We start from the raw sequence: 60,948 nt of genomic DNA, 5'->3' as shown, positions 1-60,948 counted from the left end.
TCACAAATCACTTAACAATGATAATCTAAAAACAGTAAAACATTGTAGACATCATTATAAACATCACAATATTTTGCTCACATATTTAAGTAGTGCATTCTCAGGTGGTATTTGAAAGACACTTTGCTATTCAATTTACTTATGTTCAGTGGGCAGTTATTACAATGATTGATGGCACGATAAACAACAGTCCTCTTTAAATTAAAGCATTTGATTTTGGACGTGGTAACATAATCTGTCCATCATCGGCTGACCTAGTAAAATAAGAATGAACCTGACTGCATCTGACAATTTGTTTGTATAAGAAAACAGGTTGAGACGAAAAGACAGTGTACCTGAAAAATTTAACTGTGTTGAAAACCAGCCTATTCTCTACCATTAACCATGGGAGTTGACAGTGCATACTGATAGTGTTTGTTCTCATGGAACAATGTAAGAATAATCTTGCAGCTCTGTTCTGGGCAGTTTGCAATTTCTTTAGTTGACCTTTGGATGCAGAGGACCATACCAATCCATTTGACATCAAATTTAAGATTTCGCCATCATGGGGCGGCTACGTGGCGTAGTGGGCAAGGCGCTCGCCACGAAATCTGGAGACGCTGGGCTTGCCTGTTCGAGCCCAGCGCTCCACATTTGCTTTCAGTTTAGCTGGTCGTCCGTACTAATACACATTGGCCGTATTAGGGGGTGGGAAACTGATGGGTGGGGATCGGGCGTTGTGGACAGCGACTCCTACAGGACGGTTGGTGCGCCTGCGCAGTAGAATCAGGAAGTGTCGGGGGCAGCGTGAGCCTCCCACGCGTTACTCCTCGCCACTGAGAGATCGAGCTGCGCAGGTGAAAAGATGCGACTGCTGTTACCTCAAGTACCGGAGGGGACTTGTGCTATGTATGACTTAGTCCACATTGCAGCCGGCTTGTGGGAGGCAAGAAACAGCGTTCGTGACAGGAGAGGGTTGAATTGGATGATACGAAATTGGGATGGGAGAAAAATATAGAAAAATGGGAGAAAAAGTGGATCAAAAAAAAAAATATATATACATCCGAAGGGGAAGAAACTGTACATTGGAGGGGGTTGGGTGGGTAGGTGGGGGGGGAGATTTGGACATTTACCGGGGCCAGTTTCTAATTGCAGCCACCCGTAGGTGCTCTTTGAGAGCGGTGAGGTGGCCAGGAGCGCGCAACAAGACGGTATAAATATGGAATATTCATACAGTCTATTCCACAATAGATATATTCACGCGATTAGCTTTAGTTCTTATTTATTTATCCACTATCATTTGCAGTGTTGGTGTAGTGCTATTATTTATTTTCGAATGTGTTGAGGCATGACTTTAAATATAAAACGTAATTTTTTTATCATACAAATATTGTCATATTTATTTAAATTTGTATGATTAATTAATTACAAGGAGGCCTGTAGAGTTGACATGAACGAAATCACTATGATTCCTCCCAAATAAAGCCCTCAGGATCAGGAGGCAGAGTGTTCGTCTGGTAATTGGACGGTGTCGGTGTGTGTTTGCGTGAGTGAATGGGTGAATGTGAAGCATAAGTTACAACCAAGCCTAAATGAATGTATAAAGGTAGGCCAAACAAATGACATTTGTGATATTTCAATTTAATATTAAAAAGTGAAAAAACATTTGTATTTTGTGTAATGTGTTTTTTTGTATTGTGAAGTTAAGATGTTTATTCGTAGGTTCCAAATCCACTTATTTTATTCAATGGCCTTTGTGCCCTAAAAAAAAGTTGCCCTTATAATTGTGTAATTTCCACCCTGTACATGAGTATAGACATTTCAAAATGACAAAAGGAAAATTTCAACGGCCTTCTGTAAATGTTCAGTTCAGTTCAGTTATTTTTTATTTCGGGCTTTGGACACATAACAACGGTCAATCCATAAATCACCAAACTTTTACCAGCTGCTATTGATATAATAAAAGTAATCTTGTGACAAATCTTTTCCTTCACTTTTGTTGAAACTAACATATTGACATGATAATACGAAGAATCGGCTGCCACGTGAAGTGGTTTATTTCAATAGCGACCAATGTGTCGGATGAACAAAAAAGTAACAAAACTTTAAATTAATCTATTAAACATACGTAAATATTGTAACTGTAGACAAGCAAAATGTTTGATGATGTGTAATTGTCCATATTAGCCCTGACACATGCAGCGTTCTCGTGTTCATCTCACTGCTTGACATCTAAATTTCCAGTGTCCACGGATCTGGATTCAACCATGCGGTAGAAAAAAGCTCAGCCCTTAACGTTCTCTCTCTCTTCCTGTGCAATGCTCTCAATCTCATCTCCCAAACTGGAGAAAGATGGACGATCCTCAAGGTCGTAAGCCCAGCACGTCATCATCAGACTGTACACCTGTTGGTGTGGAACATACAAAATGTGATTATGCTGTAAGTAGATTTATTTGATTTATTTCAATATAAATTAGCTATCAATGTCACATGCAAATATGACATAATTGTTCAAGTTTCAAGTTTGTTTATTAAATATCACAATAAAATACACATACTTTACGGTGAAATGCTTGGTTCTGTATGAGCCCCTGTGGTGCCTATATAATGACTGCATCATGTGGAGCTTGGCTTACCTTCGGGGGGCAGTTTGGTGGGGCAGGTAACCTCCAGCTGGTTTTGAGGGTATTAACCAGATGCATTGAAATGGAGGGGCCCTGCATGTCATTTCCCATCTCCTGCATGTAGAGCTTTAACAGAGGATACAGGTGATGAGACCTCACATCTCCTGCATGTAGAGCTTTAACAGAGGATACAGGTAATGGGACCACACATGCTGATGTTAAAAAGAATACAAGGAAACTACTGGGATTTTAAATTAGATATTACATTTAAATTAAGGATATAAAAAAAAAAAAAAAAAAAAAAATTAGATGTAAAAAAGAAAAGAAAAAAGAAAAAAACTTTATTATCACTGTTATATGAGCACATGTAATTATTATTTATTTGTTTGTTGATTATGTCTTGGTTTGACCACATACTCTCTTGGGGTTCCGGTGGTTCTCGCAGTAGGAGAAGAGCTCGTGGAGGACCACTCCGAAACTCCAGACATCTGACTTGTGTGAGAATTTGGACTCGGTGATGGACTCTGGGGCGTACCTGAAACCAGATGAGCAGGAACCAGGCATTCCGATGGATGGATTAGAGAACAGCTAGTCAAAACACATTCTGATCTGCTTAGCATAATTTGAACAGCGTTGCTTTCAATCCGATTTTTAAGTTGTGGTATGAGAGTATGACTTTTGTACATACTGGTGTGTTAATTAAGCAACTTCAGATGAAGGATGTGTTCAATGTTCCGTTTTTAAAATGAGATCAAATGGAATTTGCATGTTGAAATTTAACGCCAGCTACCAGAAAATGGGGCTGGCCTCTCCCGGCTGTGTGACCCGGTAGTACTCCTTGTCCAATGGGATGATTTTAGTCAGCCCAAAATCTGCTATTTTCACCATCGTCTCGCTGGCAACTAGGATGTTCCTGGCGGCGAGATCCCGGTGCACATAACGCATACTCTGCAGATACTCCAGCCCCTACATAACCATGAGATAAGACAAGATATTCCTTTATTGATCCCCTTGGGGAGATTCAGGCATCATAGCAGCATGGGGGAGGGGGGAGGGGAGGTACAGGTATGGGCATGGTAATAGTAGAAGATATAATAGTACAGTAGAAAAGTAGGCAGTGTAAACAATATAATTAACTCTGAATATACGCATATGAGCAAGTAGGCAGTGTGGTCAAAGGTGCAGATGAGGGTATGTATGTACAGTATGCCCTATCAGTTATATTATACATTACAATAAATATGGTCAATAAGGGCGGCTACGTGGTGCAGTGGGCAAGGCGCTCACCGCGAATACTGGAGGCTGGGCTCAAACAGATCATCTCCCTGTTCAAGCCCAGCGCTCCACATTGCTTTCAGTTTAGCTGGTCGTCCGCACTAATACACATTGGCACTATTAGGGGGAGGGAAACTGATGGGTGGGGATCGGGCGTTGTGGACAGCGACTCCTACAGGTCGGTTGGTGCGCCTGCGCAGTAGAATCAGGAAGCGACGGGGGCGGGGCCCCTCCAAAGCCCAGACCCCTGAAAGATCGAGCCACGCAGGTGGAAAGATGCGACTGCTGTTACCTCGAGTATCGGAGGGGACTCGTGCTATGTATGACTTAGTCCACATTGCAGCCGGCTTGTGGGAGGCATGAAACAGCGTTCAAAGACAGGGGAGGGTTGAATTGGACGATACGAAAATTGGGATGGGAGAAAAATAGAAAAACGGGAGAAAAAGTGGATAAAAAAAAAAAAAAAAATATGGTCAATAACACTTAGAATCTAAATATATACTATGATTACCGTAAGTAAAGTATACAGTATGCAGCAACAAAGCAACGTATACATTATTCTGCCTTTACGATGTACAGAGAGACTTCAATACACGACAGGACACGTAGGAATGTGTACAGTATGTGGGATGTTCACATACTTTGCAGATCTGAGAAGCAAAGAGTAGCATTCTTCTGGTGTTCATGTTATGTCGATTCTTTTCCAGATAGCCTATCAGACTTCCATGAGGCAGGTACTCCATCACCAAACTCATTAGACGACCTTTAGGAGAAGGTTCAACAGGTTGAAGATGAGTAGAGAAGGTCATACAGTATTCCTTATTTACAAGGAACACGACTGACCTGTTGAAAAATTACTGAAGCTGTACAAAGGACACAACAAAACATGTTGCCATTATATCAGATACTGAGTGTCTGTAAATATGCTCTCGACTAGTGATGTGACGTTCACAAACGATCCGATTGTTTTGAGCGGCCCTTTGGTACGAACGAAGAGAACACACTTGGTGGGAGCCGTTATTTTTATTGTTCGTTGTGCCCATTTCACCACCTGCCCTAAATCCATTCCCCTTTACGTAAACACACGTGGATCTTGTTGTTATGAATCTAAATGCTGCATGCACTTTATTGTTCACACTCAAAAGTTGAATCTAGTAAATTCATAACTGGTACAGTACAATAACATGTCACTTGGGACCCCTTCTGCCTTCTATAATGTGATAAGGATATAATCAGTTTTCAGGGACGTTTTCGGGATATGGTCGAGGACAGATTACTTAATTCAGGGACTGTCCCCGAAAATCGGGGACATCTTGTCACCTTAATATATATATTAAGGCCTATATTTTTTGTTTGAAACTTTGGTGGACGCTTAATATCACACTCATGTTGGATATCATACATACATTCTAACGTGTCTGTTATAGGCTTGAGTAAATTGTAATGAACCATTTTTTTTTGTTTTTTTCATCTTTGACTGTGAATAACACCATGACGTGAAAAATGTATGATTTACAGGGTTTTTTGTAGATACAGTAAAGCAACATTAATTAATATGTTCTGTATTGATCGATTTATGTGTGATATGTATCTCGGCCCTGTACTGGGCCCGTCGGGCTTAAGGTTTTTAATAATATTTTTTATTAAAAAGAATTATGCCATTTTTCAAAGTGCTTTTTATTGACAGGACAGTTTGGAAATTGGGAGAGAGAGAGAGAGATGGGGAGGACCTGCAACACATGTCCCTCGGCTGGATTCGAACCCAGGACGTTGTTATTACGCGGCAAGTGTAGTTAGGTGGTGCGCCACTGGGGTGCCCCGGGCTTAAGGTTTTTTTTAATGCCTCTTGGAAAGAAACGGAACCAAAAGATACGGCCTCCCTTCTAAGAGCCATAATTCCCATCACAACCATTTCCTGTCCTTTGTACACTTAGAGGCAAAAAGCATGAAAGTTGACTTGTAATATTTGTCCTACAGTGTTTTATTGATAGATAATTAAATGGAAGTTCACTCCTAAATCAACTTAAATCTATATTTGATCTTTTTATTGTTCATTGGAATAGATCAAGTTTGTTATTGTTATTGTTCAAGTTTCAAGTTTTGTTTTATTTGTCACATATAAGGTACATTACAGTGAAATGCTTGGTTCTGAATGAGCCCTCTAAGATTTTTATTGTGCACATAGGTTTATTGTTTTCCATGGGAGACACTCATCAATGACACAAGAGTAGAGAGTTTCTGGTTCACAAGAATCACAAGAGTTTCTGGTTTGCCCTCTACTTCCTAGAGAATACTCTACACTGGTTCCACTGGGCACATTTACTATTTAACGCTTTGTTTTTTTAACCTTTTATTTACTGGACATGTACGCTATGTACTTCAGCTGTCTGTCAGCAATGCCATGCAACACACTCACAGTAGGTGTTGGGCCACTGAGCAGCTCCACCGAAGCAGTTGAGGGTTAAGTGCCTTACTCAAGGGCACTTCGGTGAAAGTGGAGGGGAGCGCAACGCTCATTTACCCTCCCCTGCTTAGATTCCCTTTTCCAGATCGGGGACTCTCAACCTGTGACCTACTGGTCACAAGCCCACTTCTCTCACCTTGAAGCCTGCCTCCCTACAATACACAGCTATCAGGGCCATTTTATTGTATTTATTTAGATATTATATATATATACTAGGGCTGTCAAAATTAATGCTTTAACTTTGGAGATTAATTTAAATGATTTAAAGCATTAAAATAAATTTATCTAGATTAATCTATGGAGTGAAAAATCTTCAATCTTAGCGCCGCGGATATAAGAAAGAGGTTGATGGTTTTGTTGGACATTTGTATTTCACAGGAGAGAAACTGTATTCAAAGAAAGCTATTAAAATAGTCTTTGAATCTAAATATACTTTCTTTGTGTTGATTTTACATTAATTCCATGATGTTACTCAAGTAAATATCTGTTACAAGCTTCGGTCTTAAGTAGAAAAATGCTATTTTTAATCTAAATTAATTACAGAAAATGGTGAGATTAATTAGTTATTTTTTTTTTATCTATTGACAGCACTAATATATACTGTATATATTTAAAAGATGTGTACCCATGCTGTAGCAAACCCCTCTGTATTTGACTATGTAGTCACAGTGCAGAGCGCTGAGGGTCTGGATCTCCTTCTGGAAGTCCTCCAGGGTGGACTGCTTGTTGGGCTGGAGCCTCTTCACAGCGATCATCTCGCCCGTGTTGTCTCCCAGCGGGTCATAGCGACACAACTCCACGCTGCCGAAGTTCCCCTGGGAAAACAATCAATCAGATGGAAAATAACATTCTTCTGTAATACTTTCTTTAGTTTTTTAAACCCTTTCACTACCACACTACAGAAGGTTGACCTTTCACTACCACACTACAGACGGTTATGCAGTGTGGTAGTGAAAGGGTTAACCCTTTGTCGTGTGGCAGTGAAAGGGAAACCTTCGGTAGCGTGGTAGTGAAAGGGTTAACCCTTTGTCGTGTGACAGTGAAAGGGTTAACCTTTCGTTGTGTTGCAGTGAAAGGGTTAACCCTTTTGTAGTGTGGTAGTGAAAGGGTTAAAGGTATGCTCTATTTGATACAGTACAGAGTGACAGGAAGCAAAGGTCATTGGTGGTTTCAAACCCAGGCCTGATTGGTCGACCAAATCCTTGATAGACAACCAGAGACACTGGAAAAACAAACATATTTGGCAAGGAATTATATCCGGACTTATCAAGCTTATCAAAGCTAAATTTCACTTACAGTACTGCACTGGAAGATCATTTTGATTGTTTACAAATGTTTCATGATAATGTGACTTGTTTACATAAATAATAATTATAATAATAATAATAATAACTATTATTATTAGTAGTAGTAGTAGTATTAGTAGTAGTAGTAGTAGTAGTAGTAGTAGTAGTAGTAGTAGTAGTAGTAGTAGTAGTAGTAGTAGTAGTAGTAGTAGTAGTAGTAGTAGTAGTAGTAGTGGTGTTGTTGTTGTTGTTCTTCTTTATTTTAGGTAAATATCTTAAAACTAGTTACATAATCATGAAACAATAAAAATCTAGTTTATGTTGCAGGGAGCCTCATTTATACCCCATTTTATATTTTATCTTATTTTATCTTACTACTACTACTTATTGTTACCATTCTTGTATGTATTGTATTGTTGTTTCTTAATTGTGCTCTGTTGAGTCTAAGCTCGAAACACAAAGATGTCATTACCTGCTGCCCCTGTACGGAAGCCCTAAGAGGCCGTACATTCATACATTTTATTTACTCCGTTTTCACGTGATAACGAGTTAATTTAATTAGTTTTCTCGTGATAACGGGATAGTTTTCTCGAGATCTTGAGAAAACGAAACGATAGTCTAGTATCAAGTAACAAACAAACAGTTGAACGGAAGCTCTGGTTCTCCCTTTTTCGCACTTTGGTGGAGTTGACTGCCTCCCCCCCTTCGTTAGGACGGGCGGGTGGACGGGACTCCCCTCCTCCCTGGTAGTGGGGCTTACGGGCCCTCAGGGGGTACACTTGTCGGGTCACGCGTCTGCTCTGTCCCATATCTCATAATGGCAAAGACGAGACGCGATGACCAGTATGATAATATAACGAAAGGTTATCCTATAACCTAGTTATATGAATACTGGCAGAGCGTCTCGCTCTTAGCGCCCTGAGGTCACCTTGGTTGGGTTTTCAGTGTTGGAAACCTTTTCTGAGGAAGGTAGAGTGTGACCATGTCCGGTGTCATATAGTAGGACCCGGGGGCGTGGCCTGGTCACGTGCATGTGAGTGCAATTGTTTGTTCGTGAGCACAGTAGGTGCTAGGAGATAAGAGATATCTCATAATGGCAAAGAGCGAGACGCTCTGCCAGTATTCATATAACTAGGTTATAGGATAACCTTTCGTTATGCTTAGGCATTCTTTCGAAGTGGTTATGCTTAGGCCCTCTTTCGAAGTGGTTATGCTTAGGCCCTCTTTCGAAGTGGTTATGCTTAGGGTCAGGGTTAGCCAATCGGAGAGCGTCTTTTTCTTATTCGCTGCAATCAAAGAGCGTCTTCGCTCACAGAGGCAACGGGGAAAAATCACGTGGAAGGTAGAGGCGGACTCTCAACAGAGAAGACAATACCGCCCTCTGCTGGTTCCCGGTGGAACGCTCACCTTTCCCAGGTGGCAGACGTAGCGCAGGTGTCTCTCTTCAAATACTGTCTGGTCCTGACGGGAGGGACTGACAGCTCTCCAGAAGGCGTCTCTCTGTGGGAGGGGCTCGGCTGCATGCAGTATCACATAGTCTGCAGGGATAAACAGTAAGGCTCGTAAAAAAAAACTATGTAATAACTGTCATGTTATGATATCCTGACTGCCAAGGAGATGATTATTAACCCACGGAGGAGGAGTGTACAGTACACACCTCTGTACATAGGTGAGTGCCACCCAAAATTCTCAGCAACTTCTATAGAAGTACGGTTGAGAGTGTCCTTACCAGCTCAATCACGGTCTGGTATGGAAACTGCACTGCTAAGGAGAGGAAGGCACTCCAGCGAGTGATTAAAACTGCTCAGTACATCTCTGGAGCAGCCTTCCCCTCACTACAGGACATGTACTCTACCGGGGCCACCAGGAGAGCACATAACATAATTAAGGACAGTACACACCCCCAGCACAGACTCTTCAACCTCCTGCCATCAGGCAGGTGATACAGGAGTCTGAAAGCCAGAACTACGAAACTGACAAACAGTTTCTACCCACAGGCCATCAGACATGTGAATGCCAGCTCCTCCACCTTCTTGGCAGACACTCTGACCTGATTGCTGCTGTGAACACACTGTCACCCTTCCCCCAAACTATGAATCACTAAAGACACTTTTTAACTGCTGCTGTGACCCACTGTCATCTCCAATACTGATCGGAACGTGCAATGTTACTCACTGTGCCTTGTATATATTATATTTATCTATTTTTACCTTATTTTCGAGCACTCGCTTGTATTTAAATATTTAAGTATTGTGTGATTTTGTGTGAAGGGCGGACTAGCAAAGTAAGATTTTCATTGTATGGCAAACTGTCTGTTTAACTGTGCTGCATGACAATAAACAATCTTGAATCTTGAATGTGCAAACGGAATATGACTGATATTTTGAGCTCTGAGCCTTGACATTTAGCCGTTATCCTATTTGCATACTAGTGCTTGTTTCCCTATGCCTTTTCTTTTGTTGTTGCTGTTCTTTGCTCTATTCTATTTCAATCTTTCAAAAATGTTCTTATGTACCCCAGTTGCTATTGCATGTACATATTTGTGTTTTATTACACGTATTATGTACAGTACATACATACCAACTATGTCGCTTGTTTTATTCTCCACCCATTGTCATCCATAGCAACACTACTATCACCGACATCTAAGAAGGGAGATCCCCCCTTCAAGGGACCTTCTAAGGTTTCTCTCCTCCACATTGCCTGTGGTGCTTTTTTCCTATTGCTAGGTTTTTAGTGAGTTTTTCCTTACCTTCACGTGGGGTATGTCTGGGAGTGTTGCATTTATTTATTTAACATTTATTTTGGATTTCATGGTGTTTTTTTAGTTTTGTTCTTGATTTATTGTGATGTTTCTTCTTGACTTGTTTAAAGAAGACGTGTCCGGCCCATGGGGACATTAACGTCTGTTGTCGGACCTTACAAATACATTTGATTTGATTTGATTAGATTTGATCTGTTGGGTTGAAGTTAAAGGTTTGACATGTTTGCTCTAGAAGTTTTTCTTTTTGTTGGTTTTCTTACGCATTCTCAAATTTCAATCCACAATATATAGCTTCTCACAAATAACTGTATCATTATGAATACTTGGATATATGCAGCTTTTCATAGGCCTCGCCATTCGTAATATCTCTCAAAATATGATTATTATCCATCAGAACAACCTACCATCCCAAATCTAGCTCAAGTTCTGTTTTATTTGTCACATATAAGGTGCATAGGTATTATAGTGAAATGCTTGGTTCTGTATGAACCTCCTGAGATTGTGCTTCATACAGTAAACAGTAAAAGAATAAAGACCAAACACTATATACAAAACTCATGGGGGGGACTCAGGAGGTAGTAATCCGGAGGTTCCCTGTTTGATTCCCGCTCCTCCCGATGAGCAGGTTGGCACCTTGCATGGTTGCCCCCGCCGTCGGTGTGTGAATGTGTGAGTGAATGGGTCAAAATGTGAGGAACAAATTGTAAAACGCTTTGGATACAACTTTGGATAATAAATGCACCATTTACCATTTACAAAACTAAAATGTATAAAATGCAATAAAAAAAACTGTTTCCAACCAAACAGCAGGTGAACAGTACCTGAGGTAATGAGACTATTGAGCTGACGGATTATGCTGCGAGAGGAGGGCCTGAAGGCCGGCTGGTAGTTCATACACTGACCGATGAGCTCAGCCAACTCTGTCCACTGTGAGGGCGGCAGCTGCCTGGAGCTCTCGTAGAATTGACGTTTCTGGAGGATAGAAATGCAAATTTCATTTAAAGCAGAATTTATTAATGCTTATATTCAGACTTAATTATATTGTTTACACTGCTTATTTTTTTTACTGTACTATGATAAAAATGCACATTTCATAATTATTATTTAACCAAAGCAGATGCTAGACGTAATTTTTTAAATGTTTTTATTTTATTTAGATTAGCTTCAAATCTATTGTCATCATACAGCACAAATACATACAACGGAAAGAAGCTTGGCATCCAACCAGAGTGCAAATGTAGCAGTAAAGTGCAACAGCAATATACAATGTACAGGTGATTAAACTGGGTATAATATTATATAAATGAGTACTACTGAGTGTAAATCAGATGTATGTACAGAGTTGTAGTATTCATCTGTACAGTGATACAGGTATAAAGACCGTATGGTAGTAGTCATACTGGCCAGCAGCGTAACTAGTAAGAGTAGGTAAGGGATATGTGCAAGTGCAATCAGTAATAAAATAAAAAAACAACAACAAGACAATCTACCCTGATTTTATGAGTAGGCAGAGTTCCACCATATTTGACCATGAAGAAAAAGAAAAGGTGAGATGATTATAGCATGGATTAAAGCTGACAGTTATTGTTTTGACCTTGACGTTTTGACTGTGCTAGGTTTAGTTTAATGTGCAGGTAGCTTTGTGTCATCTCTTGGCTTGCTGTTTGTAGTTAGGACTCGGGAGGAGGACTCAGGTTGGATACCTTCTCCAAGTCCCAACCCTGCAGTGGTGTCTTTCCACCGCTGAAGATCTCCCACACCGTGGTGCCAAAGCTCCACTTGTCACACTCCAGAGTCACCCTGTCAGGGGCCTCCAGCACCTCAGGGGCCACCCATGGGATTCTGTCCAGGACCACTAGAAAAAAACATACACACACACACAGATATTTATCGTAACTAGAGATGTCCGATATTATCGGCCTACCGATATTGGCATTTAAAATGTAATATCGAAAATGATCGGTATCTTACTTTATTTATTGTAAAAAAGTATGCATCATGTGTAATGTTAATTACCTGAAATTATCCCGTTTTGGGGGGGGACCCTGCATATATCGGTATCGGTTGATATTGATACTATGATAAATTAAGAGTTGGACAATATCAGTATATCGGATATCGGTAAAAAAGCCAATATAGAACATCCCTAGTCGTAACATATAATATACCTGATAGTCTCACACCCTATTCCTGCCTGTCTACTCTCTCTCTCTAATTACAGACGCAGAGTTGATTGATTGATTGATTGAAAATGTTATTAACAGATTGCAGAATGGGTACAATACAGTACGGCTCAATACTCACAATGGGGATGCAGACCAGAGAAAGACTTTCGTCTTGTTTACATCAAGGTCCCCCATTTTCAATTCATCATAATCAGTCAGGTGTGGGGAAGCTCTGGGAGCAGCTGATGGACATCTGTGTGCTGATTGCTGCACTTATTTAGACCTGGCTCAGATGTCATCATGCTGCCAGATCGTAGCAGTAAGAAGCATTTTGTATGAAAGTATTCTGTACTTCTGTATGACAACTATTAAAGAACTTGAGTATTACCCAGTCAGTCACAGTTCTTTGTTCGTTTATAGTTAGTAGTATTCCATATCCTTGTCTCGTGTCTTACCCGTTCTGTCTCTCCTTTAACCCCAGTCCCTCACATCTGGCTCCCCATGCTGTCTCAATTCCCTTTTTTTTTATTTGTTTATTTGGACGGGACAATGCAAAATTGTAAAAGTGTAAAAATGGCCAGATTTAGTGTGAGGCTAATTTCCATCCGTTGTCCCCAAACATAAAAACAGGACTCATAGAAACAGTAAGAAATGTACAAATACACACACACACACACACGCACACACACACACACACACACACACACGTCTTTGAGAATAATTTAACCCTTTCACTACCACACTACAGAAGGTTAACCCTTTCATTACCACTGCAGGTTGTTAACCCTTTGTCGCGTGGCAGTGAAATGGTTAACCTTCTGTATTGTCGCAGTGAAAGGGTTAACCCTTTGGTAGTGTGGTAGTGAAAGGGTTAACAATTTTCACAGTGGATCTTCTAAATTTGCAATTGCAGCATATTTGATCAACATGTCGCAGCACAAACCCAGCTCTGAGACACAATAAGAGGAAAACACATCTGTTATTCTCCAGCACTGTAAGATCCAGTAGTAGGGAGAGTGTTACCATCTTTGCCCAGCAATGCCACACTGATGCCTGGGTCACTCAGCTTTATGAAAGGAGAGCTGCCCTGAGACGGGTCCCCTTCTCTGGCCAGCAGCAGGTTCTTGGCACAGATGTTCCCGTGGACTATGTTCTTCTCCTCCTGCAGAGACAATGGACCTCATTCACTAACATTCTCGTAAGTTTCCTCGTAAATAACCTCGTAAGAAGTTCGTAAGAGGAAACCTACGATAGTTCTCCCCAGATTCCTGAATGCGTGGAGAGGTGGTAGTAAGTTGCCAAAATGATCGCAACTGATCGCTCATTCTTAAACTGAAAATGTGTTTTCGCACACCTGAATTTGCATACAGAAACGGCCCGCCAGCTCCTTATAAGGGCATGAAGGACTGCCTTTCTGTGCTCGTAAATCCTGATCTTCGCTACGAGCGAATCACAGAGAAGGAACCGTTTGTGAATGCCAAAAAAGCCAGAAAAGCTTGTACTTTTTGTAGAGTTACAATTATATAACCTTTCTCCTATGTCCGTTGATCAATGAGGACCAATGTGACTAATGATAGTCTACTGATGGAGTCCCTCATATGTCAATGTGAAATGCATCTTTATTCATTTTTGGGGGAAGTTAGCATATCATTTGCATACCGGTATATAAAGCAGGGGTGTGGGGGAGAATGAGATAAGGAACATACTAAATGAAATAGAGATAGATAATTCAATGACAACCAAAACATTCAGATTCTTGACTTTTCATTCAACCCTTATTATGTGACTTTGTTATCACTGTCACTCCCCATCTAAGACCTTTTCAAAATGTTCAGATGTATAAGCTTTGTATATTGTTTCTGGTGTTAGAGGTATTTCTTCTGTTATCACCTTTTTGATGGCAAGAATCCTGTCTAAATAATGTTATATTATGATATTAAAAATAATCCAACCCGAGCATTTTCATAATTTGGGATGATGTCCCCTTATTTACATTTACATTTAGTCATTTTATCCAAAGTGACTTACAAGTTCTGTACAACAGGTCAGCAGGAAGGGTACAACTCTTTCAGCTGAGTAACAATGTTCATAAAACAGTGTTGAAACTTGGGTGCTACACTACAGTGTTGAGTGCATAGTAAGTAGAGACATATTAGTATAGTAGGTAGTAATATAGACAAGGAAGATGAATTGGTGGAAGAGTGCATGATAGTAGAAGACAGTAAGAAGGGTTTATAATTTGTTTTACTTCAGGTTCCCTTATGATCTAGGTCCACAGAAATATTGTATGTTGTCCCCCTTTTAACACATTCGTTTATGTTTTAAGTGCAACTTATTTCCAAGCCAAGCTCCTGTATAATTTGTCCTTTAAAACAATAAATATTCAGTTGACCACTGAAGAAAGCAAGCTCATTCAAACAGGCATCTTTGGATCATTAATTAATGACACTAAAAATAAATTCCAAGTGAGTAATGTAGTGGGGAAAATAAAGCCACACCACGTAATACCGTCGGTCGTTAAGTTTGTCTTACCAGAAAGTTGAGTGCAGAAGCCAGCTGTTTAGCCACGTCAAGTTTCCAGCTCACTGACACAGATCCGCCTCTCTTCAAGTACAGGTCAAGGGCCCCACACTTGACGAACTCCTGCACCATGATGTCTGGAAGGCACACAGACGCCCAGCAGAGCACAGTTATGTTTGTGTCTACAGCTGCTCCTCGACAGGGAGATTAAAGTCAGCAGCTTCCCAGTGTGTTCGGTCACACCAGGTCGTTCCTAGGCTTCTTTCAGGAGGAACGCTAAGAGTTGGGTAGAGAGATGGAATTGAGAAATGCACAAAGACACCGGTGTGATCCGAGGTGCTCACTTACATTTTGCCCTGTGAACACTGATGCCGTAGACAAGGAGGAGATGCTTGTGAGAAATCTGGCTCATCACACTGGCGGCTTCAAAGAACAACTTAGAAGGAAAGAGAGGGAAGAAAATAAAAAGAACAGAACAGAAGATAAGTGCATACATGTCTCATACTGTACATGTCTCATACATGTGTCATACTGTACATGTATCATACATGTGTCATACTGTACATGTCTATATCATACATATCTCATACATATCTCATTCATGTCTCATACATGTCTCTCTCATTCATGTCCCATACATGTCTCTCTCATGCATGTCTCATACATGTCTCTCTCATGCATGTCTCATACATGTCTCTCTCATGTCTCATTCATGTATCATACATGTCTCTCTCATACATGTCTCATACATGTCTCATACATGTATCTCTCATACATGTCTCATTCATGTCCCATACATGTCTCTCTCATGCATGTATCATACATGTCTCTCTCATGCATGTCTCATACATGTCTCTCTCATGTCTCATTCATGTATCATACATGTCTCTCTCATACATGTCTCTCTCATACATGTCTCATACATGTCTCTCTCATATATGTCTCATACATGTCTCATACATGTCTCTCTCATACATGTCTCTATCATACATGTGCCATACATGTATCTATCATACATGTCTCATACATGTCTCATTCATGTCTCATACATGTAGCATATGTGTCTCATACATGTATCTCTCATAGATGTCTCTCTCATACATGTCTCTCTCATAGTTGTCTCATAGATGTCTCTCTCATACATGTCTCGTACATGTCTCTCTCATAGTTGTCTCAGATGTCTCTCTCATACATGTCTCGTACATGTCTCTCTCATAGTTGTCTCATAGATGTCTCTCTCATACATGTCTCGTACATGTCTCTCTCATAGTTGTCTCAGATGTCTCTCTCATACATGTCTCGTACATGTCTCTCTCATAGTTGTCTCATAGATGTCTCTCTCATACATGTCTCGTACATGTCTCTCTCATAGTTGTCTCATAGATGTCTCTCTCATACATGTCTCGTACATGTCTCTCTCATAGTTGTCTCAGATGTCTCTCTCATACATGTCTCGTACATGTCTCGCTCATAGTCTCATATATGTCTCTTTCATACATGTCTCATACATATCTCTCTCATACATGTCTCTCTCATACATGTCTCAGTAACTGCAGTGGACATACTTTCCTCAGACACTCTTGTAATGCATTGTTTCTCCACAGAAACCTACCTCCCAACAGTTCTTGTGATTAACATCCAGCTCCTTCAGTAAGACCTCTGTCATGTGTCTCTCTCCATTACGGATGTCGCTCTTTCTTCCTTTGAAGATCCGTGTGAAGGAACCTTGTCCAAGGCTTTCATCCTTAGAGGGGGAGATGTCCGTCCATATTAACAATAGGATGTACAGTGGAATTAGCAATATATTGCAATTTCACATATCCGAGCTGTAACTGAGGGGTACAATTCCCTGACTGTATTGATAAGTATGGTATCATTAAACCACTACCGCTTTATGTACTTTAATTACTGGCCATACAGTACACGATATATGAATATGATGAACACTTCCCACAATGAAATCGGTTCCAGTCAAAGGTATTAATCAAGTATTTAATGGAGCAAAAGGTACATAGGATACTTTACATTATTCTTTGAATGCACTTGTAAGGCAAAGGAGTATGCGTAGGCAAATCAATAACGAATGTCCATTCTCTGGTTACGCAGGAGGTAATTATACAACCTGAATCTTAGGGAATTATATCTATGGTACACTAGTAATATAGCGGAGATACTGGAAGGGGTTCCCACTGGTTGTAAGCCAGCAGGGGGGGTAGAAGATCTGTCGGTAGTAGGACGTCTGGTCAACGATGACTAGGGAGACTTCAGGTACAGAAGCCGGTGCAGTAGCCTCTTGATCCACAGACGAATACAGCTTGGTTCTCTTGTAGACTGTAGCTCCACAGGGAAGAAAGCTAGTCGGCCTCAGGCTCTCTGGGCGCCGACTCGACTTGACTCCTCTCGGGGTAAATCCAACACGTGCAGGCGTCGGCGATTATCCGCTCCATAAATCACAGGACCAAAGCAAATATATTCCAGCCGCAAAGGGCTATGTAGTCGTCGGGTAGATTAATCCAGTGTACATGTCCATACGGCTCTCGTCTAGGTCTCCTCGGGTGAAAGCGCCATGTGGTCGGCCCAGCCTGGATAAGAACTCTAGCTAATACGAGGAAGCGTTGGAGATGCTGGTCACTGTAGAATTCTAACCGCACGATACACTATACACAAATAGACTATTAAAGACTTAATAGAAATATGTCGCACTCGACGGTATAGCGCCAAACTCTGACAATTCAGTTACTAATTCGCACGCGGTCTCGATGCTCTATTCTGAGGCCAAACAGGCCATACTTCACCGCACGTTGTATCGTGGGTGAGGCTTCAACTTATCGGTAACATACTAAGGACGAAGGGTAAGGAGGTAAGGGGCTTCTATATTCACCTGCGCCGTATTTATACGCACGGTGAACAAAACTAGTTCCACTCTCATTTCTGGGGTATCCCTGGGCAAGGCCGGGCATGTCCAGACACATCTTGACGGTGACTTTGAACCTGGCTCCGGAGGCCGGTCTCTGGCGCCGGTGGACCACTGTCCAATAGGAGAATGAACTATTATGGTCTGGGCTAAAGGGATATTCCGTGTATATGTACAAGGAATATACAGGGGATATCAAACGATATACAAATACTATGCAATATATATCAATAAATAAATATATATATTCGGTTTAATCTGATCCTTTGTAACAGCCGCGCCCTAATTAGTCCCACCTAATTAGCTAAGCAGAGACAGATTAACCGCACTGTCCTCTACTCAATGTCTGTTGTGAGGGGTCTGTCAGTTCACAAAGTCATGGGGTCATGGTCGTCATCGATGGTATCGGGGAGCCTTGGCAGTTCTATTAGCCTCGCCACGGGTCGGGTGTAGGTCCGCCCTTGGACGAGCACTTCGGCTGCACGGACCTTTCCGTCGGCACCGGTGATCACTTTGCTTATGCGGCCGGCCGGCCACATAGCTCGGGGTAGTGACTGGTCGATAATCATGACGACTGTTCCTTCTGTCAAATTGTCTCTCTCTTTCACCCATTTCTGGCGGGTCTGTAGAGACGGTAGGTAGTGGAGTAGGAAGCTGTTCCAAAACTTGTCAGCCAATACTTGACTGTACCTCCACATTCTTCGGCCGTTTGCTTCTTCAGGCCTGTACATTGTCTGTGGTAGCGCGGGGTCCAGCCGCCCCATCAAGAGTGTGTTGGGGGTGACTGGGTCGACATCTGCTACATCACTTGAGACGTAACCGAGGGGCTTTGAGTTCAATACTCCCTCGATCTCCGTGAGGACTGTCATTAGGACTTCTTCCGCCACGGTCTGGGCCCCAAGCACGGCGTACAGGGCTGTCTTTATTGAACGTACTTCTCGTTCCCAAGTTCCACCGAAGTGAGGTGCGTTCGGGGGGTTAAACTGGAAGTCAATCTGGTATGGAGCGAGGTGGGTCTTAAGTTCTGGGCCCATAGCTTGGAAGCTCTCTCTCAGCTCTCTTTCTCCGCCTTTGAAGTTTGTCCCGTGATCAGACAACAATATAGACGGTTTGCCTTTCCGCGATGTGAATCTTCGGAAGGCCATAAGGAATGAGTCTGTGCTCATGGTTGGAAGGAGTTCTATATGCATCGCTCGGGTGGTCATGCATTTGAATACAATACCCCACCGCTTCTCGGTGCCTCTTCCTTTCTTTATATACAGCGGGCCGAAACAGTCCATACCGGTGGAGTGAAAGGGCTTGTCGCCGAGTCGGAGGCGACAGGGAGGTAGGTCAGCCATCCGGGGTATACTGGGCTGCGCTCGCCACTTACGACAGTCTAGACAGGTTCGCTGGAAGCGCCGCACTGCTTCTCTCCCTTGCAGTATCCAATAACGACGTCTGATCTCCGCGAAGACTCTCTCTGCCCCGGCGTGATGCACATCCTCGTCGTATTTCTTTATGATCAGCTCTGTGACCTTGTGTCGGCTGTTTAAGACTATCGGGTACTTGACGTCATCCGGTAAGTCTGGAGCTCTCCGCAGACGACCACCCACTCTGATGAGACCATGGGTGTCGCTCTCGGGGGCTAGGTGGAGCAGTCTGCTGTCTGATGGGACGGGCTTTGCTCCCTGTAGACAGTCTAGCTCATCGGGGAACGAGTCTCTCTGGGCTCGTTGTAGTAGAAGAAGTTCTGCTTCTTCGTAGTCAGCTGTAGTAATGTCAGTAGTGAGCTCTGGGTGGTGCCACAGGAATGTCTTTAGCTGCGCACTCTCTAGGGTGAGGCAATCGTCTATGTCGGGGTCTGTGGAGACGAGTGTGTTCAATCCACAGAACATAGATTTCTTGTTTTCTGCCTCCTCTTTACTCGCTTCCCGTGGGGTGGGTGTAGGCCACTCTTCTTCCGGGAGCTTGAGGAACTCTGGCCCGTCACTGTATAGGTTGTGACGGGTGAGGTCATCCAGGGACATTCCCCGGGTGATGACGTCAGCTGGGTTGTGTTTTGTGTCCACATACCTCCAGCTTGCTACTTCTGTTAAATCTTGAATCTCTGTGACTCTGACTCCCACGAAGACCTTGTATCTGCACGAATCAGACCGGATCCATGTGAGTACTGTCGTGGAGTCTGACCACAAGATTGTTCTTTGCACCGGAATGGTGAGTTCACGTTGGATTAACGTGGCGAGTTGCGCTCCTGCTAGGGCTGCGCAGAGCTCTAGACGCGGGATAGATTGTTGCTTTCGTGGGGCTATTCTTGAGCGGGCCAGGATGAAGGCAGTATGTATTTCTCCTCCCTCCTCTCGGGCACGCAAGTAGGCCACCGAACCGTAGGCTACTTCGGAGGCGTCGCTGAAGACGTGCAGGTCCATCTGGCACGTCTCCGGCCTCACTGTGGGTGGGAAGTAGCTGCGGCGTATGTTTACACCTGGGAGTGAGCTGAGTTCCGTCTCCCACTCTCTCCATGTGGATGCAAGGTGTTCGGGTATGGGGTCGTCCCAGCCTTGGTCCTTGTCCCATAACGCTCTTACAATCATCTTTGCCCTGGTGGTGTAAGGTAGAATACATCCCAACGGGTCATATTGTCTGGCGAGTGTTCTGTATACACTCCGTCTGGTGGTCGGTAGTGCAGTCGACCTTCCCTGCTCCTTGGTCAGGGGTGTGTGTTTATAATGGAGCGAGTCTGTTTTGAAGCGCCAGACTAGTCCTAATGTCATTTCTTGGGCTTCTCCTGGGATGGTCGCCATCCAGGTCTCGCTGCTTGCTGCCTTGTCCTCGGGGGAGAGGCTGCGCAATACTTGCGGGTCGCTGCTGGCCCACTGCCTGAGATCAAAGCCGCCTTTGATCAGGGAGGCGCGGAGCTTGAGTAGAAGGGCCTCGGCTTCTTCTGGCGTCGAGACGCTTTGCAGACAGTTGTCCACGTAGAAACTATTTTCTACACTTTTTCGGACCTCTTCATCAGCTGCTGGGTCCTCTGCGACGTGTTTTTGCAGTGCAAACGTAGCACAGCATGGACTGCATGTGGTTCCGAAAGGGAGGACTTCCCATTGATAGATGGCTGGTTGCTCATCCCCGATCCTCTCTCTCCATAGGAACCGCAGCAGGGGCTTGTCCTCCTCCACTAGTCTCACCTGCAGGAACATCCCTTTGATGTCGCCGCTGATGGCCACCTTGTCCTGGCGGAAACGTAGTAACACGCCTAGTAGGGAGGGGCCGAGTGTTGGGCCGGGCAAGAGCTCTTTATTCAGATTTTGTGATCCGATCTGGTAGCTGCAGTTGAACACAATACGATCCTTGCCGTTGTGGTGGACTTTGTGGTGCGGCACGTACCATGATTCGGTCGTCTGATCGGCCTCTTTAATGTCAATTTTCTTTATGTGTCCCGCTGTGATTAGCTTGTTAATCTCAGCGCGGTACACAGTCTCTTGAGCGGGGTCTCTGGCTAGGCGCCGCTCTGTGTTCAATAGATACCGCTCCGTCGCTTCTTTTGGGGCGTGGAAGGTGGGCATACCCTCTCGCCTCAGGAGTGGAGTTGCGTATCTCATCACTCCGTTGACTTTGACTCTCTTTGTCCCCTGCTCGAGGAGTGCTATAGCGTAAATGTCTTCCTTGGAACGAATGTCTTTCTTTTCGTTCTTAAAGGGCATTGTCTCTAGTGTCCATAGCCTCTCGACGTGCTGTAGGAGGGTGGTGTCTTCTTCTGTCACTCTGGAGTGGAGGCAGCTAGTGGCTGCTGTTCGGTTAAGAGACTTAGCGAGGGGGCCTTGTAATGTCCATCCTAGGCGGGTCTCGACTGCTGCAGGACAGCCTCTGGGCCCTGTGTGGACCCGGTCTATCGGGACTATGAGGTCTGCATGGTCGGAGCCTATCAGCAGGGTCGGGGTGGCACCGTCTATGAGCGGGATAGGTAGTTGACGCAGGTGCACATATTTATCCATCAGCTTGGCGATGGGGTAGGTGTACTGCGACAGGCCTATTTCTTGGCTGGTGAAAGCATTAGTAATCCTATACCGTCTCTCTGGCTGCCCGCTTGCTGCGATAGTGAAGGAGACATTCTCGCCCTTTATCGTCTTTAGATCTCTTCTTATTGTCCGAATCGTCATCTGGTTTTCGCTCCCCCGCAGCCCCAGCTGGGCCGCAGCGGACGCGAGGAGAAGGGTCTTCTCTGACCCGTCGTCAAGGACGGCGTAAGTGTCCATGACCTTGTCTTGGTAACTCAGTGTTACGCGGACCACCTTTAAGAGCACTCGGGCGCCCCCGCTGCTGGCAGGGTCAATGTACATAACACTTGCCTTTGTGCTGCTTGAGGGTGCAGGCTTTCTTCTGTTACTGTCGTGTAGGACATCTAGGTGGGCTCCGTCACACCGACTACACCTCTTCTTTAAGCGGCAGTCGGCTGCCATGTGACTGCGCGCACATCGGTAACAGCGTCGGTTGGACTTTATCCATTGACCCACCTCGTCGGCGGTCATCTTCTTGAACGTGTCACATTGTGACAACCAGTGTTCTTTTTCGCAGTACGGGCACACCATCTTCCACTTCTCTTTCATCGAGGGGGTACTGTGGTTCTTGCTGCTCGGTACTGATTCTGATTGGTGCATGACGGTCACCAATCTTCGGCCATCGTTTGCTCTCCTAGGTCCCTCTCTGGAGCTTGGGGTGCTCCGCATGAACGTATCCAACCGTAGGCTGTTGACTTCTCTCGCCAGGAAGTCGGCTAGGTCTAGGAGGGATGGCTCGGGACCGTTAGGATCACGGTGGTCTCTTTGCCGCCTGAAGCGCTCTTGTCGGGCGGGCGGAAGCTTCTCTAAAATCCTCTCAACATTAGAGTTCGCGTACAGTTCGTGCATACCCTTTTCTCTTTGCGCCCCCAGCATCCCTACCAGGGATTGTACCTTGATAGACAGGTCATCTAGTGAGCGATTGTCTGTGGCTGGGGGTAGGCGGTCAATATGCCTTATCTCTTATATTACGTAATCCCATATGCGTCCATATCTTTGGTCGAGTGCTGCTAGAGCCGCTGTGTATGGGGTAGTAGAGGTGGCATAGGCCAGCGCTATATTGTGCGCTCGGGGCACCTTGAGGTGCTTCAGTAGGATAGCATACTTGTACGGTTCGTCAGCTACATCGGACATCATTGTCTCTAAGCACATTCGTAGCTCGGTGTACTGTGCTCTGTTCTCGTGGGTGAAGTCCGGAAACGTCGGTGTGCCAATGTATGATGCCATGGATGGCTGGCACATCGGTGAGCGTTGGAAGAGAGGCCTCCTAGGCGAGTCTCCTCTTACGCCTCTTGGTGGGCTGGTACCTGCTGGGTACCATGGCCCGCGTATCCAGGTGCTATTCCTCGGGGCTGGTCGTGCGTCAAGCTCGCCCGTGAATTGAGTCGGGGGTCTGTAGCGCAGAGCCGCGGGGGTAGAGCCTGGGCTGTACTGGACCTCCTGGTCCTGTGGAGTTCTGTGCTGCTGCCGGGCTTGACTCTCCTCCTCTCCCTCTTCTTCTTGCTCTGGCAGGTCCTCTAGATCCTGTAGTCGTCTATTTAGCCTCTCCGCGGTGTAGACCGTTTCTTCCTTGTAGCTGGTCCTCGCGTGGACCGGTCGGGGAAGGAGTTCGGAGGGGGGTATAGGCTCTCTCTGGTGGTCGGGCTCAGGGTCGCTTGATCGGGTAGGGGAGGGTGCCCTTGACCCGTGTCTTGACGAGGCCCTGGAACCCCGTGCGGAGGGAGGGGGTGTCGCCCTGGCGATCAGCTGCTCCATTATCTGCGCTTGTAATCGGTCGCGCTCGGCTTCGCGCTTGGTGAGAGCGATGTCGCGCTCTGCTTCTCTTTGGGCACCGGCAGCGGCGCGCTGGGCTTCGGCGGCGGCGCGCTCTGCTTCGGCGGCGCGCTCTGCTTCGGCCCGGTCTCTTACCATATTCTCTTCCGTCTGAAGGCGTCTAATCTCTAGACGTATACGATCTTCGTCGCTCCGTTGCTGTGCTTGAAGGCGTTCTCTTTCCATGGAAGAATGTTCGCGCTCGCTAAGCATCTGTGCTTGGAGTCGATCGCGCTCTGTAGAGGCTGCTAGGCTGGCGAGGAATGCCTGTGCCAGCATCTTATCCGCCCCGCTGGGGGAAGACGCTGGTTGAGGTGATCCGCTCCTGGCAGTACTCGTTGGAGATCTGTTCTCCTGTGGCGAGTCCTGGAGATCCATCTCCGGGGTGCTCTCCTCTTCTTGTAGCGGGTAAAGTTCCATCCCTGGAGAGCTGTCTTTATCCTGGAGCTCTCCGGGGACTACTTCTTCGGTCTTGGCGGGGGGTAAAGTCGTGTCAGGTCCCTCCTGGTCCCTACCGTGAGCTTGGTCAGTTACGTTAGAACCCACTAGGGCCTCTATTGGCGGGGTAGCCTGGGCGATAGGGTCGGACATAATTTTACTATCTACTTTTTCCGCGTTTACCGTCTGTAGAAGGCTAGGTAGTATATTGGCAACGTAATCCTCTAAGTACTGAGGTGTCTGCCGTCTACGCTGCGGGCGATCTACTTTAGGAGAACCGTTTTGTGGAGTGTTCATCATAGGCCATGTCAATATTAATACCACTATATTAATATTACACTAGTTACCCTCCGGCTCGAAGGACCAATTGTAACTGAGGGGTACAATTCCCTGACTGTATTGATAAGTATGGTATCATTAAACCACTACCGCTTTATGTACTTTAATTACTGGCCATACAGTACACGATATATGAATATGATGAACACTTCCCACAATGAAATCGGTTCCAGTCAAAGGTATTAATCAAGTATTTAATGGAGCAAAAGGTACATAGGATACTTTACATTATTCTTTGAATGCACTTGTAAGGCAAAGGAGTATGCGTAGGCAAATCAATAACGAATGTCCATTCTCTGGTTACGCAGGAGGTAATTATACAACCTGAATCTTAGGGAATTATATCTATGGTACACTAGTAATATAGCGGAGATACTGGAAGGGGTTCCCACTGGTTGTAAGCCAGCAGGGGGGGTAGAAGATCTGTCGGTAGTAGGACGTCTGGTCAACGATGACTAGGGAGACTTCAGGTACAGAAGCCGGTGCAGTAGCCTCTTGATCCACAGACGAATACAGCTTGGTTCTCTTGTAGACTGTAGCTCCACAGGGAAGAAAGCTAGTCGGCCTCAGGCTCTCTGGGCGCCGACTCGACTTGACTCCTCTCGGGGTAAATCCAACACGTGCAGGCGTCGGCGATTATCCGCTCCATAAATCACAGGACCAAAGCAAATATATTCCAGCCGCAAAGGGCTATGTAGTCGTCGGGTAGATTAATCCAGTGTACATGTCCATACGGCTCTCGTCTAGGTCTCCTCGGGTGAAAGCGCCATGTGGTCGGCCCAGCCTGGATAAGAACTCTAGCTAATACGAGGAAGCGTTGGAGATGCTGGTCACTGTAGAATTCTAACCGCACGATACACTATACACAAATAGACTATTAAAGACTTAATAGAAATATGTCGCACTCGACGGTATAGCGCCAAACTCTGACAATTCAGTTACTAATTCGCACGCGGTCTCGATGCTCTATTCTGAGGCCAAACAGGCCATACTTCACCGCACGTTGTATCGTGGATGAGGCTTCAACTTATCGGTAACATACTAAGGACGAAGGGTAAGGAGGTAAGGGGCTTCTATATTCACCTGCGCCGTATTTATACGCACGGTGAACAAAACTAGTTCCACTCTCATTTCTGTCGCGTATCCCTGGGCAAGGCCGGGCATGTCCAGACACATCTTGACGGTGACTTTGAACCTGGCTCCGGAGGCCGGTCTCTGGCGCCGGTGGACCGCTGTCCAATAGGAGAATGAACTATTATGGTCTGGGCTAAAGGGATATTCCGTGTATATGTACAAGGAATATACAGGGGATATCAAACGATATACAAATACTATGCAATATATATCAATAAATAAATATATATATTCGGTTTAATCTGATCCTTTGTAACACTAGCCTTTGAAGAATATTCTTCTTGATTCAAACATTTTCAAAAATTCATCTTCTTTGTTTGATACTCACCCATTCCAGGTCCTCGTACTTGATCATGTGGAACTGGATATGGCTGAATTTGTTCCTTTGAGGTGTTGGAGACCCTTGGGTTTCAACAGAACTGCCGTTGCGTACGATGATCATATTTGTGAGCTCTGCGGGCACAGCGTGTTATTGTACCAAAAGATGTTTAAATGTAGGCTACATGATTTGATTTGATGTTTTTAATTTTCCGTGTCTTACATATAATGGGCTTACAAGACACATAAACAATAAGTATATAATAGTATACCTGACAAATTGCTTGACAAATTATGACATTGACAAAGGTTATATAGACCAAGATGGCCACAAAAAAAAAAAAATACAATCAAACGTAATATAACACAAGCTGTAAGTAATGTATGTAAACAAAGAAACAAGAGGAATTCATATACAACTATATAGGATATAGTGTGTTTTGTCTCAAGTGCCACGCTTTCTCCAAAAATCCTGCAAAACTGAAGATCTCCTCCACAAATGAGGTAAATACCACAACAAATATCACATGATTATATGATATTATATGATATTACACGTTCAGCCGAACGCACAATTGGAGGGGGGCTTCCCACCCTCCAGAACATTTACAACAAGCGGTGCAAGGGGAAGGCTAAGAGAATTATTAAGGACTCGAGCCACCCGAACAACTGCCTCTTTGAACTGCTGCGGTCAGGCAAGCGATAACGGAGTCTTAAGGCGAGCACAGAAAGACTCAGAAGAAGCTTCTATCCCCAGGCCATTAGGCTGCTAAACGAACAATAAACACTATGCAACAACCATCAAATGCACACAGCACACACACCCACACGCACACACTCACTTAAACAAACAACACACTGCAGCACCCACTCTCCACACTTTAGATCACACAAACACACTTTATATTTATTGATAAAGGATTTGCACTACAACTCGTACACCTACTGTAAATTGTACCTAAATTGCACCTCATCCCATTTCTGCCTTGCACTATATAGTATTGTATATTAGTACACTGCACAGTATTGTATATTATATGGTAACTCAGTTACGTCTATTCTGCATCGAACATTGTACATATGTCTATACTGAACACCTTTTTTTTTTTTTTTTTTTTTTACTTCTAATTTACATGCTATACTATGTTATTTTATTTCATACTTATCTTGTCTTGCACAGTCTCTGGAGCGTAACAGTAAGAAGCATTTTGTATAAAAGTATTCTGTACTTCTGTATGACAACTATTAAAGAAACTTGAACTTGAAACTTAATGTAAAATACTAGTCTTCACACAGCTGGTGGTTATTATACAGTACAGTACCTTTGGGTCGTGGTGGACAGCAGCGATCTAACTTCACAGGTATCTCTGCGAGGAGCAGCTTGTTTTGTTGGTAAAACGTGGTGAGCTCTCGCAAGCTGTGGAAAGACTTGTGGACACCGGGGAGGCTGTAGTGCTCATTCTTAACAATGAGACAGTCTTTATAATCAAGTCCAAGTGAGGTCTGTCAATATTTACAAAAGGAAAATGGTTAGATTACAAAGATGTTTTTAATTTTTTTTATCCACTTTTTCTCCTTATTTTTCTCCCATCCCAATTTCGCCTCGCCAATTCTCCCTTCAATTCTCCCCTCCCCTGTCTCGAACGTTGCTAGACCATGCCTCCCACTGGTCGGCTGCAGTGAGGACCAAGTCCCCTCCGGTACACGAGGAGGCAGCCGTCGCATCTTTTCACCTGAACAGCGCGATCTCTCAGTGGCGAGGAGTAGCGCGTGGGAGGCTCACGCCGCCCCCGTTGCTTCCTGATTCTGCTGTATAGGCGCACCAACCGACCTGTAGGAGTCGCTGTCCACAACGTCCGATCCCCACCCACCGGCTTTCCCACCCTCTAATACTGCCAATTGTGTTAGTATGAACGACCGGCCAAGCCGGTAGCAACGCCGAGAGCTGGGCTCGAACCCAGCATCTCCTGCGTTAGTGGCGAGCGCCTTGCCCACTGCGCCACTTAGCCGCCCCCAAAGATGTTTTCTAACTCTTGTGAAAATACATTGTTCTCTCAGAACAACGGACAATGGTCCCTTTGACTCTATTCCTGAGCCACTATCGCATCTACACATCACTTTTCTGTTCATTTGTCACTGATTCAACCTTAATTCATAGCAGTTGTCCATTGAAAATACTTTCATGTATTTCCTTTCATAAAACGTAAGATAAAGATGTATAGATGATTCTTTACCTGAACACACACTGTGAGGAAGAAGTTGTTATAATTCTTAGGACTCTGTCGTAGCAGGAAGGAGCCGCCTCTAGCCCCTGACTTCCTCAGCTTGTTGACTGCAAACTCTGACCTTATCAAACAAAATGTCAAAGATTTGAATCTCAAACAAACACAATAGATTAGAATGTAACTTTGGTTTCAATAGAATTTCCTAAATGACATACGTAATTGGACCGTGACAGTGGTTTTCCATGCCGTCTAGAAGACTTGGAGGGACGATGTCTTGGCAGAAGTAGTGACTGGAGTCTGTTGTCAGTCTGAAGTAGCCATCGACCAATGACATGAAGGACAGAGCTTCTTTGATGCTATGGAACCTGGCTTCCTGTTGGGCACAGCAGGGATAAATATTTGTTGTATTTTTATTTTTTTTGTATTTTTCTCCCATCCCAATTTAATCGTTATGCCAATTCCCTTCCTGGTCTTTGCGCACATTGCCCCACTGTCGGCCTGGGGAGGGTGTAGAACTACCACATGCCTCCTCCGATACATGTGGAGTCACCAGCTTTTCACCTGACAGCGAGGAGTTTCACTGGGGGAACGTAACGTGTGCAGAGGTTCACGCTATTTCCCCCAGATCCCCTCCCTGCTGAACAGGCGCCCTGACCGACCAGTAGGAGTCGCAGTTTACAACGACCAGGACACAAAGCCCACCGGCTTCCCACTATTACTGGTCTATTGAAGGTTCCAAGCCACAGTCTAAGGAAAATCGGGGATGCAGCCTTTGCAAACTATATATATATATTATTATTATATATATTTTTTGTATCCACTTTTTCTCCTCCTATTTTTCTGTATTGTCCTCCCATCCCAATTGTAGTCGTTATGCCAATTCCCCCCTCCCCTTCCTGGTCGTTGCGCGCATGTGCCCCCCACTGGTCGGTCTAGGGAGCCCTGAAGTCTATCACATGCTTCCTCCGATACAAGCCGGAGGCACCGCTGACAGCCGGATTCGATACCAGTGTATCTGCGGTGGTAGACAGACGCTTAGTCCGCTGTGCTACCCGGCCGCAGATCTCTTAATATTTAAAAAAAAATAAGCTAAAAACATACCTCTTCACCATAGCCTTCTAATACACTCCGCTGTTGATTGTACTGTAGCACTATTTTACTCTGTCCATTCTATTGAAAAAGTCCACCATTATCCCTGTACCCAAAAAATCCAAGCCTGCTTGCCTCAACGACTACCGCCCTGTAGCTCTCACCTCCATAGCCATGAAGTCAGGGGCGTAACTGACGCCGGGGACATCGGAAAGTGTCCCCCGCATGTTTTCAGAATGCAGTTATTGTACCTCCCACGTTTTACCGTCCAAAGAGCTGAGTCTGACTACCTGTCCTATTATTATGCAAAGAGCAGTAGATGGGGGTCGCATTCTTGCCCTGCACGGGCCAAGTACCCACTCGCTAAAGTACTTGTCTTTGCATAATAATAGCTTGGGTCGTCAGCCGAGGTGTGTGTTAAAATACGTCGCCCAAGGTGTGTGTTAAAATTCGTCGCCCAAGAGGAGAAAGCTACTTCTTCAAAGCAAACTAAGTTTTGCTACGCTGTCGCCTAGTCCTTGTGAGGCTATTGCTGGTTGTTCCCACATCCTCTGCTGAAGCTGAGAGGAGTTTCAGCGGACTCCGGAGGTTGAAGACCTGGCTTCGCAACTCCATGAAGCAGAAAAGGTTGAACAGTGTGGCAGTTTGTCATATACATCAAGAAAGAGTTGATGCCTTTGACATGAGAGAACTCTGTGAGGAATTCATCTCTGCCCATGATCGGAGACAACATGTCTTTGGAAGCATTGGATGAGTTTAAATGTGAAAATGTCAATTTAAATAATGGAGAAGTCACTTTAAAGGAATGAGGTATATAAAAAGTCACTTTAAGGAAAGAACAGATGTGGCTCTTGTATAATATAGTTTAGATACATTAAGTATAATAATGACAGAGTTAAAATTGTATAGTAGTCTACATAGGAACCAGTGCCCTCTCAGGTATTTTAGTATTGGATTATTGCACAATCGATGCAGGCATGACCATAAGGGTTAGAGTTTTATTAAACAGGTTTGTTATATAACTTATGTACCAGTGCATAAGAGTGATTTATGTTAACGTTTTGTACCTGTAATTAAATTTGATTAAAAGTGATTGGTGATAGATAAAGGTGATAGATACATTAAGAGCTAAAATTGTATATTGTATAGTAGTGTTTCTCAGGAACTTAGCATGTCTTTTTTTTATCATGCATATCTTGTATTACTGTGTTCATAATTGCTAATTGAAGCACCATATAATAAATGTTCTTTCACCATAAACCTTTCAAATTTGTTTATTATTTGTCACAACAATACTTGTTTCTGTATGAGCTCAGTGTGTCGTTTACATGGAGAAATGGCGCCACCGCCTGGGGAAATGCGGTATTGCACCCATGGTATTAAAAAAAAAAAAAAAAAAAAAAAAAAAAACTCTGGGTAGAGGGGCCCCCCCCCTAACCCCCCCCCCCCCCCCCCCATCGACGTCACTCGCCACGCCCCCAAATCTGTCCCCCGCACACATTGAGAGAGAGTTACGCCACTGCATGAAGTGCTTTGAGAAGCTAGTGAAGGGCTACATCTGTTCCTCCCTCCCCATCAACCTGGACCCCCTCCAATTTGCATACCGCCCCAACAGGTCCACGGAGGACGCCATAGCCCATGTGCTGCACACAGCAGCATCACACCTGGACAAGAGGCAGGGGAACTATGTGAGAATGATATTCATCGACTACAGCTCAGCATTCAATACCATAGTCCCCTCCAAACTCATAGCCAAGCTCAGGGACCTGGGCTTGAACTATGACCTCTGCCAGTGGGTCTTGGACTTCCTGACGGGCAGACCCCAGGTGGTGAGAGCAGGCAACTGCACCTCCTCATCCATCACTCTCAACATAGGGGCCCCCCAGGGCTGTGTCCTGAGTCCCCTCCTCTACTCCCTGTACACACATGACTGTGGCACAGCGGAACAACAACACAATCATCAAATTTGCTGACGACACAGTAGTGGTGGGCCTGATCTCTGCAAACGACGAGAGGGCTTACCTGGAAGAGGTAAAGGTTCTAGCGGGATGGTGTCAAGAGAACAGCCTCTCCCTGAACGTCAGCAAAACAAAGGAGATGATTGTGGACTTTAGGAGGTCGGGGGTCAGGGACTACAGCCCCCTCAGCATCGACGGGGCACCGGTTGAGAGAGTGAACAGTTTTAAGTACCTCAGAGTCCACATATCCGAGGACTTGACATGGACCACACACATTGACAGTGTAGTGAAGAAGGCATGACAACGCCTCTACTTCCTTAGGCGCTTAAGGAAGTTCACCATGAGTCAGAAGATCCTCAAGAACTTCTACTCATGCACAATAGAGAGCATCCTGACTGGCAATATCACCTCCTGGTTTGGGAATAGCACTGCACAAGACCGCAGCAGACTACAGAGAGTGGCCCGTTCACACTTGGAGGGGGGCTTCCCACTCTCCAAGACATTTACAACAAGCGGTGCATGGGCAAGGCTAAGAGTATAATCAAAGACTCCAGCCACCCAAACAACTGCCTCTTTGAACTGCTGCGGTCAGGCAAACGATACCGGAGTCTCATGGCCAGTACAGAGAGACTCAGAAGGAGCTTCTATCCCCAGGCCATCAGGATGCTCAATGAACAATGATCAATGAACAATGAACAATAAGCAAACCATCAACACACCCACAGCACACATACACTCACTTTAAATAAACAACACACTGTAGCACCCACTTTACCACTTTAGACACACTTTACACTTTATATTTATATTATCGGTAAGGAAATTGCACATCATTCTCATTCCTTATTGCACCTCACCACTACAAGGTGGCACCACAAGCTAAGCTATACCTCACCATTTTTGTAACAGCTGTACATACTGTATATATAGATACACTGAACAATGTTGTTGTTTACAATTTTGTTGTTTACACTTGTTTACATACTTGACTTCTTGACTTTCTATTTTATACTTATTATACTTAGTTTATACTATCTAGTTATTATCTAGCACAGTCTCAGGAGCAACACAGAACGAAACATTTCATGCAAAGTATACTGTATTCTGTATGACAACTAATAAAGAAACTTGAAACTATTGCATAATTTTACTATCTATTCTATTCTACTATTTTATTGCACTGTATTATTTTACTCTGTCTATTACTTTTTATTACAGGTTCAAAACTGTCAGGTATTAAACTGTGTGGGTATCAAACAAGAGACTGTCAGGCTTTAAAACTGTGTAGGACTCAGGCCTAGAACTGCACCCTGAGAGAGGGAACTGCGCCCTGAGAGGGAGGTTTGCCCTGAGTGGGAGGTTCGAAGGGTCAAAGTGGGTATAAAACAGGAGGGAAGACTGTCAAGTTTTAAACTGTGGATACCAAACAGGGAAGGTAAAGACGACTTTGAACTGTTGAACAGTAATCCAGAACTATTTTATTGCACTGTAAAAATAATTGTTTTAATCTATTCTATTCTACTATTTTATTGCACTGCACTATTGCACTATTTTACTGTCTATTTTATCTTACTCTTTTTATTATTGTCTATTTAAAACTGAATCAAACCATAAACAAGGTGGCCTGTTGGGATGTTAGATCCTAATGTGAAAAACTGTGATTTTATATGTCTGCACTTTATGTGCTCATTTTATGCCTGTTTTTTATTATTATTATTATTATTATTATTATTATTATTATTATTATTATTATTATTATTATTATTATTATTATTATTATTATTATTATTATTATTATTATTATTATTATTATTATTATTATTATTATAACACTGCCAATTGTGTTAGTAGGGACGACTGACCAAGCCGGAGGTACCGCTGACAGCTGGATTCGATCCCAGAGTCTCTGCGGTGATAGGCGAGCGCTTAGTCCACTGCGCTACCCGGCCACGCCAATATAATATGCATGTTTGTTTGTTGAACTGAAGCACAACCACAAAGTACCCCAAACGATATAGTTGTATGCTGATAATCCATACAAATAAATATTGAAATGTTATGTGTCGCTCACCAAGCATCTGTCATCGTTCCTGGTCACTGTCACCAGTCTGATGTCCTGGGGCTCCTGTTCGTGGCACGCCCTCTTAATACTGATGTCAATGATTTCTTGGAAGTCACAGAAGGTCTGCCACTCCTCGAAAAGAGAAAGCATTTGTATAACAAGTTAGTTGTGAGTGTAGTTTATGTTTCCCTTCATACAGCAACTAAAATAATACAGCTTCCTGTTTACCATGCCTTTATCCAGAATCTTTGCCGTTGTATGGTATGGTTCGTCAGCAATCTGATTTAAAGATTTTGGAGATGCCTGACGGCAAGTTCCATCAGAAGCAGGTGAAATTGGAATAGGGGGAAAAGCTATTTAACCCACACTACCAAAGGGTTAACCCTTTCACTGCAACAATACAGCAGGTAAACCCTTTCACTGCCACACGACAAAGGGTTAACCCTTTCACAACCACACTACAGAAGGTTAACCCTTTCACTACCACACTGCAGACGGTTAACCGTGTGGTAGTGAAAGGGTTAACCTTCTGTAGTGTGGTAGTGAAAGGGTTAAACACAATAAATCTAAATGGCAGAAAATCCAATATGGCTGACTTCATGGTTTGTATGACAAATGTGTCGTCCACATGTTCTTGTAACTGTACGACTCGTGGGTCAGGAGATACACTAGTTTGAAAACTGAAGGTTTTCAAACTGAAGGTGGCGCTAGAGGAAAGGTCACAGGGTCACCAAAATCAAGTCTTCTTCATAAATGTTCACAACAAATTGTATAGCAATCCGGCTGTAACTTTTTGAGATAATCTTGTTCACAAACAGACAAAAATAACAGACAGATAGACTGACCAGGGCACTATCAGGATGGTGACCTCCACTTGTTTGTATTCCAGACTCCCCAGAGACCCGGAGAAGACCGACAGTGTGGTCTTTTGTCTGGTGGGAGGCAGACTGGTTCACTTGGAAGGTCTCACTTCCCAGAGAGGACTGGATGCCAGCCAGTTCTATCAGATACTTCAGTTTCAGACTGCGTTCATCTACCGAGCAGCAGCTCAGCTTCTTCAAGAAACGCTTGAGCGTGTTTCGGATCCGATAGCGATCCAGCCGGTTTCGCTTTTGGATGTCATGGCGATGTATCTTCGGAAGGCAGGATTTGTAACTGAGAAGTAAAGGTATATGATTTGGTGTAATAATAGATGTGAAAATGGATGTATTACCGGTACCGGTAGGGCCAGATCTAGCACATTTGGTGCCCTAGAGAAGTCTAAACTTCTTAACAGTTCTACAGTAAAGTACTGCAGCTTTATTCATGCAAAAGGGCACACTAAACGCTTGCTTCAATACACACTCGACCGATACCCATCAATGCACTAGCATGTCCTGACAACTCTACCTCTTCCAGACCGACTGTCAGTATTTTCGATTTTTGGCGAATTTTTCCCTTACAGTATGTTGTTATTTTTTATATATATATATATATATATATATATATATATATATATATATATATATATATATATATATATATATATATATATATATATATATATATATATATATATATATATATATATATATATATATCACAATATTGGTTGCAGATATAGAAGGGGGCGTAGACAACTCTGCCCAGCAAAAAATTTAATAATATTAATAATATATCTTTTTTATTTTATTACTTATTTTATTTTTTTGCTGGGCGCAGTTTTTGGCATCCCCCCTCTGGGTGGCGCTCTAGGCAACCACCTATGTCGCCTATAGGAAAATCCGCCCCTGCCGGTATTGATATTATGTAGAAAGAATACATAAGGAATCAAAAGCCTTATTATCACACACGTATCGAGTAAGTATCGAGTCGACCTGTATCTATTTTTCTTTTCCCGACAAACAATATAATGACATCAAACGTGCCTACCTGACAGTCTTGCAGAGCTCTCTCACATTCTGGTGGCGTTCTTTCGCCATTCTCCATAAGTCCAACACTGCCAGGCCGAGGCATTCCTCCTGGGCACTCAATGGTGGTGCGACCCCTGCCTCGCTGGCCACAAAGTCACTACGGGACTATGAGTTACAAAGAAATGTAAGTTATAGAAAACAGCTGTAAATATATGAACAACAGTAAACAGCATCCTCAGTTTAATTGCATGTAGTGGGACATGCCCTCATTCACTGTCACGTTGAGTGTCTATACAGAGTTAAGCTATAAAAAAAAAAAGGCATATACACAGCATATAAAATCATGACAATAAGTCAAGTAAGGATAACAAATCAATTAAAACATGTAAACATTGATTGACAGAGGTTGGAGATCAAGGTTTTAAACTCTGCAACAGAGGGGAGAGCTTTAAGGACTGTTGGAGTTCATTCCATGAGCTAGAGGGACATGATAGCAAAATGCAGATTTACCCTGTTCTGAGTAAACTCAGGTGACCTTAAGGACCAGCCAATCACTGGAACGGGTTCCATAGGTACCATAATTCCATTCCAATAATGATGTAGTATAAGGAGGTAGCTTACCAATAATGATGTAGTAAAAGGAGGTAGATTACCAATAATGATGTAGTATAAAGAGGGAGCTTACCAATAATGATGTAGTATAAGGAGGTAGCTTACCAATAATGATGTAGTATATGGAGGTAGCTTACCAAAAAGGGCCGTAAAAATGAACAAATACCAGTGTTTAGTTGCGCCTCTCCATCAGAGAGGACCTACCAACCTTATTTTTTTTATCTACTTTTTCTCCTCCTTTTTCTGTGATTTTTCTCCGATCCCAATTTACCTCTCGTGTCAATTCTCCCTCCCCTGTCCTGATCGTTGCTCGCATGTGCCCCCCACTGGCCGGTCGTAGGGAGGATAGAAGCCCATCACATGTCCCCTCCGATACATGTGGAGGCAGCCAGTCACATCTTTTCACCTGCCAGCGCGGACTCTCATTGGCGAGGTGTAACGTGTGGGAGGCTCACACTGCCCCCGCCATTTCCTGTCTTTGCTGTGTAGGCACCCTGACCGACCTGTAGGAGTCGCTGTTTACAACGATCAGACTACCACCCATCGACTCCCCTCCCGCTGGCTCTGACAATTGAGTCAGTATGACGGCCGGCCCAAGCCAGAGGCAACGCTGACAGCCGGATTCGATACCGGTGTCTCTTGCGTTGGTGACGAGCGCAATGTCGGCTGCGCCACCCAGGACCAACCAACCTTATCATAAAGGACGCAGTGATGAGTGTTGTATCTATCATTAGTGATTCTCATATCAGTCATAAAATTATATAGTGCATGGGTATTGTTTGATGTACGGTATTTGCACTGTACCTGGGCAAAGAGATAGTCAATGACAAAGTAGTCGAGCACTGGATTGATTCTGTCTTTTGTCAGGGTATAACGATACGATGTTCTCGACCCCTGGCCAAACCAGTTGTTAAAGAAAAACCTTTAAACAATAGATAAATGAAAAAATAAACAGATCAGATTGAAAAAATAAACAGATCAGCATTGTGTAATGACACCTCTGTAGCAATGTAACGATGGAAATGAAACAGGGATATAACAGCATTCTGTATATAGGATATTCATTTACATTTAAAGAGGCTTCTACCCCAGGGGCGGCTAAGTGGTGCAGTGGGCAAGGCGCTCGCCACTAACACAGGATATGCTGGGTTCGAGCCCAGCTCTCTGCGTTGCTACCAGCTTGGCTGGTCATTCATACTAACACAATTGGCAGTGTTAGGGGTGGGAAAGCTGATGGGTGGGGATTGGACGTTGTGGACAGCGACTCCTACAGGTCGGTTGGTGCGCCTGTACAGCAGAATCAGCCGCTGAGAGATCGCGCTGTACAGGTGAAAAGATGCGACAGCTGCCTCCTCGTGTACCGGAGGGGACACATGATGCAAGGCTTGGTCCTCACTGCAGCCGACCAGTGGGAGGCATGGTCTAGCAACGTTCGAGACAGGGGAGGGGAGAATTGAAGGGAGAATTGGCGAGGCAAAATTGGGATGGGAGAAAAATGGAAAAATAAGGAGAAAAAATATATACCGTATATAAATAAAATAAAATATCAGCAATAGCCCATCATAACTTAAATCAGCAATAGCCCATCATAACTTAAATCAGAAATAGCCCATCATAACTTAATAATCATTTTCTGACAGGATTTTTCACATTTACAAATGTACCAAACAAGTATCATGGTCGTTTGATGGTAATTTCAGTTTGACCATGTTACTGGTCATTCTATGAACTATGATAGAGATGGTAATATCATGGTATTTCCATATCTCAGTACCATCATCAACTCTTTTGGGAAATACCATGATACCTTTTTGGTATGGGTAGTTTCTGGAATAGACACAATTCCTCAATGATTCTCTTCACCTACCTGACTCTGAGGTGAACCTGAATGTTTTCCTCTGTATTGAAAACGTGTGTCGGGGGGTACCAATGAGACAGATCCTCGGAGGCCACGGCAAAGAGACTTTGATACACTGGAAGGATCCCTGGTTGGAAACATGACCATGAGAAACCATCAACCGACTGAGCTTTCAGACTATAACTCAAGAGAGACTGGAAAAGACTTGAGAAACCTTTCTTTAAAAGAACATGCCAACATTTTGGGGAATTAGCTTATCGTCTTCTCCAGAGAGAGACAAGAAGATAGATACCAGTTTCCTCTCTATGCGTTCAGTAGAAAGCGATCTGGCTGCACGTTAGCCTAGCTTAGCACAATGAATGGAAGCGGACAGTGCCGGTTTGCCTTCGGGAGAGGTGTTAGTTGGACAATGCCTAGGCTAACCGGCACTGTCCGCTTCCATTCATTGTGCTAAGCTAGGCTAACGTGCAGCCAGATAGCTTTCTACTGAACGCACAGAGAGGAAACTGGTATCTATCTTATCGTCTCTCTCTGGAGAAGATGGTAAGCGAATTTACCAAAATGTTGGCGTGTTCCCTTAAAAGGCAAGGACTTCCTGCAAACGGTTGTAATCTTACCACATGTTTTGGCTGCTTGAATACAGACGTTCTCTGCCGATATTTTGCCTGAGGATATGTTTATGGTTAATGCGTCCTTTGTGTCGGGATAGAAGTAGAGGTAGACTTGCAGGCCGGGTGCAGAACTAGTACTGGAGCTCAGGCTGCCTCCTCTGTCCCTGTTCACTAAAGGGGATGATTCCTCTTCACTCATATCCATGTCCACTTCTGGGGACAAGATCAATAGATTGTGGTTATTAAGATTGATTGATTGATACACACTTATGACACACTGCTGTTACTTACACTGTAGAATTAATATTTTTCTTTTTTTTACCTTGTAAAATAAATACATATATACTGTACCTTGTATTGTAGTTTGTATATATATATAATATACATTGTGTATTATGTTTAGTTTATTTAATTGATAGTTATAGGTTATTGTTATCATTTGTATATATTGAATATACATTGTGTATTATGTTTAGTTTATAGTTGATTTAGTTTATAGTTATAGCTATAGTTTATAGTTGTAGTTGTATGGATAGAATATACGTTGTGTATTGTGTTTACAAATCTACTACGGCTGAGGAGCTGGGAAAAACAATGTATGTACAAAAAAATTAAAAGCAGTGACAATAAAAAAAATCTGAATCTGATTGATTGATCATTCCTGTGTGAAATCTTTCCTTGAGGCCAAAGTGCTACATTAAAGAATAAACAACAATATCAATAACAACAAACTACACAATGCATGCCATTCAGGGAACATCACAAATACAACAGCTGACATACTGTATGTTTAACCAGCCAGCTGGTCTAGTGAAGTCCATGTTCATGTATGAGAGTATTTGTGTGTGTGTGTGTGTGTACAACTTCTTATTAAAATAAATACGTGTTCACTGTATTCAAAACTCTTTATTCTTCAATACATTTCTTGCATAAATTGGATAGTGTGTGTAACTGAGGGGTACAATTCCCTGACTGTATTACTAGATATGATACTTACTACCACTACCTTTGTACTTAATATTCGGCCACCCAGTACTCGGCATAAATATATTATGATGAACACTGTCACGTAGATGAAACGGATCCAACACAAATGTACGAATTAGAAATAGGTCTTTATTTCTACACAGCGATGGTGTGTAGAGCAAGCACTTAATCAAATCAATCACATTTATGAATGGGAATTAGTATGCACTTTTATGGCAAGAGTATTCGTCGGTATATCAATAGAGAATGTCCAATCTCTGAAGGCGCAGGTGGTACATATACGACCTGGAATAGTTAAGGAATAACAGCAATGATACTTCAATGATTATAGGCTGGATACACTAGGGGGGGTTAATCCGGTCGCTTGTAAGCCGACAGGAGTAGGAAGGGGGGGGGGTAGAGTCCGGCCGCCTCATCCGGCCAAGGGTATCCCAGGTGAACCCACTGTAGTGCCGTTCAATGCGCCGGCGATCCTTGGACCACAGATGAAAGCAGGTGGACTCTTTGTGGGCCGGCGTCCTCCGGTCCACGGAGGAGAGACGTGAAGCGACCTCGTCTTGCAGAGCGTCTCCTCACTTTGCGTCCTCTCCAGGGGTGGGGGGTTCCAACACACGGCAGTGTCGGGGGTCTTTATCCATGGAATAATCAACGTATACAAAGCATAATCCGTGCCTGGGAATGCGGGCTGTCGTCGGTAGAATAATCCGGTATACAGGTCCACTCGCTCGTCGGCTCTGGGGCTCCTCGGGTGCAGCTTCACGTGGGGTCAACCACCCTGGATAAGCAGCCAGTTCTCTGCCCGAAACGATGGGGTACTGACTACGGTAGTATTCTCACCGCACGAAGCACTATATATTAACAGACTATTATTAGCTTAATAGACTACGTCCAACTCGACGATATAGTGCCAAATATGACTATTCAAATATTAATATACACGATGTCTCAATACCGATGGTAAGCCGAACTTGGCCTTACTCCCACACGTGGCGTCGCGGGGAGGCTTTACGTCTGTGACTCTATTGGAGGGTAAGAAACTGGACTGAAAAGGAAGTCCTACTTTAGTAGCGCAGTATATATACGCACTATGAACAAATAGTCCCATTAGTGGTGCGGTAGCCAGATTCCTACGCGGAACTAGGACTTGTTCGTACATGTTGAGCGGTACGTTTGAACTGGGTCTGGGGGGTATGGCAGCCTGGCACCAAGGTCTCGACCAATAGTAGAATGGAGACTATTATGGGATGTTCAGTAGGCTAGAATGGATATTCAATGCATATTGTACAAGGAATATACAAGGGATATCAGGGAATATTAGAGAATATACAAATACAATTAAATATATATATATAAATAAATATATATATTCGGTTTAATCTGGCCCTTCACAACAGCCACCCCCTGATTGGTCCCAGACCTAATCAGTTAAACAGAGACAGATTAATCGCGTTGTCTATTTACACATAAGGGTTTGCTGTAGGGGTCAGTCAACTTCACAAAGTCATAGGGTTATAGGGTCATGGTCATCATCGATTGTGTCTGGGAGTCGGGGCAGTTCTATGAGCCTCGCCACGGGACGGGTGTAAGTGCGACCCTGGACAAGCACTTCAGCTGCTCGGACCTTGCCGTCGGCACCGGTGATCACTTTGCTTACGCGGCCGGCCGGCCACATAGCTCTGGGCAGTGATTGATCAATAATCATGACGACTGTTCCTTCTGTCAAATTGTCTCTCTCCTTTACCCACTTCTGGCGGGTCTGTAGAGACGGTAGGTAGTGCAGTAGGAAACTGCTCCAAAACTTGTCGGCTAATACTTGGCTGTACCTCCACATTCGTCGGCCGTTCGCTTCTTCAGGCCGGTACATTGTCTGGGGTAACGCGGGATCTAGCCGCCCCATCAGGAGTGTGTTGGGGTCTGCGGAGATAACAGTGCTCAATCCACAGAACACAGACTTCTTATTTTCCACCTCCTCTGGACTTGCTTCCCTCGGGATAGGCATGGGCCACTGTCCTTCCGGGAGTCTTAGGAATGCTGGGCCGTCACTGTAGACATTGTGACGGGTGAGGTCATCCAGGGGCATCCCCCGGGTGATGACGTCAGCTGGGTTCTGTTTTGTATCAACGTAGCGCCACTCTGTTTCTCCGGTTAACTCTTCGGTTAAGTCTTGAATCTCGGTGACTCTGACTCCCACGAAGACTTTGTACTTGCATGAGTCCGATTGGATCCAGGCGAGTACTGTCGTGGAATCTGACCACAGGATTGTTCTAGACACCGGTATGGTGAGCTCACGTTGGATGAGCGTGGCTAGGTGCGCTCCGGCTAGGGCTGCGCAGAGCTCTAGACGTGGGATAGGTTGTTGCTTGCGTGGAGCTATTCTCGAGCGGGCGAGGACAAATGCTGTGTAGATCTCTCCCCCCTTTTCTTGGGCCCGCAAGTAGGCTACTGATCCGTATGCGACCTCTGAGGCGTCACTGAAGACGTGTAAGTCCATTTTACATGTCTCTGGCCTCACCGTGGGTGGGAAGTAGCTTCGGCGCATATTAACGCCTGGGAGTGAGTGGAGCTCCATCTCCCACTCTCTCCAGGTGGATGTAAGGTGTGCGGGAATGGGGTCGTCCCAGCCCTGGTCCTTGTCCCACAATGCTCGTACAATCATTTTTGCCCTGGTGGTGTACGGTAGAATACATCCTAGCGGGTCATATTGTCGGGCGAGTGTTGTGTACACACTCCGTCTGGTGGTCGGCGCCGCCGCCGGCCTTCCCTGCTCCGTAGTCAGGGGCTTGTGTCTGTAGTGAAGCGAATCTGTTTTGAATCGCCACACCAATCCCAGGGTCATCTCCTGGGCTTCTCCCGGGATTGTAGCCATCCAGGTCTCGCTGCTGGCTGCCTTGTCCTCGGAGGAGAGGCTGCACAGTACTTGCGGATCGCTGCTGGCCCACTGCCTGAGATCAAAGCCGCCTTTGATCAATGAGGCGCGGAGTTTAATCAGGAGAGCCTCGGCTTCTTCCTGGGTTGAAAGGCTTTGTAGACAGTTGTCTACGTAGAAGCTGTTCTTTACGCTGTGTCGGACCTCTTCGTCCGCTGCTGGGTCCTCTGCTACATGTTTCTGTAGTGCAAATGTAGCACAGCAGGGGCTGCACGTCGTTCCGAAGGGGAGGACTTCCCATTGGTAGATGGCTGGGTGCTCATCTCCTGGCTTCTCTCTCCATAGGAACCGTAACAGGGGCTTGTCCTCCTCTACTAATCTCACCTGCAGGAACATTCCTTTAATGTCCCCGCTGATGGCCACCTTTTCCTGGCGGAAGCGGAGTAGAACGCCGAGTAGGGAGGGGCCGAGTGTGGGACCGGGCAGTAACTCTTTATTCAGATTTTGGGATCCGATCTGGTAGCTGCAGTTAAATACTATGCGGTCTTTACCGTTGTGATGGACCTTGTGGTGAGGCACGTACCACGATTCAGTGGTCTGGTCAGCCTCTTTAATGTCCATCTTTGTGACGTGTCCCGCTGTGATGAGCTTCTCAATCTCAGCGCGGTATACACTCTCTTGGGCGGGGTTCTTGGCTAAGCGCCGCTCCGTGTTCAGCAGGTACCGTTCTGTGGCGTCTGTCTTGGCGTGGAAAGTAGGCATTCCTTCTCGCCGCAGGAGTGGCGTGGCGTATCTCAACACGCCGTTGACCGGGACTCTCTTGGTCCCTGTCTCGAGGAGGTGAATGGCGTAAATGTCATCTTTAGAGCGAATGTCTTTCCTTCCGTTCTTAAAGGGCATTTGTTCCAAGGTCCATAACCGCTCTACGTGTTGCAGGAGTGCGGTTTCTCCCTCTGTGACTCGGGAGTGGAGACATCTAGTGGCTGTACTTCGGTTGAGAGATTTGGCGAGCGGGCCTTGGAGAGTCCATCCCAAACGGGTCTCGACTGCTGCAGGACAGCCTCGGGGTCCGGTATGAACCCGGTCTATCGGGACAATGAGGTCTGCATGGTCGGAGCCTATCAACAGGGTCGGCATAGCATTGTCTATGAGCGGGATCGGTAACTTGCGCAGATGTGCATATTTCTCCATCAGCTTGGCGACGGGGTATGTGTACCGCGACAGTCCTATTTCTTGGCTGGTGAAAGCGTCTGTAATCTGGTACCGTCGCTCAGGCTGGCCGCTTGCTGCGATAGAGAATGAGACATTCTCGCCCTTTATCGTCTTCAAATCTCGTCTTATTGTCCGAATTGTCATTTGGGTTTCGCTTCCCCGCAGCCCTAGCTGGGCCGCAGCGGAGGCGAGCAGAAGGGTCTTCTCTGACCCGTCATCGAGGACGGCGTAAGTGTCCAGGACTTTATTCTGGTAGCTTAGTGTCACACGCACTACTTTTAGGAGTACTCGGGCTCCACTGCTGCTGGCGGGATCGATGTACATGACGCTCGCTTTGCTGCTGGATGGTGCGGGTGAAGGGCGCCGTCTGTTACTGTCGTGAAGTATGTCCAGATGGGCTCCATCGCACTTGGTGCACCTTTTCTTTAAGCGGCATTCGGCTGCCATGTGTGAGCGCGCACAGCAAAAACAGCGCTTGTTGGACTTTATCCATTGACTTGCTTCCTCCGCGTTCAGCTTGGGGAAGGAGTCACATTGCGCTAGCCAGTGTTCTTTCTCACAGTAGGGGCACACTATCTTCCACTTCTCCGTTCTGGAGGGGGTACTGTGGCTCCTGCTGCTCGGTACTGACTCCGATTGGTGCATCACAGTCACCGATCTTCTTCCATCATTTAGTCGTCTGGTTCCTTCTCTGGAGCCAGGGGTGCTCCGTCCGAATGTATCTAGCCGTAGGCTGCTGACTTCTCTCGCCAGGAAGTCTGCTAGATCGAGGAGGTTCGGTTCGGGGCCATTCGGGTCTCGGTGGTCTCTCTGTCGCCTAAAACGCTCCTGTCGAGCGGGCGGCAGCTTCTCCAAGATCCTTTCCACATTTGAGTTGGCGTAAAGTTCATGCCTCCCCTTCTCTCTCTGCGCTCCCAACATCCCTACCAGGGACTGCACTCTGATGGACAGGTCGTCCAGTGCTCGATTGTCTATTGCTGGGGGTAAGCGGTCGATGTGTCGGATCTCCTGGATCACGTAATCCCATATGCGCCCATACCTCTGGTCCAATGCTACCAGCGCTGCTGTGTATGGGGTGGTGGAAGTCGCGTAGGCGAGCGCTATATTATGTGCGCGGGGTACCTTTAAGTGCTTCAGTAGGATGGCGTATTTATGGCGTTCATCCAATACATCCACCAACATGGTCTCCAGACACATGCGGAGTTCTGTATACTGGGCCCGGTTCTCTTGGGTGAAGTCGGGTACCATAGGCGTGCCAATGTATGACGCTGACTGTGGATACATCGGCGAGCGTTGGGGGAGAGGCCTCCTAGGCGAGTCTCCTCCCGCTCCTTGGTATGGGCTGGTACCGGCAGTGTACCATGGCCCGCTTGTCCAGGTGCTGTTCCTCGGTGCGGGTCGTGCGTCGTGCTCACCCGTGTATAGAGTCGGGGGTCTGTAGCGCAGCTCCGCGGGAGTATAGCCTGGGCTGTACCGGACCTCCTGGTCCGGTAGAGTACTGTGCTGTCGTCGGGCGTGGTTCTCCTCCTCTTCCTCTCCGTCTTCAGTTAGGTCATCCAGTGCTTGTAGTCTCTGGTTTAGCCTCTCCACAGGATATGCTGCTCCTTCCCGGTTGCTAGGTCTCGCTTGGACCGGTGGGGGGAGGTGGTCTGTGGGGGGTATAGACCTCGTCTGTTGGTCAAGTTCAGGGTTGTTTACTCGGCTAGGGGATGCCGCCCTGGAGGTGTGTCTAGACGAGTTCCTGGAGCCTCTGGCGGAGGGAGAGGGTGTTGTCCGTCTGATCAGCTGTTCTATTAGTTGCGCTTGCTGTCTGTCGCGCTCTGCGTCCCGTAGAGCACCAGCAGCTGCTCGCTGGCTGTCTGCTCGGTCTCGGGCCACATTCTCTTCCCTCTGAATGCGTCTTATTTCTAGACGTATATGCTCTTCTTCGCTCCGCTGCTGGATCTGCAGTCGGTCGCGTTCAGCAGCGGCGTTCAGGCTGATGAGGAAGGCCTGCTGTAGGGTCCTCTCTGCCTCGCTGGGAGAAGGCGGTTGTATAGGGGAGCCTTCCCTCGGGGTACTCCTTGCGGAGCCTTGGAGCTCTATCTCCACGGTGCTCTCCCCGTCTTCTTCCGTGCCGAGTTCTCTCTCGGTAGCGTTGTATTCCTCCCGGGACTCATCGGGGACTACTTCTTCAGTACTGGCGGGGTGTGAAGTCATGTCTGGTTCCCACTGGTCCCCACCGTGAACTTGGTCAGTTACATTAGAACCCGTAGGGGCCTCTATGGTCGGGGTAGTCTGGGCGTTGGGGTTAGACATACTTTTACTTTCTAGTTTTACCGCGTTTACTGTTAGTAGAAGACTAGGTTGTTGACTGACAGCGTAAGCCTCTAAGTACTGAGGGAGCCGTCGTTCGCGCTGCGGGCGTTGGTTAGGAGGATCGTTTCGTGGAGTGTTCATCATAGGCCATTTCAATATTAATAACACTATATTAATATTACACTAATTACCCTCCGGCTCGAAGGACCAATTGTAACTGAGGGGTACAATTCCCTGACTGTATTACTAGATATGATACTTACTACCACTACCTTTGTACTTAATATTCGGCCACCCAGTACTCTGCATAAATATATTATGATGAACACTGTCACGTAGATGAAACGGATCCAACACAAATGTACGAATTAGAAATAGGTCTTTATTTCTACACAGCGATGGTGTGTAGAGCAAGCACTTAATCAAATCAATCACATTTATGAATGGGAATTAGTATGCACTTTTATGGCAAGAGTATTCGTCGGTATATCAATAGAGAATGTCCAATCTCTGAAGGCGCAGGTGGTACATATACGACCTGGAATAGTTAAGGAATAACAGCAATGATACTTCAATCATTATAGGCTGGATACACTAGGGGGGGTTAATCCGGTCGCTTGTAAGCCGACAGGAGTAGGAAGGGGGGGGGGTAGAGTCCGGCCGCCTCATCCGGCCAAGGGTATCCCAGGTGAACCCACTGTAGTGCCGTTCAATGCGCCGGCGATCCTTGGACCACAGATGAAAGCAGGTGGACTCTTTGTGGGCCGGCGTCCTCCGGTCCACGGAGGAGAGACGTGAAGCGACCTCGTCTTGCAGAGCGTCTCCTCACCTTGCGTCCTCTCCAGGGGTGGGGGGTTCCAACACACGGCAGTGTCGGGGGTCTTTATCCATGGAATAATCAACGTATACAAAGCATAATCCGTGCCTGGGAAGGCGGGCTGTCGTCGGTAGAATAATCCGGTATACAGGTCCACTCGCTCGTCGGCTCTGGGGCTCCTCGGGTGCAGCTTCACGTGGGGTCAACCACCCTGGATAAGCAGCCAGTTCTCTGCCCGAAACGATGGGGTACTGACTACGGTAGTATTCTCACCGCACGAAGCACTATATATTAACAGACTATTATTAGCTTAATAGACTACGTCCAACTCGACGATATAGTGCCAAATATGACTATTAAAATATTAATATACACGATGTCTCAATACCGATGGTAAGCCGAACTTGGCCTTACTCCCACACGTGGCGTCGCGGGGAGGCTTTACGTCTGTGACTCTATTGGAGGGTAAGAAACTGGACTGAAAAGGAAGTCCTACTTTAGTAGCGCAGTATATATACGCACTATGAACAAATAGTCCCATTAGTGGTGCGGTAGCCAGATTCCTACGCGGAACTAGGACTTGTTCGTACATGTTGAGCGGTACGTTTGAACTGGGTCTGGGGGGTATGGCAGCCTGGCACCAAGGTCTCGACCAATAGTAGAATGGAGACTATTATGGGATGTTCAGTAGGCTAGAATGGATATTCAATGCATATTGTACAAGGAATATACAAGGGATATCAGGGAATATTAGAGAATATACAAATACAATTAAATATATATATATAAATAAATATATATATTCGGTTTAATCTGGCCCTTCACAACAGTGTGGATCTTATTTCAGCGAATTACCTCTCATTGTTGCATCTATCCCCAGCTAGTGTTACAACTCACCCCAGTAGCGGGGTAGGTTGTAACAAACAGAACTCATCATATTTGACATGAACTCACATAATCTGTGATTGTGTAGTAGACGTCCAAGTGAGTTTTATTTGTAGTAGCCAAACATGGGTACCATGTATCAAGTTTTTTTTTTATCTAGTGAGAACGACCATTGAGTTACTGATGTTCAAACTAATTCTCCACCCATCGATCATCCATAGCAACACTACTATCACCGACATCCAAGAAGTCGAAATCCCCCCATGAACGGCCCTTCTAAGGTTTCTCTCCTCCACATTGCCTGTGGGGCTTTTTTCCTATTGCTAGGTTTTTAGTTTTGGATTTACATTTATTTTGGATTTCATGGTATTTCTTTTTTTTATTTATTGTGATGTTTCTTCTTGAAGAAGATTTGATTTCTCCCAACATGTCCTTCACTATCAGCCCTTCAGTATCTCATCTAAGATAAAAAAAAAAAAAGCAGTTTGTGGTCCTTTTTGCGGCTTTTAAACAAAATGAGCTTAGGTGTAATCTGGGCAGACTGTTGGAAAGAGCAGCTACAACAACAGCTAAGCCCCCATATGGCAGATAAACAAGTAACGGTCTGAAACGCCTCTGCACCGCTGACGGCAAAGTCGTGGCAGTCAGCAAATCCTAGGCCTCTTAAATCAAGATGCATGACTTTCTAGACGTGGATGTGTTTTGTTTCCATCAGACCCCTCTGTGGTTTAGCTCTAGTAGTCACGGCGATGGGAGCAGAGACACAGGGGGCAGAGGCTGCCGTTTCCCCAGAGTCACGTCCCTGGTTCTACTGCAATGCACGTAGACCTACCTTTACATGTGACTCATATAAACTGACCGTTTCCCACAAATCAAATCAAATCAAATCAAATCAAATTTATTTGTAAGGCCCGACAACAGACGTTCATGTCCCCATGGGTCGGACACGTCTTCTTTAAACAAGTCAAGAAGAAACATCACAATAAATCAAGAACAAAACAAAAACACAATTTTTTTTAAATAAATGAATGCAACACTCCCAGACATACCCCATGTGAAGGTAAGGAAAAACGCACTAAAACCTAGCAATAGGGGAAAAATGCACCACAGGCAATGTGGAGGAGAGTAACCTTAAAAGGGCCGTTCTAGGGGGGATCTCCCTTCTTAGATGTCGGTGATAGTAGTGTTGCAATAAAACAGGCGAGACAGTTGGTAAGCATGCACACATCTGTGTAATGAAACACAGATAAGTGCATGCAATAATATAATAATAATAATAATAATAATAATAATAATAATAATAATAATAATAATAATATTTATTTATATAGCACCTTTCATACATAGAATGCAGCTCAAAGTGCTGAACTGAGCAAAAAATTTAAACACAAAATTTGACAATAAAGCAAAAAAAAGTTAAGAAAAGAAAAGCAGGAGTTTAAAATCACAAAAACAAATTTAAATTGCAAAACATGATTAAGAACATACTAAAAAGCATAAATGACAATAGGGATTTTAAAATCAGCTAAAAGCAAGAGTATAAAAATAGGTCTTGAGCTGTGCTTTAAAGCTATCCTGTTTTATATGTAGTGGGAGATTATTCCAAGCCGTCGCCCCATAGAAACAAAAAGCTGCTTCGCCATATTTTTTATATTTCATTGTAGGCACCTCGAGCAGGTCCGCACTAGAGGACCTGAGGGGGCGGTTTGGAACATATCTATGTAGGCAGTCGCAGAGGTAGGACGGTGCCAGACCATTAAGAGCTTTAAAAACAAGCAAGATCATTTTTAAATCAATCCTAAAAACAACCGGGAGCCAATGCAGTGAAGCTAAAACTGGAGTAATATGTTCCCTCATCTTAGTTCTAGTTAAAATTTGTAATCTGTCAGTTGTTTTCTTTGGCAGGCCAAAAAAAAGAGCATTACAATAATCAAGCCGAGGGAAAACAAAAGCGTGGATTAGCGTTTTAGCATCATCGAGGGACAGGCTCTAATTCATGCAATATTTCTAAGATGAAAGAAGGCAATCTTCGTAACATGATTAATGTGTGTATTAAAATTCAATTCAGAATCAATAATAACCCCCAGGTTCTTTACTGCAGTGTTATCTTCTACATGCAGTCTACTTATTATTGATTCTCTCTGCTCACTAGACCCCACTATGAGAACTTCTGTCTTATCCTCATTTAGCTTGAGAAAATTCTCACTCATCCAGCATTTAATGCTGGTCAAACAGGTCAACAGCGGGTCTAGAGCACAGGGCTCGTCTGGAGCTACGGAGAGGTATAGCTGGGTATCATCAACATAGAAATGGAAGTTAACTCTGTGATTGGTAATAAGTCCACCCAGTGGCAGTATATATAGGGAGAACAATAAAGGGCCAATAATGGAGCCCTGCGGGATACCAGGGCTACATAAGGTTAGTGTGGTAGTGAAAGCTTAACCCTTTTTAGTGTGGTAGTGAAAGGTTAAACTTCTGTAGTGTGGTAGTGAAAGATTAACCCTTTGTAGTGTGGTAGTGATGGGTTAACCTTCTGTAGTGTGGTAGTGAAAGGTTAACCTTCTGTAGTGTGGTAGTGAAAGCTTAACCCTTTGTAGTGTGGTAGTGAAGGGTTAACCTTCTGTAGTGTGGTAGTGAAAGCTTAACCCTTTGTAGTGTGGTAGTGAAGGGTTAACCTTCTGTAGTGTGGTAGTGAAAGGTTAACCTTCCGTAGTGTGGTAGTGAAAGTGTTAACACTTTGTAGTGTGGTAGTAAAAGGGTTAACCCTTTGTAGTGTGGTCGTGAAAGGGTTAATACATTTTGTGTGTATAAAGTGTATGTTTTGGTAGATCTCAGCCTATCTTTCACACTGCCATTGATGTTAAAAAGGGTTGAAAACATGCTCCAAGAAACTTGAAAGTCGCTAAGCCTGAGGTAATTGACCCTAATTGATCACTGCATGATTTATTTTCGCTAATATTACCGTAATCTAATCATGACATTTATGACATACAGATATACAGTACTGTTACATTTGTGACATACAAGATATGCACATATACAGTACTGTTAAACAGAGATCCTAACAGTAAATATATACATGCGAGGGGGAGGGAAATGTACATTAGGAGGGGGTGGGAGGGTGTTTCTGACATTTACGGGGGCCAGTTTCGAATTGCAGCCTCTCGTAGGTGCTCTTTGGGAGCGGTTTTATAGGTGGGTAGTGATTCACATTATTTTACGGCTGTGGGTAGGGCGTTCCACATTGATGTGGCATAATTGCGAAACGTGTTTAGTCCCTTGTTTGAGCCGAATCTGGGTTGCACATGATTTGTGGAACTCCCTCTGGTGTTGTGGTCGTGATATTCACTGACCTTTGGGAAGTACCTCAACATGTACATGGGTACCTTAGTGGTGTAGTGTATCTTGTAGACCAGACCCATTGCAAGTTGCTGTACTCTGTCGTCTACTCTAAGCCATCCTAGGTTGTCAAAATGGGCTGGGGTGAGGTGTGTTTTACAAGTAAGGTCAAGCAGTAGTCTGACCAGTTTGTTTTGTGATGTTTGTAATCTTGTTTTTAGTGCCTTTGAGGTGCTTTGGTACCATGAGGTGCAAGCATAGTCGTAGTACTGTCTATCTGTATGTCATGTATGTCATATATGTTATGATGAATTGCAAATGGGGGACCCTGATGTAAACAAGACGAAAGTCTTTCTCTGGTCTGCATCCAGGGAACAAAATTAACTTTTTGACTTACCAGCCATTTGGCTGGTAGATTTTAAAAACTACCAGCCAGGCAGATTTTTTACCAGCCAAAAATTTTAAATAGCTTTTTAGTATATCGCCATGTGTTATTATTACTATATAATACTCTCATATGCTATTTTCAATTAATATCATAAACAACATAAGGAATATTAGCATACTTTTGAGTGGACTGAAGGAATGAGTCAGCGTTAATAGTTTTAAATGCAAATAATTTATTGAAACATAGAAGTGGGGTCGGGGACACACACACTGTTTCAACTCACCACCCCCGCATCATATTGTAGTCTAGTCTGTCTTCAAACTTCCACTCCTCTCGAAACCTTTTTATATTTGAATATCAACATTATCTGTGCATCCTCAGTAATCCTCAGTTTACTACAATATACTCCTCTCCTGAGTCCTGACTAGTGACTTCATCGTCTTTCCAAACGCACGCACACACACAGAGAAAGGGAGAGTGCCCCCCCCCCCCCCCCATTTCCCTTTCCCCAGTCCACACTGTCTGCTGTTCTCTATGGCTCTGCCGCTGATCAGGATTAGCTTGTTAGCTTACGCTAACATAACGTTCATTTCGGGCGATGTGGGCATAAAGGAATGGCGACGATGCAATGCATGTTAGATGCATTTGACCCGTTGTGAGAAGAAGAAAAAACCACAGACTTATTTCGGCTCGCAAAATAGGCGCACTGCTGTGTAGCTCTGCTCTCAGGGAACAAACTTAACTTTTTGACTTACCAGCCATTTGGCTTGTAGATTTTAAAAACTACCAGCCAGGCAGATTTTCTTACCAGCCATTGGCGGTTGGCTGGTACTTATTTTGTTCCCTGTCTGCATCCCCTTAACAATTTTGTGTATTGAGCTGTACTGTATTGTACCCATTCTGCAATCTGTTAATAAAATTATCAATCAATCAATCAATCAAGTACCCTTCTTCAGGGTATTCTTGTTTACCAGAGAGGAGATCCGGTACAAGAATCTTGTTCGTTGGTTGACTTTTTTGATTACATTGTTTGCCATTTTGTCACAGGAAAGATTTGCCTCTAGGATGGACCCCAGGTATGTAATTTCATCTTTCCTTGTGACAATATTGTCACCCACTGTAACAGAGAAGCCATTGTCTTGCTGAGTTTGTTATTTGATCCGAAGAGAATGGACTCTGTTTTACCCAGGTGTAATGATATGATAGTTTGTTATCTGCAAGCCAGGTGCAGATTCTGCCGAGTTCCGAGCTGAGGGCTTTTTCAACCTGCAACTTGTTCTTGTCAGAGACCAGCAGGACTGAGTCATCCGCGAACAGGAACAAGTTGCAGTCACAAGCTGACGACATGTCATTTGCATAAATTAGTATGCTAGTATGCTTCCTTGTGGAACACCACAGCTGACTGGGAACTTCTAGTGTAGCGAAAATAAAAACAATATAGTGCTTTTCAGAAGGCAGAGATACATGTGCTTCTTAACAACTGTCAATGTATTTTCCAACACCAACAACACCAATGGCAGTTTGAATGGTGTTTAGTAAGGTAGGCTCATATCAGCTCAAACACACCGTATACACCAACGGACACACTTTGTTAAAGACAGACCAGGGGCGATCTGCGGTAATGGCGAGAAGTCAAAATTAGAGTGGTATGGTCCTTTAAAGTGGAAATGAAGCAGTGCGATAAATACATATTCATAGCATCACATTAGTATTTAGATAAGCCACAGAAGAAGTCACGTTATAAAAATAAGCAGTTTCTAAGAAAAAACGATTTGTTGTGTACATTTCTGAAGCATTTAGCATTATGGGCGCGGCCATTTTGTTGCTGACGTCATACCGTGGCTTGGGTGTATACACTCTGGTTAGCTGCCTATATTGAATGGGTCAGTCAGCAAATAAAATGTTGCCTACAAAACAACGGGACCGCGGTGGTTCTGTTTGTATTGCTCCTGGCTGTTCAAACTAATTTTACCATGTGAGAGAGAGGAAAGTTGGTTAATTTCCACAAACTACCAGTGAAAAAAAACAGTGTTGTTGACATGTTGGCTCGGGCTGCCTGCACCCAGACGGCGCGACCAGCCTGTTGGACAGGGAAGGAGGATCTGCAGCGAACACTTCATTGCCTCGGATTATGTTGTTGGGGTGGGATGTTTGTCCAGAAGACCACTAATCAGCTGAAGCCGGACGCGGTTCCCTCGGTCTTCGACAGACAGACCGGCGTTAGCTCTCGGGGCCCGGCGTTAGCTCTCGCTAGCTAGCGTTAGCAACCGGAGCGTCGCGGAGCATTCAGCCTGCTGGCTACACAGCTTGTGTAGCCAGCAGGCTGAATGCTCCGCGACGCTGGTTGAAGTGGGTCTAGGTAGCCAGCAGGCTGAATGCTCCGCGACGCTGGTTGAAGTGGGTCTAGGTAGCCAGCAGGCTGAATGCTGGCAATGCGGTTGTTCATTCACCGGCTTCAGTGCGCCGCCCGCGGCTTGACTCGGTTCAGCGTTCACCCTGATGTAAAGTAGCGATTTTTATTGTTTTGTCATGACAACCCAATTACATAATCCAACATATGTGTAAAGAAACAACATATTCCAGTTAACGGAATATTTTTTAATGATTCATTACGGTATAAATTAGGTTAACTGGAGCCAGCGGGGCAATGCGGTTGTTCATTCACCGGCTTCAGTGCGCCGCCCGCGGCTTGACTCGGTTCAGCGTTCACCCTGATGTAAAGTAGCGATTTTTATTGTTTTGTCATGACAACCCAATTACATAATCCAACATATGTGTAAAGAAACAACATATTCCAGTTAACGGAATATTTTTTAATGATTCATTACGGTATAAATTAGGTTAACTGGAGCCAGTTTTTGTCATGACAACCCAATTGCTAACGCTAGCTAGCGAGAGCTAACGCCTGGCCCCGGCTGGTGCCAACTAGCTAGCGATCGCTCCCGAGAGCTAACGCCGGTCTGTCTGTCGAAGACCGAGGGAACCGCGTCCGGCTTCAGCTGATTAGTGGTCTTCTGGACAAACATCCCACCCCAACAACATAATCCGAGGCAATGAAGTGTTCGCTGCAGATCCTCCTTCCCTGTCCAACAGGCTGGTCGCGCCGTCTGGGTGCAGGCAGCCCGAGCCAACATGTCAACAACACTGTTTTTTTCACTGGTAGTTTGTGGAAATTAACCAACTTTCCTCTCTCTCACATGGTAAAATTAGTTTGAACAGCCAGGAGCAATACAAACAGAACCACCGCGGTCCCGTTGTTTTGTAGGCAACATTTTATTTGCTGACTGACCCATTCAATATAGGCAGCTAACCAGAGTGTATACACCCAAGCCACGGTATGACGTCAGCCATGACGTCAGCAACAAAATGGCGGCGCCCATGTTGAAAACAGGGATATTATATTATATTTTTCAGACAAATAAGATAGATTTCACATTTGATTATAGAACCCTGTCTTACACAAGGTACACAACAAACAAACTAGGATCACATTGCTCACTGCTTCATCTCCACTTTAAGGGGGGTCGTCTTACCCTGGGTTACCCTACATTGCATGCATCAGAGGGAGGACATGGTAATATTTCACATTGCAAACTCATAAATGGACACTTAACGAATGCAGTGTAAAAGAAAAGCTTGTAAAATGTCTGGTTACATTGGTTTAATAAAGACCAAATAATAATTTTGTTATGTTTCGTAGGGTAGGTGAAACTAATGTCTTCAGACTGAGCTATAATTCAAATTATAAAGTTGTCTATAAACTCTGATCTATATATACTGTAACAACAACAATAACAAATCATCACCATCATCATAATAATCATCATCATCATCTGTTAATATGAAATGATACAACGATACATGTCCTCCTATATAATGTTTGTTTTCCAAAACCTTTCAATTCAAACCTTTATTTATTCTCGAAAAAATAATTGAGGTCACCCTCATTTTCAATGTCGTCGAGACTTTACAGACATTTCAATGCATACATTTTTACAATATAATAATAATAAATATTAATAACTATATATCTATATAGTACATTTCACACATGGACCGCAGTCCAGAGTGCCCCACAGTCATTATTATAAAATGAACATAGGCATAAAATCAGCACACGATTGACAGAATAAAAAACAATGCATAAATTGCAGACATAAGAATAGGTATAAATGACAATAAAAGTAATTTCATGAGCATTCGATCCAGTGTTTTTAACACAACTTGACATAAAACATAACATTAACTCAACTGTAGTAACACACACACACACACAGTATCATATATCATAATACTATGTATAATGTATAATGTATTGTTATTGCATGTATAATCTATAATACATGTTATATTGTCCAATTACCTTTACATTTGCCTGGCAGAAGTCCTCATGTTGAGCAATTATTCATTGGAAACAGATCTGGTCCTCGTCTAACTAACATATGTATTCTTTGTGTGAAGCAGCAAGAGTGATTTCCTGTTTCAGATAAGAGTGACACGATAAACACTTCCTGGCAACCAAATGTGGTTTTCAGTTTTAGTAACTCCATTTGCTTTCACTTGAATATGACCTGTTTAGAAGGTACTTTCAATATTAAAAGCTAATAATATATGTTCTTTCACTGTATTTGTGAGTTGACATGTCAGGATGTGTACAGCGTTCAACATCCCAGCGTTCATGTTTTATTAGAACAGAGAGAACACTGACTTCTCTAACGTTCATGTGAGAAAGAGAGCCCTTCAGCTTTGTGGTTTCCCCTGTTGAGCAGTGAGCTTTCTGACAGCTTCCTGTTCACACATATAAAGATCCATAAAGCCCCCACAGTCACAACAGCTGTTCACTCCTTCAAATTTCAAGTTTCAAGTGTATTTTCAGTTCAGTTCAGTTCAGTTGTTTTTTATTTCAGGCTTTGGACACATAACAACGGTCATTCCATAAATCGCCAAAGTTTTACCAGCTGCTATTGCAGCATTGTCCGAAAAGGGCTAGGGAGAAGCACTAGGCTTGTCGGGCCCTACCCCTGAAGACTTACGTTTCGTTTTTTAATTTTATTTAAGTACATACATAGTACATACATATAGTACACATTACAGTACACACATATAGTACACATTACAGTACACATTACAGTATAGTATACCTGCAGTATATAATAGTATATATAATAGTATACAGCACACACATATAGTATAGCACATACTGTACATAATGTGATGAGATATATAGTACATGATATAATAGTACCATAATATAATAGCATATACTGCAAATATAGTTCAATATAATATACAAATTAATTATAATATGATTATATAATGTAATATGATATAACGTACAATACAGTATCATACGTATTTTATTTTATTAATATGCAATTAAAGCTCTTCTTCCCTTCTGTACCTATCAAAAATAGATTTTTTTTGTCTAGATTTGAATTGATTTATGTTTTCACAATATTTTAGTTCATCCTCGAGTCTAGCCCATTCCACAAGGTGGCTCTGTAAAAGGAGATACACATTATTTTCAGGTTGGTTTTCATCACAGGTTTTTTGAAGTTCAATGGTCCTCTGAGGTTGTATCCGCCCTCTTTATCCAGAAATTTGCTTCTTACATTTACCGGTAATTGATAATTTCTTGCTTTGTACATAACTTGCAGAGTTTTAAAGTTTACCATATCAATGAACTTCAAAATGTGTGATTGTAGAAACAGTGTGTGTGTGTGTGGTCCCGATATCCTGCATTGTTTATTACCCCTATTGCTATTTTGTATTTTTTGTAGGATAGTCAATGTATTTATGGTTGTTTTGTATGTGTTACCCCATACCTCTGTGCAGTAATGCAGGTAAGGCAAGATCATTGCACAGTACAGAGTGTGCAATGAGTTGGGATTGAGTACATGTCTCACCTTACTAATAATTGAGATGCTCTTTGCCATCTTAGCCCTCACATTCTATATGTGGTTTCCAGCAGAGTTTATGGTCTAAAATCACCCCCAGGAATTTATTTTCATATACTCTTTCTATTCTATTATTATCTATTATCAACTGAATGTCTGTTTTTATCTGCCGGTTTCCAAACACCATGCATTTTGTTTTATTTATATTTAAAGATTTTTTTTTTTTATATCGAACCAGAGTTTGTATTTATTCATTTCTATTGTTAAGACCATCATACGCTGCTGGATGTCCTCCCCTTGTCAGTATAGAGGAGTGCAATTATTTAGTTTTGTGGCTCCTCACCCCAGCAGCAGCATCGACGACAAGTGGTACAAAAAATGTATCAATAAGAACAGTGTAGGATAAAAAATTTCATAAAATAAAAAGTAGAAAAACATTCTCACTTGTGTGGGTATAAATGTAGCATTTTGAAAATGATAACAGAAGCTGTAGACCTACAGGCTACAGTATATTTGGGAATGTGTCATATGTTTTAGCTAATTTCTTATGATTTTAACATTTCTTTCATGCTACATTTTCAAGTGATTTGGATAAACAATAAAGATTTTAAATATATATTTGTATCTACTTTTTAGGGTACATACTGTAGCCAGGTTTTCACAGAAACTACCAGGAACTCTAATTGCCAGGAACTGCATTGTGCAGAACTTTAAAGGAACACGCCAATATTTTGGGAAATTAGCACAATGAATGGAAGTGGACAGTGTTGGTTAGCCTTCGGGAGAGGTGTTAGTTGGACAATGCCTAGGCTAACCGGCACTGTCCACTTTCATTCATTGTGCTAAGCTAGGCTAAGACGGTAAGCTAATTTCCCAAAATGTTGGCATGCTCCTTTAAGTTCCTTCAGTCCATTGTTCTCTGCATTTGCATTGTGGTGAAAAGATCCGCAAATATTAGGCAACCAGTCCGGTGACGTGTGAAAAAGGTTGTGGTCTCTTTGGTCCAGTCGTTGAGATGGTCAAATACCTTCTAGGTTTCAATGATACTTTAATACAAAATAAGTTACATTGACAAAGTTAAGTCACGATTGGCTCTGTCCTGCCTCTAACACACACAATGTCAGATCATCACAGTATCCTAATCACAGAATGACAGAATGCTAGAATTAGGGGTGCACCGATATATCGGTCGGGTATCGGTATCGGCCGATAAGTGCCTTGTTGACTGCTATCGGCCTTTCGGCCGATAAGCTCAAATGTGCCGATAGCAGTCGCCGATAAATACCCATCAATTTGTGTAGCGTCAAAAGGCAAAAAAAAAAAAGTTCACTCGAGACCTACCTGCACAACGCCCGCCGTCCCCCACACACACACACAATCTACTGCATCAAAGTAACTACTTATGATTAACAAGGCATTCGTTTTGTGGCATTAGCGTTATATAGTTAGTGTTACACGGACAATAACATCAGCATATTATTATTACCCATAGCAGCAAGGCATTACTCCGAGTCCGTTCATTAGCTCGGTTCCATTCCGTTGCTCATTCCGTACCCAACTACACATTCTGCAATCTGTTAATAAAGTTTTCAACCAGACAAATGTATAGAAAGGCTTTGTTTTATTATAACATTTTGATTTGTTGCAGTAAAATCATTATGTCTCATTTGGTCATGCGTGGAGCGCCGGTCGGCGGGCCGGGCAGCTAACGTAGCTACGTTATTAGCTATTAGATGCAAGACTAACGTTACTGGTGAAAATGTGATTTGCGTTGGAATACTCCTTTGTCAACTTGCTGTACTTTGCTTGCAGGTCTGCAGTCATTATTGCTGCATTATGAATACCCCCAACTTTAGCCAAGGTAACGTTATGGCTAAACCTTTAACAATAGTTAACGCTAGCTTTCGGTTAGCTGTTCAATGCTATTAATAACACAACTCCCCGTCAACACCCTCTCTCGGGAAGATGGCATTTAAGAAAGTATCTGCTGTTAAAATGAAGTGTTACACGTTCAATAACAAGCATATTATTTACCCGAACATAGCAGTAAACAAGGCATTACTCCGTTAGTCCGTTCATAGCTCGGTTCCATTCCGTTGCTCATTCCGTACCCAACTACACATTCTGCAATCTGTTAATAAAGTTTTCAACCAGACAAATGTATAGAAAGGCTTTGTTTTATTATAACATTTGTTGCAGTAAAATCATTATGTCTCATTTGGTCATGCGTGGAGCGCCGGTCGGCGGGCAGCTACGTTAAGTGTGTTCTGCTCTCGCAAACAGAACAATGGCGGCATGCCCGGAAGTAGAAACATTTATAAACGCTTGCCGATTGGTCGGCAAGCGGGAGGTGGGTGCTAGCGGTGTGGCGTAATTGGCCGAATCGACTGTCAATCAAAATGGTTCCATTGCATTGGTTGAAAGCTCTGGTTGAGAGAATAGTATCCCGCTGCAGGCCGCAAGAATGGTTCCATTTCATTGGTTGAAAGCTCTGGTTGAGAAAATAGTATCCCTCTGCAGGCCGCAAGACGATACTGGGAGAGAGATAGTGATACCATAAACATATTTCTTGATGTTTCCTTTTTTTAAGTAAGTAAAGAGGCCTACAAATACAAACATACACATACAAATATACAGTAGTTTCATTAAAAAAAATAAAAAAATAAAAATAATTTTTTTTTTTTTTTTTTTTTTACAAATACTTATATACAAATATCGGTATCGGTATCGGTATCGGCCGATAGTGTTAGTTGAACAATCGGTATCGGTATCGGCGGCCAATTTTCATATCGGTGCATCCCTAGCTAGAATGGTAGAAGAGACCCTCTCTCTCTGAATAACAGCCTTTTAACTGTAAACTCCTCCTTTAACTATACTGATTGGCCTACTTAATAATACTTCCCTGAATCTTTGTCCACTCAGGGCTCACGGTCCTGGACTCAAACGGCTTCCTATTACCTTTAAAGGAAAGAGCTTGTTGCTCATTTACTGTTTTTGTCCTGTCACTAAAAATAACAGATGAACCCTCAACCTGACTGAAAAAGCCAGATGGTCAGTTGAGTCCCACAATAGCCTGGTCTCTTATCAGTAATTTATGATACTATCTACCTCGTTTAGCTGTTGAAAAATACAACCTGAGAGACAGGATACAGAGAGCCTTGAAGCTATTTCAGCCCCTTTTATGACCACTAACTGTGGTGGGAAGTTCGTTCCACCATTTGTGGGCCAAGGACCGAGAATAGACGACTTCTCTTTGATGACCCTCCCGGAGCTCGGATAGGAGTAGGTCTGAGGCGGCCAGAAGATGCAGAGCGTAGGGGTCTTGAGGTGTGTAGTTAGAGACCATTGACCGGAGGTAGGCAGGAGCCGTTCCCTTCGCTGCACGATATGCCAGGTCGAGGGCCTTGAAGCGGATCCATGCGGCCATGGGGAGCCAGTGCAGGTCCCTGAGAAGTGGGGTGACATGGGCTGACTTCGATAGGTTTGAGATCAGGCGGACCGCTGCGTTCTGAATGAGTTGAAGAGGCTTGGTGGCAGTGGTCGGAAGGCCAGCAAGCAGTGCATTGCAGTAGTCGAGCCGGGAGATGACTGTTGATTGGACGAGGAGTTGGGTGGCTTCTTTTGTCAGGAAGCGGCGGATCCTTCTGACGTTGCTCAGGAGGAATCAGCAGGTTCTGGTTGTCGCTGCGATGTGAGCGGAGATGTTCAACTGGTCGTCAAGGACAACACCAAGGTTCTTGGCGGTCGGGACGCGGTCTCAGTTGAATTCTCGACTGTGATGGAAAGGTCGGTCAGGGGGGAGGATTTGGCCGGCAGGTGAAGCAATTCTGTTTTGCTTAGGTTCAGTTTGAGGTGGTTGGACGTCATCCAGGCGGAGATGTCA

The 60,948-nt window shown here is 44.1% G+C and overlaps 1 protein-coding gene across 1 annotated transcript; it reads right to left on the bottom strand.

Moving 5' to 3' along the window:
* Nucleotides 1-1,853: 1,853 nt before the first annotated feature.
* On the bottom strand, nt 1,854-38,581 carry jak3 (Janus kinase 3 (a protein tyrosine kinase, leukocyte); the record flags this gene model as incomplete). The annotated part of the gene is made up of 23 exons (XM_084308993.1): nt 1,854-2,383; nt 2,616-2,729; nt 3,021-3,138; nt 3,394-3,569; nt 4,520-4,641; nt 6,968-7,157; nt 9,036-9,166; nt 11,214-11,364; nt 12,096-12,247; nt 13,581-13,719; nt 15,090-15,214; nt 15,426-15,513; nt 16,690-16,821; nt 26,080-26,204; nt 27,392-27,572; nt 28,304-28,415; nt 28,510-28,667; nt 33,413-33,535; nt 34,249-34,558; nt 35,315-35,460; nt 36,712-36,829; nt 37,775-37,892; nt 38,383-38,581. The coding sequence occupies 23 exons, from the start codon at nt 38,579-38,581 to the stop codon at nt 2,264-2,266; spliced, it is 3,348 nt and encodes a 1,115-aa protein (XP_084165119.1). The 3' UTR covers nt 1,854-2,263.
* Nucleotides 38,582-60,948: the final 22,367 nt, after the last annotated feature.

The sequence above is a fragment of the Notolepis coatsorum genome, assembly GCF_963971535.1.
Source record: "Notolepis coatsorum genome assembly, chromosome: 2".
Classification (NCBI taxonomy): domain Eukaryota; kingdom Metazoa; phylum Chordata; class Actinopteri; order Aulopiformes; family Paralepididae; genus Notolepis; species Notolepis coatsorum.
This window is presented reverse-complemented; position numbering and strand designations above follow the sequence as displayed.